Consider the following 72,089-nt stretch of genomic DNA (forward strand, 5'->3'; position numbering starts at 1 on the left):
TGCATCACAACCTTCATCACTAGAATCTGCACTTGCACAATGCTGAGTTAATGCATCTGCGAGCACAAACCATGCCACTCATGGATTTTACATTAGCCGCGTCACAACCTTCATCACTAGAATCTGCATATGCACCATGTTGAGTTCATGCATCTGCAAGCAGAAACCATGCCACTCATTCATTTTACATTAGCCGCGTCACAACCTTCATCACTAGAATCTGCACTTGCACCGTTCTGGGTTCACGCATCTGCGAGCAGAAACCATGCCACTCATTGATTTTACATTAGGTGCATCACAACCTTAATCACTAGAATCTGCACTTGCACCATGCTGAGTTCATGCATCTGTTAGCAGAAACCATGCCACTCATTGATTTTACATTAGCTGCATCACAACCTTCATCACTAGAATCTGCACTTGCACCATGCTGGGTTCACGCATCTGTGAGCAGAAACCATGACATTCATTCATTTTACAATAGCTGCATCACAACCTTCATCACTAGAATCTGTACTTGCACCATGCTGAGTTCATGCATCTGTTAGCAGAAACCATGCCACTCATTGATTTTACAGTAGCCGCGTCACAACCTTCATCACTAGAATCTGCACTTTCACCATGCTGAGTTCATGCATCTGCGAGCAGAAACCATGCCACTCATTCATTTTACATTAGCCACGTCACAACCTTCATCACTAGAATCTGCACTTGCATCATTCTGTGTTCATGCATCTGCGAGAAGAAACCATCCCACTCTTTGATTTTACATTAGGTGCATCACAACCTTAATCACTATAATCTGCACTTGCACCATTCTGAGTTCATGCATCTGCGAGCAGAAACCATGCCACTCATTCATTTTACATTAGCCGCGTCACAACCTTCATCACTAAAATCTGCACGTGCACAATGCTGGGTTCATGCATCTGTGAGCAGAAACCATGCCACGCATTAATTTTACATTAGCCACGTCCCAACCTTCATCAGTAGAATCTGCACTTGCACCATTCTGGGTTCATGCATCTGCGAGCAGAAACCATGCCACTCATTCATTTTATATTAGTTGCATCACAACCTTCATCAATAGAATCTGCACTTGCTCCATTCTGAGTTCATGCATCTGTGAGCAGAAACCATGCCACTCATTCATTTTACATTAGCCGCGTCACAACCTATATCACTAAAATCTGCACGTGCACAATGCTGGGTTCATGCATCTGTGAGCAGAAACCATGCCACTCATTCATTTTACATTAGCCACGTCCCAACCTTCATCAGTAGAATCTGCTCTTGCCCCATTCTAGGTTCATGCATCTGCGAGCAGAAACCATGCCACTCATTCATTTTATATTAGTTGCATCACAACCTTAATCACTAGAATCTGCAAGTGCACCATTCTGGGTTCATGCATCTGCGAGCAGAAACCATGCCACTCATTCATTTTACATTAGACGAGTCACAACCTTCATCACTAGAATCTGCACTTGCTCCATGCTGGGTTCATACATCTGTGAGCAGAAACCATGCCACTCATTCATTTTACATTAGCCGTGTCACAACTTTCATCACTAGAATCTGCACTTGCTCCATGCTGGGTTCATGCATCTGTGAGCAGAAACCATGACATTCATTAATTTTACATTAGTTGCATCACAACCTTCATGACTAGAATCTGCACTTGCACCATGCTGAGTTCATGTATCTGCGAGCAGAAACCATGCCACTCATTAATTTTACATTAGCCGCGTCACAACCTTCATCAGTAGAATCTGCACTTGCACCATTCTTGGTTCATGCATCTGCGAGCAGAAACCATGCCACTCATTGATTTTACATTAGGTGCATCACAACCTTAATCACTAGAATCTGCACTTGCACCATTCTGGGTTCATGAATCTGCGAGCAGAAACCATGCCATCATTCATTTTACATTAGCCGCGTCACAACCTTCATCACTAGAATCTGCACTTGCACCATGCTGAGTTCATGCATCTGCGAGCAGAAACAATGCCATCATTCATTTTACATTAGCCGCGTCACAACCTTCATCACTAGAATCTGCACTTGCACCATGCTGAGTTCATGCATCTGCGAGCAGAAACCATGCCACTCATCGATTTTACTTTAGCATCGTCACACCCTTCATCACTAGAATCTGCACTTGCACCATTCTGAGTTCATGCATCTGTGAGCAGAAACCATGCCACTCATTGATTTTACATCAGCCGCGTCACAACCTTCATCACTAGAATCTGTACTTGCACCATTCTGGGTTCATGAATCTGCGAGCAGAAACCATGCCATCATTCATTTTACATTAGCCGCGTCACAACCTTCATCACTAGAATCTGCACTAGCACCATGCTGAGTTCATGCATTGCGAGCAGAAACAATGCCATCATTCATTTTACATTAGCCGCGTCACAACCTTCATCACTAGAATCTGCACTTGCACCATTCTGGGTTCATGCATCTGCGAGCAGAAACCATGCCACTCATCGATTTTACATCAGCCGCGTCACAACATTCATCACTAGAATCTGCACTTGCACCTTGCTGAGTTCATACATCTGTGAGCAGAAACCATGCCACTCATCGATTTTACATCAGCCGCGTCACAACCTTCATCACTAGAATCTGCACTTGCACCTTGCTGGGTTCATGCATCTGTGAGCAGAAACCATGAACATACACAAAAAATGCGTAAGTGTGCTTCTGCGCTTGTGCTGTATGCAAAAACTTAACAATGTTATTAGAAAATGTGAGATTCACATTACCAAATTTTTATACAATATAATAAAGTGTCATATACCCAAGAAAAATTTTTTTCTTATTAAACATTTCATTTTTCTGTTATTGGAATTGGTGAATTAGGTTGTCCAACATGTTAGATTTCACAGATCAATCAGGGTCTAGATTGCCAGTGTATGGTAACAACCAGCCCATTTGTAGAATATTTCACCAATCGAACAATCCAGAGACTTCTGTCTAGTGCCGATGATGTGAGTGGATGTATTGTGTGCCAAGTTGAAGTGGGTATGGCCCATTGTTGCCGATATCCTGGCTGCCCCATCCGGGAGGGAGGCAGCCAGGTCAGCTTAGCAGCGGGGCGGAGCCGGCAAAAGGGGGCGTGACTGGGATGGCACATGCCGTTTGTGGGTGGGGCTATGGGCAGAGCCACATAACCGCGTAATTTTGGCCCTGCCCCCACTACACAATGCCGATATTGCCGGAGCAGGAGGCGGGGTCATGATGACGCGATTCATCGAGAATCGCATCATCAGCCCCCCCGCTGCCGGTGTTTGGGGTGGTAATGCGGAGAGGCCAGGAGGCATGCTTACTTTTCCGGGAGGTCAGGAGCAGCACCCAATTTTCGGGAGGCTCCCGACCAAATCGGGAGAGTAGGCATGTATGGTATGGCCTATTGTATGTCTTTTGTGCATTCTGTATGCTATTGACAATATTCCCTGCTGTGTTGGCTTAGGGTGTATGGTTGCATCTTTACAGACATATACCATTTCCTTATCTCAAATGGCACCAGGCAGGGCTGCCCTCTGTCCCCTTTGATCTTCGCCCTAGTAATAGAACCTCTGGCCTCCCTCATCCGGCTAAACCCTAACATTCATGGAGTGCAGGTTGGGAACTCATCTCCCAAAATCGCCCTCTTTGCCGACGACATTCTACTTACCCTTACCCAACCCCGGATATCTTTACCCAATCTTTACAAGTTATTAGACCATTATGGTGTGCTCTCCCGATATAAAATCAATTTTTCAAAATCTGAAGCCATGCCCCTCCATATCCCCCACCAGGATGCTGAGGCCCTTAAATCCTCATACAGTTTTAAGTGGCAACATAGGAAAATTAAATATCTTGGGGTCTTCCTGACATCCCATTATAATCCTCTATATCAGGAAAATTTTCCCCAGCTTTTTACTAAATTACAAATGGATCTGATTTCTTGGAAACTGCTTATATTCTCGTGGCTGGGCAGGATCATCGCAGTGGAAATGAATATTCTCCCCAAATGGCTCTACCTTTTCCAAACCCTCCCAGTTGCAGTTCCCCTTACCCTCCTTCAAAACCTTCAGAAATCTGTTGACTGTTTTATATGGAATGGTAAACCCCCTTCATCCATCCTTAAAAAAACCTATCTCCAAAGGAGGTAGAGGGCTCCCAGATTTTAAGCTCTACTATATAGCTTCACACTTTTCCCAAATAGTTTCCTCCTACTCCCCCCACGGAACATCCTCTTGGCTTGATATTGAATCTAGCTATATCAATTCCCCAGACCTGTCTTCCCTATGGGGCCTACAAAAGAAACACCGCCCTCCTCCCTCTAACCTTCCTCCAACACTCAAATTCCTCCTACACATTTGGGTCTTATACTCACTTATATTTGATATTACCACTCCTGTATCTCCTCTTACCCCCATATGGTGTAGCCCCATTTTCCCCCTAGGTTTGCATATGACCCGCATGAAGTCGTGGACAACAGCGTCCCTTAAATTTCCTATTGATTTTAGTTCATAAGGGCTCTGGCTCTCTCTCAGATCTACAACTGCAATGTCCAACTCAATCCCTAAATCCCTTTGAATATTTGCAAATTACGACATTTTTTAGGCTCCATACCATAGTTCCAACTTCTCCGTGACCTCACGCCTTTTGAACGACTCTATAAACATTGCCCTATGTCCAAAGGGATGATCTTTCAAATATATGGCATCCTCATTGATGCTGCTCTGCCTACTAATAATTCCCATGAATCCTCCTGGGAGATAGATCTTGGCCCTCCACCTGACGAAGAGGCTTGGGATGACATGAGACTGGCAATTGCTAAATCCTCTATCTCTACCCACCTTAAAGAAACCTCTGACAAATTGTATTACTGTTGGTACTATGCCCCAGCATGGTTCTCCCATATGTTCCCTTCTGCTTCACCCTTCTGCTGGAAAAACTGCAGCCTCCGAGGTACCCTAACCCATATTTGGTGGACCTGCCCAGCTCTTGAGCCCTTTTGGACCTCAATTTATGCTCTTCTGAATACTATCCTTGGAGACCCGATTCCACAAGACTCATGGACCTTCCTTTAAAGTTACGCCCCTCCTGATCTCAGCACCCGCTCTGTTAAATTGTTGTTCCACATCTTAGTTGCTGCTAGAAGCTTGATTGCTCGTAATTTAAAAAACCCTCTTCCACCAACCCTCTCTGCCCTAAAATCACAAATCCGGCATGTAGCGGAAATGTTAATTATTACCTACTATCTTCAAGATAGAGGCCATATGTTTTCTCAAGTATGGGCTCCATGGCTCTCATACAACAGCGCTTCGCTGCCTCTGCTCCCTGCACTCACTACCCAAATGTAATTCATGCGCGGTGGTTGAGTCTGCTCCCCCCAATCCGATTTCTCTATGCAAACCTCCCTAACTAACTAAGTATTCTCCTCTCCTGTTATCCAAATAGCATGTTTTTTCTTTCTACCTTATAATACTTTTTTCCCAGCAATTGGCATTTCTTGATATTTTGTTTCTCTTGACAGTCCTGTTCCCACCCCCCCCATTACCCTGCCACCCCCTCTACTGACCCCCCATATGCTTATTGTTATTTATTTTATTGAAAAAATGGCTCATGTATATTGTTCACTATATCTGTGTTTTTCTATGTTACTCCTCTATGAGTTTTCAAAATAAAGAATTAAAAAAAAAAAAATCCATAGCTCGGATATTAAGGATTTTTCTTTTACTATTCTAGAACATGTGAAGGATGAACCTAGAGGTGGAAGTAGGGAACTCTTGCTCTCAAAAAGCAAAACATACTGGATTTACACTTTAAATTCTTTGGCCTCCAATGGCCTCAATGAGAATATTGATATAGTGTCCTTCATATAGTTGTGTTGGTGATTAAGTTCCACTTTTAGTACTTCTGCATGTAAAGGGTTAATTACTTTATGATTGTGTTTTTTTGGCATTTTTTGGTATTTGTAAAATCAGTGAATGTATTTTAAGATTTCTGGATTTTGCTATTAGATGAAGGTCCTTATTAATTATTAACTAATTAATAGAATATATGGAACCAATTATAGGTTTGTTATGTAATTTAAGATTTGTGCACCCAAATTGTCTAGTAGGAGGTACATCGTAAATTTTTCGCTATAAAGGTGAAGTAACCTTGATAGAGGAGAGGTATCCTTATTTAGGTTAAGATATCTTTATCTATATTAGGTTAATTGTTATATTTATACACTATATATATTCTGGTGGGTATTTAAGGCTGCAGGAGCGCAAAATTGCAAGTTTGGTAACCAACTACGATGGAAGCCGGAACATATGTGTTTAATGCGGGAGCGACCCTTGGAAAAGAAAAGTTTGGTTTTAAATGTCCGTGGTAGTGTATGTCACGTATGTGGTCCTTAGTTGATATACCTATGCAGTCAGCGATTCTTTAAGATCGCTGATATGCTTAACACGTCCGGCGATTGAATCATGGCTGCTGGAAAGCAAGCTTTTAATCATTGCCAGGTAATCAACCTGGAACTGTGAGCAGCTATAATCTCCTGGAAGGTATATAATTTGTTGCCGGGTGATTGACCTGGAGTGGTGATCACTGACACGCAAAGTTCTTGCTTGAGACTTGGCCGCTGGAACGCAAACTGTGAGCTGCTTTTAACTGCAGGAAGTGATTGACCTGGAACTATGATTGCTGACATGCAAAGTTCTTGCGTGAGATATGGTCGCTGGAACGCAAGCTTATCAGTTCCCCATGAATATTCATGGATTAGGCGGACTACCACAATTAACTTAGTTTTCACTTAGGAGATCCGTTTTTTCACCCTGATTTTTAGGGAGAGGGTATAACGCTTAGCTAAGCAGTCCTAGGGGAAGGTAAGGTCATTAGGAATTCAGTTAAAAGGGAGTTTTTTCCATGACAGGAAGTGACATCATTCCCATTTGAGGATATAAGGGTGGAAGGAGTGAGCGCTTCATTGCGGCTTGATCCTGGGACCAGAGCACACCACAATTTGGTAAGGTTCTTCAGTTAATTAGTGAGTATATTGAAATCTTTCAGCACAATCCTGGTTACTATAATAATTTTGTTGTAATAGGTATTAAATGATGCCATATTTATTAGAATAATGGTTATGTGGTTAAAGATAAATTTATTAATACTTTTTTGAGTATATTCTATGATGAATTTCATGAATTCTGTATTGCCTTGCACAGGGATATTACTATTGCAAAATGATGTTTTGATTATGGTATAAGATGAACTTTATATAGTCCAACATATGAATATGGCTATTATTACTGCAAAATTATGTTTTCATTATATTGTATGATGAACTTTATATAGCCCATCATAGAGATAATGCTTTTGTGTAATGGCTTTTTTTGAGAAAAGAAGTCACTTAAATTGTGATTGATTATATCCAACGTCTCCTTGGAGTGTAACATATGATGGTAATTTTTGTCAATGTTTAGGTCCTTCATAGAGACAACATCTCATCAGTTTTCTATCAGATCATATACATTTTCCAGTTTTGATATGTATAGTAATTTTGATATTATAGGCACATTTTTTGTAGTAAGTCACTACATTTTCATTTGAGTTCACCTTTTTTATTCATGTCTATTTTTAATTTAAGATGTATATACCCCTGCCTCTCTGAGATTGATCTTTATTCTGATTATTCCGGTTATAAAATCAACACTAGTAAAACAGAGGTGCTTGGCTTCTATATCCCTGGGGAAACCAAACTCTCCTTAGAGGCATCCTTCCCATTTAAATGGCATAAACAGAAAATTAAATACTTAGGTATTTTTTTAACACATTTCCACCATTAGCTTTTCCAAGCTAATTTCCCCCGCATGTTAGATCAAATTAAGTCTGATTTAAATCTATGGTCCAGCTATTTCATCTCATGGATTGGCAGAGTGAGGGCCTGATTCAGAGCCGGACGCTCTGACCAGAGCGCTCGCTCTGAATCAGGACCCTCCTACCTAAAAATGGAGCGGCCTCGTGCCGCTCGCATAGCTGTGGGTGACCACCCACAGCTTATGCGAGCAGCCAAAAAGATGGTCGCGATGGTCAAGACCATCGCCACCATCGGGCTTGTGACGAGGCCCTGTGGTAGGGTCTCGCTGCCGCAAGCCCAGGAGTGCTTTTGGCTCTATCAGAGCCAAAAGCACTCCCACTGACATCACTAGTGATGTCAGTGGGGCCGGCTCCAGACGGAAGGCGTTCCCATGGGAACGCCTCCGTCTGGGCAGCAACGCCCCCGGCACGCCCACCAAAGGGGGCGTGCTGTCAGTCACCATCGACAGCACGCCCCCTTTGGTGCAAGACCCATAGCGACAGCTTGGCTGTCGCTATGCGGGTCTCGCGCATGCGCACGACGGAGCTCCCTCCATAGTGCGCATGCGCATTAGGGCACCATGGACCCGCTTGTGAGCGCTCAGCGCTCGCGAGCGGGTCTGAATTAGGCCCTGAATTCGGTGAAGATGAGTGTACTCCCTCGGCTCCTCTACCTTTTTCAGACCCTTCCAATATTTGCTCCCTCGTACGTTTTTAAATTTCTACAGTTTTCTACTACATGATTTGTTTGGACGAACAAACGTCCTCGGGTTAGACTAAAGCTTCTACAACGCCCTACACATAGTGGTGGGTTGGGTATACCTGACTTTAAATGATATTACTTAGCCGCTCAACTGTCCCACTGTGTTCAGTGGTGCAACCCAGGTGCTCAGAAGCTCTGGTCTACTATTGAAGCTGATGAACTGGGTTTAACCACAGTCTACTCCCTCCTCTGGCTTCCGGAGTCTCATCATCCCAAAATTGTTACCACACACCCAATCGTTTCCCGCTCTTTATCTATATCGGACTACACCAACAAGAAATTTAAATTTGCCCCTAGTCATTCACCGGTCATTCCGATTTTTCATAATCCAGATTTCCCCCAAGGCAAGAAAAATATTTCATTTTCTGCCTGGAAAGATGGGAGTATTTTTTATCTTAATGATATCACTAAAGATGCAAACTTTCCTCAATTCTCTCAAATTCAGGAAAACTTAGCTCTTCCCTCAGCTCAGACATTTTCACTCTAAAGTGAAATGTTTTTTTGGTGGGTAGACCCCTTTCCGCCTTTAAGGCTTTATGTATGAGACACGCCTCAACCAAAGGCTTGATCTCTATTTTGTATAAGTTGCTTGTTGGGAAGTCTTCTTCTCAGCGTGATTCCCATGAGAGGGCCTGGGAGGCGGATCTGGGTACTACTTTAGATGATGAGGAGTGGTCTGAGGTCTGGGAAAATGCTACCTCTAGCTCTATTTGCATCAGAATTAATGAAAATATCTATAAACTACTATACAGATGGTACTATGTGCCTTCTCGCTTGCACAGAATATATCCTGATACATCAGATAGATGTTGGAGAGGATGTACACATGAAAGGCACTTTTTTCCATATTTGGTGGTCCTGTCCAAAGGTGGTACCTCTTTGGAAGGAAGTTATTAGTCTTATCACAGGTTTACTTAACATTCCCATTCCTTATGATCCAAATTATGTTCTCCTCCCTCTAGATCTCCCTATGTTGACTAGGCATCAAAATAAATTAATGCGTCACAAAGTCTCTTTGTTATAACCTGCCAGTTGGCGGAAGACTGGAAACAATCTGCCCCCACCTATGCAGTCTATTTTATCCAGAGTATGGTATGTTTACCAAATGGAATACATGACTAGTATTATTAACCACTCTACTAAATAATTTCACAAAATATGGAATCCTTGACTAGCCTCTCAAAATGCCCTTTCCTCTTTCACCTTTTAATAGACGCCTATATATGGATATATTTTTTATTTTATTTTTTTTGTTTTTGTCTTTAAAACCTACCCCAGAGGGTTTTTTTTTCATCTTTTCTTTCCCCTTTTCTTTTCTTTCACTGTCTCTCTCTTTCTCTATCCAGTTATAATATAAAATTGATCATATTATTGTCCGTTTTTTTTGCATAGACCTGATATTTGTTTTGTCTACATTTTTATTATTGAGTTTTTTATTTGTCTTGGTCTTCATTATATTCTATGATCTCAATAAAATTTTACAGAAAAAAAAGATGTATATACCCCTGATGAAGTCCTAATGGATGAAATGCATTGGGTTGTGATTTAATCCATTGGTCAGAAGGGAGAAACCTGCCTATTGAAATTTTGCCCTGTATGGATATATAGCAGGATATCTATTGTCATCCTCCTCTGTTAAAACAATGGAAAATTAATAGTGTAAGTAGTTTTTATGCACAAGTTGTATATGTCTAATTGACAAGAACTTTTAATATTATATCTAATAGTCAGCCATTGGGCCATTTCTTTGGTGTTTCTGATGAGCGGATCTTCTTTAGAATTTGTTTTGGAGCCTATTGTATCTACTACCAACTTATTCAAAGTCGATCCAGTATTAAAGAGAAGAGCGACATGTTATGAATGAGATTTTTTACAAAGGAATTCCTCTGGACATACTGTACTATTGGTGCTAATGTGAACCATCACATATTTGAAACTTTTATATATACTATTTGATTTTTGTCATAAAAGGCAATTAAGCAAATGGTGCCCTCTAAGTATTTTTTGTATGTATGTATATATATATATATATATATTTTGTCAAGAATCACATAGACCGGGTAAAGTCCATCAGTAGTTTTTATTGCTCACCACAGGCAGGTACACAGGATATGGCAGTTTCACAAGCAAGATATCATACAGAGTCTTCCAATACTGCAATATTTCTTCTGTGGACTCACAGGTCCAGGAAGCCTAACACTTGTCACCCCCAGGCCAATAAGCTGGGTGACTATTTCACCATCAGGCCCAGTTTCCCCAGTGTTTCTGCAGTTCTCAACCACTTGCCTGGCATGGTCGTATCAGATACGACCACACCAGGCTGGGCTTTCCCTGACATGGTCGTATCTGATACGACCAGTCAGGAATGGCCACTAGGCGGCTACAGGAAGTTAATCTTCCCACTGCCGCCTATATTAGAGGGACCTTCTTGTCCCTCTACACCCACGGCACCCCCTCCTTTGTGTCCCGATCACTGCTGGTCACAGTGATAGGGCATCTGGCGGCACCCCCCTCCCGGCGCGGCTGCAGGCTCCAGTATATCCCGAACACTGTGGCCAGCAGTGATCGGGCAGCCCAGCCGGCCCCACCCTCTTCAGTGAGAAGCAGCAGCGGCGGCTCTGGTAGCCGCCGCTGCTGCTATGTATCGGAGCCGCCAGCGGAACACCCTTCCGCTGCGGCTCCGGGAACGCACAGTGATCAGTGTGATCACTGTGCAGAAGCAGCAGCAGCGCGGCTCTGGTAGCCGCCGCCGCTGCTGCTGAGTAGCCGGGCCACCAGCGGGACACCCTCCCGCAGTGGCTCCGGCACAGCAGTGATCACATAGTGATCACTGTGCCATGAGTCCAGGCCGCCAGCAGGACACTCTCCCGCTGCGGCTCCGGCAGTGATCACACAGTGATCACTGGCCGTGTATAGAGAGCAGCGGCGGCTCTGGTAGCCACCGCTGTTCTAAATATCCGGGCCACTCCCTCCAGCCTCAGCTGCTCCTCCTCCCCCATAATGCCCACATTTATAAGGGGCCTGGCCATAATAAAATAAATATATATATATATATATATATATACACATATATATATATATATACACATATATATGCATATATATATATATATGCACATATATATATATATGCATATATATATATATATATACATATATATATGTATATATATATATGCATATATATATGTATATATATATATATATATATGCGCATATATATATATGCACATTGTGATAGGATCACTGGTAAAGTGGTCTGTGGCAGGTACATTTGTCCCAGATTCCTGTCTTTTGTGTTTTAAACTCCCAGGAGAAAGTCTGCAGTGTAGCAGGCTTGAGTTTCGGCTTTTTGAAAAGCCGGTTTGGGACCTGGGGGTTGTGGGTGAGAGGAGAGGGAGGGCTCCACCCACGGCCACTCCAGGTTTTGGTTCTCGCAGCCTGGTAACAGGCTTGTTAGTTTTCCACCTGAGAGTGGCCAATATAAACCTAGTGTGTTTAGGGCTGAGTGTCTCACCTGGGAGAGCAGGCAGGGAGTTTGCTCAGAGACACTTGGATACCTAACTGTGAGGGTTGTGCTGTGCTTTTGTTGCTGGCGAGGGCATTAGGCCCTGCCAGGTTCTGGTAGTGAGGGAACTACCTGGGAAGTTAGTGCCCCGACAGGACTAGGATTTATATTTATGTTTTCTTTATGTTTCTGACATTTTACAATAAAGACTGGCGCCGACCAGCTTGTACTTGCATCCAGACTGGTGTGCTGCTTCCCTGCTGCTGTGTGTGTGTGTAAGGAAGGAGTCCTCTACCCAGGAGAGGGACCCCTAACCTAACTGTGTCACAATATGGTGGAGAATGCGGGCACCCACACACACTGAAGTTGCAGCAAGAGGAAAACTTTCCATTTAAAAATTAAAGGGACAGACACCAAATTTGTGAGTGTGGACTTGGAGTCCCATAGAGGAGGTGTCAGCCAATGCTCAGAGAGGCAAGGTTCAGCTTCCAACCTACACCCCAGGACAAAATGGAGGAAATTGTGAAGGCCTTGCTCCAAGCTACAGCAGCTCAACAGGAATCTACCAGGGCTCAGCAGGAAGCTACAGCAGCTCAGCAGGAATCTACCAGGGCTCAGCAGGAATCCACCAGGGTGCAACTGTTGGCCTTGGAGACAGCCCAGAGGCAACAACAGGTCGCCATCGAGGAAACCCGCCAGGCCTTAGCGGAAAACAGCCAGGCCATAAGAGAGGTGGTACAGCACCTGGTCGCCCGGCCCAGAGATGTTACTACTGGTCCTCCCACCACCACTCACTCCATACGCGCCAGTCACTTCCTCCAAAAGATGACTTCGGGCGATGATGTGGAGGCCTATCTCGCCGCATTTGAAAGAACGGCCGAAAGGGAGAGTTGGCCCAAGGAGCAGTGGGCAAGTCTGGTGGCACCTTTTTTGTCTGGGGAGCCACAAAAAGCATATTTTGACTTATGCCTGGCTGATGCCAAGGACTATAAAAAACTAAAACAGGAGATCCTAACTCGCTTGGGAGTCACCACCTTTGTTCGTGCCCAACGGGTCCACTGCTGGGAGTTCCATATGGACAAGCCTCCACGTTCACAGATGCATGACCTCGTCCATCTGTCCTCAAAATGGCTACAGCCCGAGACGCTGATGGGACCACAGATCGTGGAAAGGGTCGTGATGGACCGGTACCTGCGATCATTACCTGTGACTCTGCGCAAGTGGGTGAGCCATGCAGACCCTAAGTCCACGGACCAGTTGGTCGAGCTGGTGGAGAGGTACGTGGTGGCTGAGGAGCTGATGAGTATGCCCCACCGAGCCCCGATGGCGCACCGGTGAACTCCCAGAGACACTGTTAAGACTGTTCCAGGGGAGAAGGGTGCTGGGCGGTGGAATGTACCTAAGACTGAGGGTGTAGAACCTGGAGACAGGCCTGCCAGGCCGGGAAGGTTCTTGCCCCGTAAACGACTAGACATTAATATGACTCAGTGTTTCCGATGTGGTGGCTTCGGCCATATTGCCGCTAATTGTGCACTTACAACTGAACCTATGCAATGTGATACTGCTCATGTCTACCGCAGGGGGTCTTTCTTTGCACAGATAGCCTGTACGGCTGACCGGCAGGCTGAGACTGATAAGCACATGTGTGTACTCACTGTAGATGCCATCCGAGTAGAGGCACTGTTAGACTCTGGTAGCTTGGTGACACTTATAAAAGCTGAGCTGGTGAACCCCTTGAGGCATACAGGGAAAACTGTTGGTGTGACCTGCATACATGGGGATACTCGATATTATGTTATGGCCGAGGTGAACATCTAGACACCATGTGGCTCTGCTATAGTTTCTGTGGGTTTGGTGCATGCTGGTGTACGATGCAATATTGGGGAGAGACTTTGCTCACTTCTGGAAGTTGTGGGAAAGCCGTTTTGTTCCAGAGGTGAACAACCCCGATCCATTTGAGAAGGTTGTCGATGTAGTGGAGGAGGGAGTTTCTTCTGAGTCAGAGTTATTCCCTTTTTCTGCTATGGTTGGCGAACTAGAGAATGCGGAATGTGACGGTGGCCCGCCAACTGATGTGCCTCCCATTGAGGTGGGAAGTGTTGTTGGGCCAGGTGATCGTCTGCCTGATTTAGAGGTCAGAAGAGAGGTCTTTGCCATGGAGCAGTTGAATGACCCTACTTTGGTAAAAGCCAGGGAGAATGTAAAAGTAGTTGATGGTAAACCCGTAGACCCTGATAGTCCTTTGTCCTATCCCCACATGGCAATGTGTCAGGATTTGTTATATCAGGTGACTAAGAAGGGGGAAGATGTTGTCGAACAACTAATAGTTCCCAAAGCCTACAGAAGAACAGTGTTGGATCTGGCCCATGGTCATATAATGGCAGGCCATCTAGGGGTAGAGAAAACCACTGAGCGAATAATGCAGAGGTTTTTCTGGCCCGGGCTTCATAAAGAGGTATCTGACTTTTGCGCATCCTGCCCTGAGTGTCAGTATCATGCTCCCAGGCCACATTTTAAGGGTCCACTAGTTCCATTGCCTATCATAGAGGTGCCGTTTGAAAGAATAGCGATGGATTTGGTTGGACCCTTAATGAAGTCTGCCAGGGGACACCAGTATATTCTGGTCATAATGGATTATGCTACCAGGTACCCGGAAGCGATCCCGTTGCGCAATACGTCAACCAAGACCATTGCCAGAGAGCTAGTTCATGTCTTTAGCAGGCTGGGTATACCTAAGGAGATACTAACTGACCAGGGTACACCGTTTATGTCCAAAGTCATGAAAGAGTTATGCCGCCTGTTCAAAATCGAACAGTTAAGAACTTCGGTTTATCACCCCCAAACCGATGGGCTGGTGGAGAGGTTTAACAAGATGTTAAAACACATGCTTAGGAAAGTGGTCGACAAGGATGGTAGGGATTGGGACTACTTAATGCCGTATTTATTGTTGGCCATAAGAGAAGTTCCCCAGTCCTCCATCGGGTTTTCACCCTTCGACTTGTTGTATGGGAGACACCCAAGGGGGTTACTAGACATTGCCAAAGAGACATGGGAGGGGCAGTCTAGTCCTTACAAAACGGTGATTGAGTATGTTTCCCAAATGCAGGAGAGAATTGCTGCGGTATTGCCGATAGTGAGAGAGCACCTGGAACAGGCTCAACAGGCACAGCAGAGGGTATACAACCGCAATGCTCGGTTACGCAGCTTTGCTCCTGGGGACAGAGTGTTAGTATTGGTTCCCACTGTGGAAAATAAACTTTTGGCTAAATGGCAAGGGCCCTTTGAAATCTTAGAAAGAGTGGGGCAGGTCAATTACAAAGTTTACCAGCCGGGGAAAAGAAAACCGGAACAGATATACCATATAAATCTGTTAAAGCCCTGGAAAGATAGAACGGTACTGTCGGCCGTCCGAGACCCTCCAGTAAGTCCAGGGCCCTTAGTTCCCGAAGTGACAGTGGCAAAAACCCTGTCGGCAATTCAACAACAAGAGGTCAAGGAGTTTCTGATTAGAAATAGGGTGCTGTTCTCTGACGTACCTGGGAAAACCTCGGTTATTAAACATGACATCATCACTGACCCAGGGGTTAAAGTTAATCTAAAGCCCTATAGGTTACCAGAAGCACAAAGAGAATCGGTGTCGAAAGAAATTAAAAATATGCTAGAGTTAGGGGTTATTGAAGAATCACATAGTGAATGGTCAAGTCCCATTGTGTTGATTCCAAAGCCCGACGGGAGTGTGCGTTTCTGCAATGACTTCCGAAAGTTGAACAGTGTTTCAAAATTCGATACCTACCCGATGCCGAGAGACTAGGGACGGCAAGGTATTTAACCACTCTTGACCTAACCAAAGGGTATTGGCAAGTACCGTTAACCGAGAGCGCCAAACAAAAGACAGCTTTTTCAGCGCCAGAGGGCTTGTTTCAGTACAAGATGTTGCCCTTCGGGTTACATGGGGCACCTGCTACCTTCCAAAGAATGATGGACAGGATTCTAAGGCCCCATAGACGGTATGCGGCTGCTTATCTGGATGACGTGGTCGTTCATAGTCCTGATTGGCAGTCTCACTTACCCAGGGTACAAGCAGTGTTGGACTCCATCTATAAGGCAGGTTTGACAGCCAACCCAAAAAAGTGTTGTCTAGGCATGGAGGAAGTAAAATATCTGGGATACACCATTGGCAGAGGCCTGATAAAGCCTCAGCTCAATAAAGTTGATGCCATACAAAACTGGCCACGGCCTCTGAATAAGAAGCAGGTGAGAGCCTTCTTGGGAATTACGGGGTACTACAGGAGGTTTATACCCAACTTTGCCACCATGGCAGTCCCACTGACTGACCTGACCAAAGGCAAACAAAAAGTCATGGTAGAATGGAGTCCTGAGGCAGAGAAAGCTTTTCAGGAGTTGAAAGTAGCGTTGTGTTCCCAACCAGTCCTGATGACTCCTAATTTTGAAAGGGAATTCATAGTACAAACCGATGCATCAGAAGTAGGTATAGGAGCGGTCCTGTCCCAGAACAAGGAGGGTGAGGAACACCATATTTTCTATCTTAGCAGAAAGTTGAATGTACATGAGAGAAACTATGCCACAGTGGAGAAGGAGGCGTTGGCCATAAAGTGGGCGTTAGAGGCTCTCAGGTACTACTTGGTCGTAAGAAAGTTCAAATTGATCACTGACCATGCCCCTCTGAAGTGGATGTCTGAAAATAAGGACATTAATGCGAGAATTACAAGATGGTTCTTGGCGTTACAAACTTTTACATTTTCAGTGGAACACAGGCCAGGAAGCCAGCTGGCCAATGCTGACGCATTGTCACGCGTTCATTGTTTGGGGGCTTCAGTTGTTCCGCCCCACAGGTCGAAACAAAGGGGGGGATATGTGATAGGATCACTGGTAAAGTGGTCTGCGGCAGGTACATTTGTCCCAGATTCCTGTCTTTTGTGTTTTAAACCCCCAGGAGAAAGTCTGCAGTGTAGCAGGCTTGAGTTTCGGCTTTTTGAAAAGCCGGTTTGGGACCTGGGGGTTGTGTTTGAGAGGAGAGGGAGGGATCCACCTACGGCCACTCCAGGTTTTGGTTCTCGCAGCCTGGTAACAGGCTTGTTAGTTTTCCACCTGAGAGTGGCCAATATAAGCCTAGTGTGTTTAGGGCTGAGTGTCTCACCTGGGAGAGCAGGCAGGGAGTTTGCTCAGAGACACTTGGATACCTAACTGTGAGGGTTGTGCTGTGCTTTTGTTGCTGGCGAGGGCATTAGGCCCTGCCAGGTTCTGGTAGTGAGGGAACTACCTGTGAAGTTAATGCCCCGACAGGGCTAGGATTTATATTTATGTTTTCTTTATGTTTCTGACATTGTACAATAAAGACTGGCGCCGACCAGCTTGTACTTGCATCCAGACTGGTGTGCTGCTTCCCTGCTGCTGTGTGTGTGTGTAAGGAAGGAGTCCTCTACCCAGGAGAGGGACCCCCTAACCTAACTGTGTCACAATATATATATATATATATGCATATATATATATATATATATGCATATATATATGTATATATATATGCGCATATATATATATGCACATATATATATATATATATATATGCATATATATACATATATGTTCTATATATATATGCATATATATATATATATGTTCGATAGATATCGCAGAGCCTCTGTTTAGGGATGTCAATCAACCATCGATGGTTTGCAAACATCGATGGTCTGACTGAAAACAAGTGGTTTGCCATTGCTGGTGGCCATCAATGTTGCACCATCGATGGTAGCCATCAATCGATGTTTAGGAAACATCGACAATTGTGGTCTACACAGATCTTGCCCAATCGCTAAACAATTGATTGCTTCTAACGATGGTTGAACCATCAATGGTACAGCTGTCAATGGCCATCACTACAGTATAACATAAAAAGTGCTATTTTTATGGTATACTGTGTTTTAAAAAAAAAAAAATTTCAAATAAAATAGTGATGGATAAGTTTAAAATTATGTTCTTGACCTAATTCAACCATAAAAGAAACCGACAATTTTGGAGCGGTTTTTGGAAAAAGAATTTGTCAGTTAAGTGGTTAAACCAGCTTCTCACAGGTGTCTGCCTTTCCAGACTCTGATTGAGGCAACACCTGAACTGGACATTCCACATTCCTAATGCCTTTGCTCTGCCAAACCTGGGAGATCTGGATATTCCACATTTACTTCATATGGAATTATGCTGACCCTGTCACAATATATATAAAATCCAAGGGTGGCACTCCCACTAATCAAAAATAAAATAAAACGCATCCAGGTGCCCTCCAATAGGATCTGACATCAGTCAGCTCATATATAACTCCGGTCAGGCAGCACTCTGATAAATAATAAAGGCTGGTCACAAGGATATCACAACGTTTCGGAGCTATTTATTGCTCCATCATCAAGGTCAAAATTACATAACATACAGTGAACATTTCTATGTACTTACACATCACCATGTGAGGTTCATGCTGCTCAGCGCCCAGGACTGGGTCACACTGTTATGACGTCAGGTCACTCGACCATCATGCCGGTGTCTGATGATGACGCACCCGCACTGGGAATGAAAGGAACGCCCACAGATTGCGTCCTGGTTGCCCAGACAACGCGCAGCCTGTAGCAAAACAACTACATGTCATTACACGAATCTCAAAATAGAAAAAGAACTACACAGTATACAGTAAACATACGTTAACTAGAGGCATACATTACAATACAGAAAGGATAATATTATGAAAGAGGGATCGATAGGTATACATCACAAATCTACAGACTAAAATCACTCAGTTATCAGATTTGTGAGGCAGATATCATGCAATGCATAACAATAAAACATCACATAAATATGAAGGATCAGACAAGATGTGAAAGAGTTGATACAATATAGGAAGAGGAAAATGACTGTCACAAGTTTCTGGAATGAAATGAATCAGGGGAGCTGGGTATGGGAGTCGGGATGCCGGCCGTCAAAAGACAGACAGCAGCATCCTGATGCTCAGAATCCTGACAGCCAGGGGCTACTTAAGTATTCTAACTCTCTCCCTTCACCCGCTAACCCTCCTTTCTTGCATCCTAACCCTCCCTCCTGCATCCCAAGCCTTCCCGTTAGTGTCTAAACCTAAGCATCCCCTCTTAGTGCCTAAACCTAACCCTCCCCCCTTAGTGCCTAAATCTAACCCTCCCCCCTTAGTGCCTAAACCTAACCCTCCCTCTTTAGTGCCTAACCCTAACCCCCCCGTCCGTAGCCTAATCCTAGCCCCCTCGTGGTGCCTAAATACCCCACCATGGCTAAAAGCTAACGCGGCTCGCTATACTTATGTTCAGGATGCCGGCTGTTGAGATTCTGGCATCAGCATCTCAACTGATGTCAGAATTCCGCCACCAGTGTTCTGGCCGCGGGTCGGGATTCTGGTGCCGGGATTCAACTGCTGGCATCCCATGTGGTGGTAAATTAACGACAACCCGGCCCAGGGCTTGAATGGAAATGCCCAAGCTGAATTTCAGGTCCTCAAAAGATTGTCCTGTGGCAATGAAAATGCAATGTTGCCACTAGCCTTTTGTAAGCAGGAATGGCTCTCCTGAATTTGGTGTCCTGCCTTTGAATATATGGTGTGACCTTCACCAACAACTTCTGTCATTCATTCGGAGGAAGTTCATGTAGTCCTCAGGATTATTCTTCCTTATTTCATGGAGTAGGAGCAAAAGCTACATTCTCACTGTCCATCACTGGACTAGGGCACGGAGACTGCGCACCGGCCCCCTCCTCACTAGAAACGCCCCTGTCTAGCAGTGCTGCTGTCCTTACCTCCATGATCTCGTCCACTGTGCATGATGACATATGGTCGGGGATGTGGCCGACACAGAGTGCCGTGAAGCCCTGCTATGGCTCTGGGTAGCACCAATGAACAGACACATAAAATTTACTAGTGCACATAAAAAAAACCAACATCTTTGGACACTTAGGCCCTCATTCAGAGCCGCTCGCTATTTGTGGTCGTTCGTTCTAAAACAAGGGGTGGCTATTCAAATGAACCGTTCGCTAATTGCGGTCTGTTCACGCCTCTAAGTCTGAATGAGCGAGCAAAACTTGCAGTTGTAATTTTGAAAAATACGCCCCCTTGCCGCTTGCACCATACATCATGTCCGCTATTTATTAGATTAATCGAGTACATCGAACAGCGTATGAACTGCTCGCTATTCTTGTGGCTGGTTTTTTCAACCGCTATTTTGCGAGCAGTTCTGAGTAAAAAAAATCCAAGTGACGTGGTCAATGACGGTGCTGTATTAATTATGCACTCCCTTAAAACGCCCGTTTTGACCTTTAAGCACGCCTGCGTTCGAATTCCACACCCCCGTTTTCAAGCACCTTCCCCTGTTACCACCCACATACGCCTCCTTCTGTCACTCAAAATAGCAGGCATTCGCTATATAGCGAACAAACTATTTTTGCCGCACTGACTGGTTCGCGCATGCGTATTAAAATCCGTACGCATGCGCAGATGTGCAAACATCGGTCAGAACGAACGAGCGGCCGCTTACGAGCGGTTCTGAATCAGGGCCCTAGAGTAGCCAGGAAACACAATAGATACAACTCTTTTTGAGGGATTAAGCTGATAAATCCATTTGGGATTAACTGTGTAAGAGGTAGTGATGGCACACTACATTCCAGCTCCTAAAATCTTCCATATAGAGATTACAAACAGCAGACATTGGTATAATAAGGCTGTTCAAGGAAAACACATTATATTGGTAAGTGCATATTCTTCACTTGCTTAACTTAATATTGAATCATACTTACCTACTTTTGAAAAAGCATTTCAGGGAGATTGTGAAAGCACCACCTATGAGTGCGGCGGTAAAGTGGGCGTGTAGTGTACTGCTACATCTGAGAGGCGTGTCATAAAGTTGACTTTCATCCATATGTAAATGAGCCCTAAAGCAGCAGTTGTTGCATATTAATCTCTACTTGTTGATGAAAACACACTGATACATCATTGTGCCTTATAACCAATGCAGAGAAATGGCATTGATAATCCCATTTGAATGTATATTTATCTTAATTTTTTGTTTCCCAAGTATATAACAGCTACATAGTGGGGTAAATTGCAATCAGGGAGATTACTAGACTCTTCAGGGAGTCAGGGAGATTGCTACTATTTCAGGGAGTCTCATTCAGTGAGAGTTGGCAAGTATGTATTGAATGAATAATCAAATATTACATTGTAGCTACTTGCCTTACATAATAGATAGTAGTAAATACATAATATGTATTAAGCTAGTAAGTAACTAAGGGCCTGATTCAGACCCGCTCGCGAGCACATAGCGCTTGCAAGCGGGTCGATGGCCAAGCAGTGCGCACGCGCGGCATGCTCACTGCATGTGTGCGAGCCCCGGAGCGACTGAGAAATCACTCGCTCTAGGGCTCGCTACAAGACGGGGCGGCTGTCGATGTTGATCGACAGCTCGCTCCGTTTTGTAGGCAGGTTGGGGGGGTGGCTGCACAAACGGAGGCGTTCCCGAAGGAACGCCTGCCGTTTGTGGGCGGCCCTACTGATATCACACATGATGTCAGTAGTGAACTTCTTGCTCTATTAGAGCAGGAAGTTCACTGGGGCTTGCGGTGGACAAGACCCTACCACAAGGGTCTCATCACAAGCCTGATGGTCGCGATAATCGCGACCATCACCAGGCTGCCCGCTAGAGCTGTGGGTGGTCACCCACGGCTTAGCAAATGGCCTGGAGGCCAGGGTAAAAATAAAATGGCCCGCCCTGATTCGAAGCGAGCGCTCGCAAATGGCGAGCACCTCTGAATCAGGGCCTAAGTACACCTTGTGGGTTTTCCGGTCTCTTCAGCTGCCAAATCTACCCCTGATTGTTCCTGCATACTCTAAAGGCGATGTAGTTATGAGACCGGACACAGGAATCCTGACGCCAGAACGCCGACAGGATGCTGGACCAATACACTTAGCCGGGGATGGGGGGTTGGGTTTAGGGACCCCCGGGGGGGACTTAAGTTTAGGCACCCCCCGGGGAAGGTTAGGGTTAAGCTAGGGGAAGGGGGGTTAGGTTTAGGCACTAGAGGGGGAAGTTAGGGTTAGGCACCCTCCCTGGAGGGTTAGGTTTACGGTGCGGGGAAGGGGGGTTAGGATTAGGCACTAAAGGGGGGAGGTTAGGGTTAGGCACTAGGGGGGAGGCTAGGGTTATGCACCCCTAAGGGAGGGTGAGGGTTAGGGTGGTGAGAGGGGTTAGGGATAGTATACTTACCTGCACTGTTGGGATTTTGAACCATTGGGCTGCCAGCGTCAGGAGTTGAACTGCCGGGCTGTAGTCCGGTGGTCATTCATACTGATTCCCTCTAAAGAGGCCATCCAATTCCCAATTTACAAGGGGTCTCTTGTTTCCAATTTTCTAGGAGTCTCTTGTCTTGTTGGTTGGGGTCTCTTTCTCTCTGGGTTCATCACAGTCATATACATCACACTTGTCTTGTTTCCCAATTAGCACTGAAATATTAGCCTATATATGAGCAGTTCGTAGTCCATGGGGCCCATAGCAACCAATAAGATTCTAGCTATCATTTGTCCAGATTAGAACATTCTTGAAAATGATAACTAGAAGCTGATTGGTTGCTAAGGGACAACACCTCCACCCACCTGTCCTCTTTAGAAAGCTTGATAAATTTACCCCCCAAATAGTTTTTGCTAATAGTTTTTCTGCACAGACTTCCACACAGGAGAGACGTGCACACACAGGTGGGGAGTTTGACTGGGGAGGTACACCTGTCAAACCGTAATGCAGGTGTCCTAAGGCGAGCTCAGGGAGGACAGAAACCTCCCGTGGAGGTTTCTGTCCCCCCAGTCAAACTCCCCACCTTCACATACCTCCCAACTTTGGAAAGTTCGGGACTGCCTTCGGAGTGCGTGCCTGAAAAGGGGGTGTAGTCTGGTGGCAAAGGGATGTGGCCTCTCAACACGCTCCCTTTTCATCACTCCTGGGGCAAGACCAGAATCCACGGAGATGCTGGCTGCCCCCAGGGCTCTCCCAGAACAGTGAAGAAATACAGTGCATATGATATCCGCCTACTTCACCGCACTGCAGGACACTGCGGCCCATGGATGGGATGGCAGGACAGTACCTGAATAGCGGGACTGTCGTGCCAGAAGCGGGACAGTTGGGAGGTATGCACATGTAGCAATCAGAAATGACATAGGTGTCTGCAAATGGTGCAGTTGCTGGGACCACAGACCACAAGGAAGCTTCATGTGATTTGGAGGTTTTTCACTCTAATAAAAGATGAAATTATTGGATGTTGCTGCAGTTTGCAGGTATTTTTGATCTGCAAACCTTCTTTGTTCTAGGAAATAATTGTTACCTAATAACAGCTGGTGGGCTTGAGTAGCAAGCATCCTGATTTTCCACTGAAAGGCTGGGGAGTGACATTTTTATATCACTAACCTGCTGACAGTAACAATGGAGCTGCACCTGCCTAGCAGGCTTGGTTGTGCACAAGTCACATGCACACTAGCAGTTGGGCGGGGCTACTGCTCACTTAGGGCCTGATTCAGCATGGATCGCTATTCTGTTTATACGCACGCAACGCTGTTGCTAATATCAGCTGTGATATGTAACTGTTTGCAATGCATTCACATTGTGATCGCAGCCTAACATTAGGACGCCCACTTCCCCTTACTCACATCTGTATACCTGGGCAACATAGCTAAATAATCAGTAACATCGAGTAACTTCGGACCCATACACAGAGATAAGGCAGGTCAGACCTCACTCAGTAATTGTTTACTTCAGCGCATGCTATGAGGCCTCAGGCTGTGTATGGTATCGCAGTGGCTAATTTATGCATGCCCCTGCAACGCCATCCCAATGCACTGGCACACCTGCACTCACCTGAACACCCCCCCGTCACCACCCACAAACGGCACTTCCTGTCATTCACTCTGCCATGGGTCTGTGTAGTCTCTGCAATCGCAGTCCCAATCGCAATAGCTAGCTTACGCACGTGCACTGCGATGCATACAATGCAACAATCGACCAATTGCGTGCGTATAAGCAACTGCGTTCCTTGCTGAATCAGGCTCTTAACCGGATTTTCAGAAGCTCACTGGTGGCAGTACTAATAGCTATAACATCTCAGGGTTAATATTGTGTGTGTTGATCCACAATCTGGTGAAGATGTATGAACGAGTGGCTAACAATCTTTAAATGCATGGTCCTGCGTCACGCATTATCGAGGCAAATCAGGACCACTTACCAACGGCATGCATTATAAAAGCAGTTGCCAAAGAGCAAGAGTGTGAACTCACCTGTCTGGTGAAGTCCACTCTCCCTCTTGCGGCTGCTTTGACCAGTGTGTACAGGTTACAACTTCCCAGCGGCACCCTCGGCTAATTGAAGACAAAAAACCTTATTGTGCTTTGTGAGTAAAGGCCCCGATTCAGAGCTGCTCGCAAGTACTATGCGCTCGCAAGCGGCCCGATGTTTATGCACTATGTATGCGCCATGTCCGGCATGCACGTACATGAGCCCCACTGAACGACTGAAGTTCAGTCGATACGGGGCTCGCAACAAGACGGGGCGGCTGTCGATGCTGAGTGACAGCTTGCCCCGTTTTGTAGGCGGGTATTGGGGGTGGCTGGACAAACGCAGGCATTTCCTTAGGAACGCCTGGCAGTTGTAGGGATGTCTTACTGACATCACTACTGATGTCAGTAGTGGACTTCCTGCTCTATTAGAGCAGGAAGTGCACTCGGCCTTGCGGCAGCCTAGACCCTACCGTAGGGTCTCGACGCAAGGTAGATGGTCACGATTATGTCGATGGTCTCCTGGTCGCTCGCACAAACTGTGGGTGGTCACCCACAGCGTTGCGAGCGGCTCTGAAGCAGGGCCAAAGTCCCTGCCTGCAAATTCTGACACCCAGGGACAGTGCTGTGTGTGCAGTAATGACAGCTGCAGCTGTCAAAATTGATAGCTGCAGTTGTCGGAATGCATACATTGCCACACCAGATCTGAACCATATCTAGGTATAGCGGCGCTGCTAATGAGGCCCCTATCATTCTGATCACTTCACTGCATTTTTACATGCAGGGAATCAGTAACTGCAGTACTTAACATGCACAGTTACCGAAGTTGCAAATAACACCTGTTAAATTTGGGTTGGGTACGGGATGCCGGCACTCGGGATCTCGGCGGTTAGAATCCCGACTCTGGCATCCCGACAGAGTTAGGATACCGACACCTGTTGATCAGTATCCTAACCCTTCCTCTCTCCCTACCCTAAACCTCCCTCCCTGGTGCTTGAACCTAACCTCCCCCATAGTGCCTAACCCTAACCCTCCCCCTAACCCCGCTACTTACATTCAGGATTCCGACGGTCGGGATGCTGGCACCAAGATTCTGACAGGCGTTGAGATTCCGGCGCCGGCATTCTGAACGCCGGAATCCCCGAGGTCAGGATTATGACTGCATCCCGTTTATACATCTCCAACTTTGAGCCAAATGTAATAGGTCACGAATTTGTAAAAAATTTGAGTTTAGTGCTAAACTCGCATTTTTTACTCACTCGCAAATGTAATAGGGTGCAACTATAGTAAAACTCATCTTTTTCAGGCTCTACTACAACTTGCACAACAAAATCTCACTCCAGATGTTTTCCCATTCTCTATATAGAACTCGGGCAATGTAAAAGAGTGCGAGTGCTTCACTAGCACATATTACTGCCTGAGAAATCGCTTAAACAATAGACCAGCTTTAGGATAGCAAGTTTATCCTTAGCAGTTTCTGTGTGTACATACTGTATGAAAATACTTTCTCTTAATGAAAAAATGACGCGCACCCCCTCCCCAGAAACATAACCAGCCCCGGGCTCTGTACAGGCTGTGCTGCTTTTTAAAATACAGGGGCCAACATGCGTAGAGGGCCCCTGTACTTTAAGTGCCAGCACAGGGCTTTTCTGATCCGGTCTTGGTTGTGTAAAAACCGGGAACAAAATGAGTAGGGGTCCCCTGTAATTTCATTAAACAGCAATAGACTTTTTCTAGCGGGGGAGTAATGCCACAGCCAGGGAAACCCTTTCACCAGGCCCCCCGGACAAAACATTAACCCTGACCGCTAGTCAGCCCAGGCCAGGGATTCCTGGAGAGGTGGGGACCCCCACAATAAAAGGGTCCCCCTCTCCAGGGCACCCCAGGCCTGGGCTGATAGCCCGTGGCTATCACCGGTACCCCTGGCCGGTGGGTGCCGGGTTGATAGTGTAAATGTGTTGTAAAAAATAGAAGTGTAAATATAGTCTTTTGTTGTGGAATTACAGGTCCCAGTAAGCCTCCCCCACATGCTGGTACTTGGAGAACCACAAGTACCAGCATGCGGGGCATTACGAGCCCGCTGGTACCTGTAGATCCACTGCAATATAGTGGATAGAAATAGAAATATAGAAGTATCTGATAGGGATTTTAAGTCACAATATATTCTCTGAAAGTTGAGGGTATATTAGAGTGTGAGGTAAAATTCCCCTCTAGCCAATTGGAGGGTATAGTCAGTAAGCCTCCCAATTACCAATCTCCAATAGTATTATGCAAATGTATGTGTGGATGGGGATGTAGTTATTAGACCTATGATCAGGACACCGGCTGTTAAAATCCTGGTGCCAGAATCCCGAACTGGGACAGAACACAAGCGCTAGAATCCAGACGCCAGTTCAGATGGCGACCCCGGAATACTGACAGCTGGCATCCCGACTGAAAGTATAGCGGGCCGGGTTAGGTGTTAACCGCGGGGGGGGGAATGGTTAGGTTTAGCACCACAGGGGTTAGGGTGACTATGGGGGGGAGTTTAGGGTTAGGCTACGGACTGGTGTGGGGTTTGGATTAGGTACCATTAGGGTTAGGCATTAAGGAGGAAGGGTTAGGTTCAGGCACCAAGGGATAGGGTTAGGTTTAGACACTAACGGGGAGGGTTAGGGTGCGAGTGGGGAGGGTTAGTGTAACCAGTGGGTTAAATAGTTAATTTCTACATAGGCATATAAGTTACACACACATATACCCCTTGCTAGGCCTCTTTGAGGTTTGAAATGAGATTGTCTTAATACAATTGCAGTCTTTGCATAGAATTGTTGGATATAACCTTTTGGGGTCAAAGAAGACATAAATTGAGGCCTAGCTCTCCCTGTCATTTCTATTGCAACTAGAAGTATAATGAGCCATTCATAGCTTCTATGTTCTTATCAGTTAGCTACATTCCATTGTAAGATGTGTAGAGATGCTAAGCATTATGGGTAATTAGCAGTGATGTCCAGACTCTACACACAAAGGAGCCTTGAAATAGAGGTTCATCTCCATACATACTAGGATACGTCATTACTGTATGGCTTTGTCTGTTATTATATATCTTAGTGCTTACAGAGCATGTGCAAGAGAGATAAGCATGGTCAATCCTATGCTGGACCAATGAGTGCTTGATACCTAGCACTGTATGTAACTGATATGGGCTTAATATCTGGAAAGCCAACACCCCAGACTAGGGTATATAAACCAGAGGTACACAAAGGACCCTTTAGCTTGTGCATGGATCTCTAAGGCTGCAGTTAGGATGCCTGCAATGTAAATTGAACTACCTGGATGTTGTGAAATGAGGGCTCCCCAGAGAGAAGATAAGATGAAGTACATCTTATGCTGAAGATGATGATTTACCGGTGTCATCTGAATACATAGACAAAAGTTGAGTATACAGTATACTTTGTATGTTTGTTTATTGTTTGTTACTTGTAAATAAAGTGTGTTCATTTGTACTCACTCATATTGGTCACATGTGTGTAACTATTTCATTTCGATCAGAACGAAATCCACCGTTATGCACTTGGTGTCAGAAGTGGGACCGGAAGGGTTAATTAATTTGTGACCAATTGAATGATTCTGTAAAAAAAAAAGTGCAAAATGATGTTTTGTTTTTTCTCTGCTGACCTGTATATTGCATTGTAATGTTTTCTCTGTCTCATTCCTATGAGAAAAGAGTGATTTAGCTTAAATCACATTGGGCCTGATTCAGAGGCGGACGCAAGTGGCTGATCGCTCGTTCGATTAACGAGCGAGAAAATGTAAATTCAAGCGCTCGCTCGTAAGTTCACTCATAGCTAATCTTCCGCCCCAAAGTCTCCCAACCCCTCCTCTAGCTAACGAGCGAGCAAAATTGCGACAGTTCATATCCAAATTTGGTTGCAGGGAACGCTCGCACAAGTCCAAACCGGAAGTGGGCCTGTCAGATTTCAATTACCTGCTCGTTCATTCTGCATACATACTTTAATCATATCATGCCAATCAATATATTAATTAGCTTAATTGCTCTTCACATGTTTGCCATCCGTTTTTTTTTTCATTTTCAATAAACTTTATTGTTGTCCGTGTGTGTCATTTTTCCCGCAGAATACATACGGTTTCAACAATGGTTTACTTTATCAAAAAAACATGTTGTAACCAATTATCCTATTGTTTTCCTGTGTTTAGGATATTCCTATTTTCAGGTTTAAATTTCTTTATTTAAATTAGCTTACGCATGTCACTGCATGAAGCCTATCATAACTCACATTATATTTTGGAGCCTGTGAAAGAGCTCCAATATTAACTTATCTCAGTGCCATCATGCAAGGGCCAGAAGACTTAGATTTTAAATAGCTCAAAGCTTAAACAAAGGAACAGACATGGTTGTAATAGGAGCTAAAACAGGATATACCACCTAGCAGAGTCTCTTGTTACAGACAATGTGGATGTGTGGGGGTTTTAGCTGGTGCAATGCATGATGGGAGGAGGTATATAAATGGTAGCAGCCAAAAACAACAGTCTCTCTCTCTGCCATTCCCATCCAAGACACAGACACACACCTGGCTCACTGGACCTCTGACTGTACAAGGTACTCTGTCCTCTATAATAACTTGTCTTCTATAATAACTCTATTGCCTAAATTTTCCTTTCCTGCCTATGTACAATGAATCTTAAATGCTCTCTCTCTCTCTTTGTCTCAGCTACAGCTCACAGGCTATCAGGCCTTGCCATGAGGTTTCACTCCACATACATAGCAACACAAAGACACAAGGATGACCTCATGGCTACCATGCCATGAGGCTCTAACACATAGCACACTCTCTCTCTATACTCACACACATGTATTTTCACATAATCACATCCATACACACATAATTGTTTTCTCTGATAGATTGCCCTCCACAATTTATCTATAGACTAGTAGTCTCGCCGGATGTGCAGGGGCAACAATTTACCCTTAATTATAGTATCACCCCTACACACACACACGCATGTACACTTCTCACATACTTCCAGCCATGTGCTTTCTTATAACACATTCTTATACACACGTACACAGAGGATAGCAAAATATATATAACACATGCATACAGTTTCCTACATACACACATACATATAAACATATATACATATATTTGCATGAACAAGGTTATATACTAGTGAAAGATTAAATCGAATCTGCATTGAAGTTTATTTAGCAACTGCATAGGGTTAATTCATTACTGGGATTAAAGTTAGAAAATCACTTCTGAGGTTATGTACTGTACTGCATGCTATATTATCATTTGTATTATTCATTTGTAAATCATCTATTATCTTGCAATTCTCATTTATGGAGTAAAATACTTTTTATATCATATATATGGTGTATAGATAACTGAGTATGATTTCAAGGTTTAATTAATATGCAATGATACATTATGGGTAAGATATGCAGGGGACTTGATAGATTTGTCAAGGGATATTTGGGTGGTATTGGCCTGGTAATAGCTTGCATGTTTAGCTCACATGGAGCTTTGGTTGTTATGCATAACATAACAATGGCAACTCTCTGTCTGGGTGTTTTATGGTAAAGGACGGAAAAAGTAAAAAGACTGTATGGAAGATTAATAAAGTAATCTAGGAGGTCACAGATGTAGCAATATCAGACAGAGAAAATAGATTAAAGAGGAGAATATTGTGTCATATTCCTATAATTAATTATAATCGTCACTATTCATGAAGAGAAGATTTACTGTAACTATGAGACCCTCAGAGAGGAGTGGAGGTTGCGCAGACACCAGAAAAACCCACTCTAACATATGGCGCCCGAACAAGCCTGTTTAGAATTGTGATCTCCAAAGGCCACGGAGAATCACAATTAGAAACAGAGAATTTTTTTATATTTGCTATAATGGTTACACAAAAATATCTTTAATATCTTAGTGAAATATTCTTAAGGGAAAACGTAATAGTATTCTGCCTATGGTTAATGCTGTAACATTTCTTTCTCTAGCTGGACTAGGGAACTGAGAGTTAGTTAGCACTAGGTTTGACTGATTACAAACTTGAGATATTTTATAAGGAATGTTATAACACATTTTCAAATTTTTTTTCTCTTCTCTCCTTAACTGAATATCTACTTGTGACCAACCCATGTAGAACACTTTATTCTGGTTATTTTTTTTTTTCAGGGCAGCCTCCTACTGACCCTGTAAAGAAAAACATTTCTAACCTGTATTTCCTACAGAAGCACGTCTTCGAAAGTTGTCTAGCGGGTACGGCGTAAACGACGCTGTAAGAATTTTGAGCAGACAGCGCGCACTGGGAATCTCTAGTAAGGCGTAAGTTTGCAACTTTCGCTGGATGATCTCAGGTCTGTAAGATAAATTCTCCAATCTGAACCAGGATTGAGGACTTCATTTCCATTTATACAGACAGAAATAGTAATACACCGGTCATAACTCAGGTAGATATGGATTTCTTACCATTAAGAAACTAGCAAAAGACAGCATGTTTAATCCAGTTTTACCAACTAGCTACACATCAGCTGAGAATCTGTGGTCACAATTGTTAGATCAGGTTTATAGTCAGGATAAACTTTGTAATGATAGATGGAATGTTAATAACAAATCTAAAAGATTAAAAATGTTAGCTAAACTAGTAGAAGTTTATGAAGACAGAATTTGGACACCAGAGCATGCAGAAATGTTAGCTAGAAGCATGTTGACTAAAAAAGAAAAAATGCTAGATCAGAAAGACAATTGTAAAGAATGCACAGAAAGAGAAATTGAAATTGCGCAGTTATGCACTGAACTTAATACTGCAGATGAGAAAATGGCTACTACTGAGGCCCATATGGCACAGATGTAACAAGATCTGGATAGTAGAGCCCAAATGATGATGAATATGCAGGGTTTAATAACTGATCTTTCTAATGCAATCAAAAATTTGTCTACAAATAATCCACGGATTGATCTCACCGGATCAATACCCACAAAACAGGTTTGTGTATATAACAGGGAAAGTAGTGGTGCAACAAGGAACCAATCAAATTCATCTGATATGGCACCTCATGCAACACTACTTGATATCAGGGATGATCAGCAGGGTTTAAGTACCCCTATGATTTATCCTGCATTACCAGTGGTACGTACACTGGAATTCCCATTAACAACGGGGGAAAATACTATTGGTTCAGGGGTACAAGAGAATAGAAGTGGATGGGAAGTATTAGATGCCACTTCTAGCTCTGTACAAGCCCACAATAGGAAAAAGGATTTGTTTTCTTTTAATCAACCTCCTCAAGGAAATGATATAAAGAGAACAAAAATCCTGTTAGATCTCAAAAGAGAATTTCCACAATATGATGGTAATTTAGATCCCTTCACTTCATGCGATATTTTTGAGGGACATTGCACACAACTTAGTGTAGCCCCAGAAGATCGCATGGATTTGTTCAAATTGTGGTTACCCATTCATCTCAGTCAAAGGTATAACATCACTGGGGACTCTGCCCCCAAAAATGGCTGTTACCATGATAGAGAGGAAAGACTTTCTGCACTTATGATTTTAACAACAGGTCATAAGGAAGTAACTCCCAACATCCTTGCTAACTTTAAACCCACCATACAGCATGAGCCATTAGCTCTATGTGGTAGGTTTGAAGCCATGTATAGGACTATAACCAATGACCATAGATCCCATACTCCACCAGGCATGATTCGCGCATTTGTGGAAAAATTCACATACACAAATGTCAATCTGCGCACAATGGCGGAAAGGGAAACCACAATTGCAGGTGCAGCCAGAATAATTGAGGACTTCAGAAAAGAACTATTGAGTTCTAAGAAATCTGTCCAAGTTAGGGAACATGATATGCATGGAGGCATAAGGAAAGAACGCCACCATGCATATCGTGAACATGGTCAAACAGTATTTCAGTCTTTGGCTCCACCAGCGGAGACTAAGGAACTGATTTGCTACAGGTGTAGACAGAAGGGACACATAAGAAGAGATTGTCCTAAACAATTCCCTGTCCAATCAGGTAATACTAATGGCTTCAAAAAGCGATATAGTAATTCCGTACGGACAAAACATTTGCCCATCCCACACTTACAGAAAAGTGTGGCAATTTTAAATGTGCAAGCAGAAAAGAATTCTGCTCCACAGGTAAAGACCCCACAACAAAAAGAAGTAGCAGTCTGTACAACAGACATTCCTACAGGAATTCTGATGCAGATGGATTGAAGGTCAGGGATCCCAAAGGATCTGTCACCAATATGTAACCTCATATTGGATCCTTCAGGGAGACCCCATATCATGGCAAAAATAAAAAACATTTGGTTAAAAATCATGCTCGACACTGGAGCTGAAATTTCAATTACCAATGTGGATCATGATATAGACCCAGATAGCCCTCAGTGTATCGTGATCGGATTTGATCACGAACAAGGGGGGGTGAGAGCTCATATAATTAATGAGGTCCATGTAGAAATCAGCAGTGATTTCTCATTAAACATCCCAATGTGGTATTACACAGGATCCGATAACATCATTGGAACTGATGTAATGACACAAAATGGCTGGATTCTGGATCTGGCAAATGGTATGGTATGGAGGGGTCCCAGAAAATCAAAGGTTTGTGTCATACAACGGCATTTTCTGAGCTCACCCATACACATAAATGTCAAAAACAACATGCTTGTCCATAAATGGCCAGAGGTTTCTCACAACAAAGACCTTGAACCTATTGTGTACAAGTATCCAGAATTATGAGCACAAGATAAAAATGATTGTGGAAGAATGGTTGATGTCCAGGTAGACATTCAAGGGCCAGATCCACCGCCACAGCGGCAATATCGCTTCCCCCCTGAAGCTATGGAATCTGTTGTAGAATCTGTAGCAGATTTAGAAGATAGGGGAGTGGTCATAAAGGGAAATTCAAAGTGCAATAATCCTTTATGGCCTGTAAAGAAGAAGGATACGAACACGTGGAGACTCACAATTGATCTCCGGGTTCTGAACAAATACACCCCCATATCAGCACAGGTAGTTGCAGAAACACCAGACATAATGGCGAGGATAAATGGCAAAAGCCAAGTGTTCTCAAGCATTGATGTGGCTAATGGTTTTTTCTCCATAGCTTTGACTGAAAGTTGCAGGTACAAATTTGCGTTCACTGTACGTGATACGCAATACATGTTCTGTGTACTACCCCAAGGGTTACATAGTAGTCCGACTTATTTTCATCAGGCATTAGCAACAGTACTGAGTGTTTTCTCATGCCCAGAATGCCTGTTACAGTATGTCGATGACCTACTCCTTCATACAGAGACCATGGAGGAACACTTAACCCTCTTACAGGAATTGTTAGGCCTCCTGTCACGTGCAGGACTGAAGCTGAGTCCTCACAAGGCAAACCTGGCTAGGTCAGAGGTAACATTCCTAGGTGTTAAGATTGCCCACGGAACAAAGGGTATCATGGCTGCCCGCGTGGAAGCAATGATAAAACTACCCAAGCCAGGCACTCTGCAGGACTTACATAAGTTCCTGGGTGTTGCAAACTTCATGAGGGAATTCATAGAGGACTTTGCTACCAAAGCAAAGCCCCTCTATGAATTACTCAGAGGTGAAAAACCATCATTGCAGGGATGGGCGGAAACACAGGAGCAAGCTTTCACCACACTTAAAAGAAGTTTGTCCTCCGCCCCAGTATTAGCTACCCCACATCCAGATGGCGATTTGGCCATCCAAGCACATGCTGGTTCAGAGTCTATATCAGCGGTCCTCCTTCAAGAGGTGGGAACAATGATAAGACCTCTTGGATATTTCTCAAGACTCCTTTCACCAGTTGAAAAAGGTTTTGATGAGTGTGCAAAGCAACTTGCAGCCATTCATTATGCTGTCAAAGTGACTGAGCATATTGTAGGGTTCAGGCAGCTCAATGTGCAAACACCACACTCTCCATTAACCCTCCTACTTTGGGACACACTACCTGGAGTCTCTCAACAGAGGTTTGGGAGGTGGATAATGGACCTCAGTGGAAGGAATATCAAAATCTGTCATAAGGCTAAGTATGTCCTTTCCCAGTTGTTAAACACAACGGGAACTGAACATGATTGTGGTCAGGTAACACATTCCTTTACCACACCATTCTTTAGACAGGTAGTGCACCCTGATGACAGACTCATCTTTGTTGATGGGTCACGTTTTCATCTTGATGGGTCATATGTGACAGGATATGCGGTCTTGGATGAGACCACAGGAACTCAGAGTCTGGTTAGACTCCCAGGTCACCTGTCAGCCCAACGTGCTGAATTGGAGGCAGTGAAGGAAGCACTCTTCATCCACCCCCCAGGGAGACGCACTATATATAGTGACAGCTCATATGTAGTGCGGTCTCTCACATTACATCTTGAGACTTGGCAAAAACGTGTATTCGTGGACAGCCAGAATAAACCTCTGGCACACGTTTCAGTTTTAAAGGAACTTTGGGAATGGGGTAAGACCCATCCCGATGATGCAGCAATCATCAAAGTGTCTGCACACCAAAAAGGGAGTGATCCCCTAATCATGGGTAACAATGCAGCGGATGTAGCGGCAAAAATGGCAGCAGTATCTGGGATCTTTCAGGATCCAGATGCTGAAACTTTGCCCTCAATCCAGGTGGCAGCACGTAGGAAAGTCCTTGAAGAAGGACTGGTGTCATTTGAAGAGGAACAGGCAAAATATGCTGTTCTTATGAATCACAGAATTTCACCACAAGATCCCTGGTCTATAAGACAGGGTACACCAGGAGAAGGATTAGAACCTCCCCCTGCAGTACCCTCACATCTTCAAGTGGAACTGACAAGGCTTAATCATCAGCTCCTTGGACACCCTGGCCGGGATAAACTTTTCTCCCTTTTAAAGAGCAAATTATACTGGTCAGGAATGTTCAAAACAGTAGAAAATGTCACCCAACAGTGTTTGGTGTGTGCCCAAATCAACCCTCGGGCACCAGCACTTAAGCCAGTGTTACAGCGTGTGCCTCCTGCAGAGGGGCCCTGGTCATCCTTACAAATAGATTTCATAGGACCACTACCAGCTGGCAGCCGAAATTGTCGCTATGCCTTGGTAGTAGTAGACGTGTTCTCAAAGTGGGTAGAAGCCATTCCTACAGCGAATGACTCAGCGTCCACTACAGCACGGGTTCTATGGGAACAGATTTTGTCACGCTTGGGTATCCCTAGGATCATAGAATCTGATCGAGGGACCCATTTCACTGGCAAGGTCATGAAAGCCCTTTGTGAACTTCTGGACATAAGGCAGCGCTTCCATGTTCCTTATCATCCCCAATCAGCCGGGGTCGTGGAACGTATGAATCGGACCATCAAGGTCCGGTTAGCTAAGTCACTGTTGCAGAAGGGCTCCTCTTGGGTAACAGCCTTACCCGCAATACTCATGGATATTAGGGCTACGGAAGCATCCACCACAGGGATCACTCCGTTTGAGCTCATGACAGGTCGCAAAATGCCACTTTGTTTCCCTAATGAGCCACAATTGTCAAACCCAATGAAAGATGCTATCGCGAGAGATGTGTTCCTGCAACAGGTACAAGATAATATCAAGGGACTGTTGCCTTATGCAGCTATGCGGCTGCATAAACCCTATCTACAGGGGGAGACACCCATGCCCTCTGTAGGTGAGTTAGTAATGGTTAAAGTTTTCCGTAAAGCAGGCCCTTGGGATGCAAACTGGGAGGGACCATATCAAGTCCTTGAAACAATGTAGTTACTGGCCTTTGGACCTTCAACATGGTATCACCCAAAGAGAGACTCTCAAAGGAGACGCAAGGTTCTCTGGGTCCATATAGACCAGGCAAAGACCACCAGGACCTCTCCAGCCCAATAAGGTGCCAGGGTACTCAATCAATAGGTAGGGTAAGAGGAAACATAAAACAGGAGACTGGTCTTTTTGAAATTCCACATAGGGTTGTACCTAAACTGCCTTAAAAAGAGCTATACTCATGCCTTCTTTCTTAGCAGATCATGGAACCAGAAAGAGAAGCTGTTTCCCCAGTTCCCAAAGGACACAATTACAAATCTCATTCAGCTTTAGGAACCAAGAGGTGCAGGGTAAAATGCCCTCTAAAAAAACTAAACTTACGGATACTGGTACTACTGGTAGGTGTGGTACTGGTAGGATTCGTTACCCCTCCTAATAACAAGAGCAAAAAGGGGGAGTCAAATATAACATCGCAAGTAAATGATATGACATCTGAACCTATTAATCAGTCAGGTCTATTAACAGTAGAATGTAAGGAAGGTAAAATCCAGACGCCCTACCATAATTACACCTTTGTATCAGGCCAATGGTATTTGTATGGATTTTGGAGAGAGGGTTTTGCTGATGGTAAAGTTCAACACTATACACCAGTAGAAAATGTGTCTGCTATTCAATATGAATTACATACATTATGCTTGAAAGAATACACCCACTTTAGAGACACTGATTCAGTGCCCGTTAAATCCATCCGATGCGTTTCAAAGGACCCACATTTACATCCATATAGGAAAATAATTAGTAATGTCACTGAAGTTGTGTGTACTAGAGATGGTGTCTTGTACCCTGAAGACACCACAGGGGGAGAATATGATGGCTGGTATATTCTTAAAGCCACCTTTATAGGATCTTATGTTCAGGAAAAGTTACGTGTTAGAACATATTTCGATAGACCCATACCCATTATAGGTACTATGAAAGCATATTGTATGTTAAGAGATTCCAGACTGTTAATTACAAGGGAATCCAAATACGCCCAAGGACACATCCCCAAAGATTACTTACAAACCAGTGTCATGATGCTGAAATAAAACTGCAGCAGCACAGGCCAAGTAATATGGAACGATCATGTTGGATCAGTAGACATGGAAGGTCTGTACAGAGCAGTCATTTTGAAAATCAGAACTGATGCCAAAAGCCCTAAATACACTCAGATAGAGGGATCACCATCCATACGATCTTTTATGATATCCATAATGAGAGATAGGTGTACAACAGAAGTTACTGGGTACTATTTTATCACCTATGCTCATTGGGAACTAGACAAACAAATGGTAATGTCTGACGTGAATCCATGGAGATGGGATATAGTTTGCAATGGTATAGACACCCCCATAATTGATGTATGGATGGATGGTACCCCTATGACTGAGGAGTACAGGAATAGATATGTGTCCTTTGATTGGAAGGACCCCAGTGGTAGAGATATCAATTTTGATATCAAAATAGATGGACCTTTCAAATGGCCATTCTGTGAAGCAGTAGATGAAGGGTGTTGGACGTTTTCACAGTGGGTTTACCTCTCCAAAATAAAACCTATAAAATTTCTTTCCTTACAACCAGGGGATAGTGACCAGTGGTACCTGTTTGAAGGGAGAGGACAGATATGTGTGACTATAGTCAGAATCCCTTATGAGACAGAAAATCTACAACCAGTGAAACCACACTTAGATGCCTGTAGAATCCCTGCCCATAAATTAGCAGATGTAATTGCTCCCCAACTCTCTTCTCCATGGAAAATAATAACGGATGTTAAGTTTGTATTGTATACCTGGAGGATTTCAGTAGAGGATTTCAGAGTAGATCACTGGGACCATAGATGTGAAAGGTTTGTGAGAAACCAAATAGACATGCTAAAGGGTTGGGTAGAATCTGGACAAGAAGCAAGAAGAGATGGCTTGAAACTTAGGAAAAGTAGGAATAAAAGAGATATCATTGCCACATTCTTGGGAGGAGGGGCATTAGGATTAGGGACTCTAAATACCATGGACTTAGAAGTTCTGAGGAGTAAACTTGGGAGTCTGGCACAACATACAGAAGAAGGAATAAAGACCCAATTAGATGTAGATCACATCCTTCAAAACTTACAGCATTCTCACATAAATGCCACAACTTCTCTATCTTTAGCCCTTCGAGAAAAGTTTAGGGGTTTGGTAGTGGGTTTAATTGCAGAACAAGATGGAACACACTTAGCTCTGGCATGTACACAGGTTCAGAGTGAACTCTCAGATAATCTGAAACACATAATATCTTCCCTCCATAATGGTCACTATCCATTCAACCTTAGACAGCGGATAAAACCATTTGTCCCTTCATTTGCATTGAATCACACAAATTGGTGGCTCACTCAGTGGCATGGTTGTCAGAACCTGACATGTATTGCCTCTTCCCTAGCTCCTGTTTCAGGTAAGGAAAAGCAAGGGTACACTGCAGTGAACTTGGGCATTCTCATGTCTGGAGAGACAATTCTCCATCCACGTCTACAATCTGACATTTTAACATATGAAGGATTGAATCCATATCTATTTGATACAGATGGTTGTTGGAGACGAGAGGATGCCATATTATGTCAAGGAGATCATGAAAGGGTTCTCAGACGTCAGTGCTGGGACTCTAAAGGATCATGCTTAATGGATGCTAGTCCAAAACCATCATCTAACTTAAAATACCTGGGACAAGGATACTGGTGCTGGTATCAACTGCAAAATGACTCATATACTGTATATGCTACTAACTGCACGCAAAGAGGAACTCTCCTCCGAGGAGTGTATTGTACCCTTAATCCCATTCTAGGTATCGATGTAGCAGATGAGAGAGGAAGAACGCCAGTGACCCCAGAGAAGCGACTAGACATTCGCCCAGACACCCCTGTGAGGCTTCAAAAGATTCCACTCGGTTTTGGTACAGAACTCAAGAACTGGCTTCTCGACTTCGGGAAAGAGGATGACATCCTGAAGGAACTAAAGAAGAATGAGAACCAAGCGACTATCAAACTGGACCATGATGCCACCAAAATAACAAATATTATACATGCATTAGAAGAAGACTCTAAAGTATCTTGGTGGGAAAGTATCTTTGGATACAGTCCAAAGGCAACATCATTCTTCAACCTTCTTATACATCCCATAATAGTTCTCATCTTTTTAGTATTGATTATGTACATTGGGTTAATAATTGTCTACCGGAAGATAAAAAGACTGAATGCACAACTACAAGACACAGTAAAACTATACAAGGAAGATCTTTTAAAGACTAAAAGTCGACAAATGAGGAACTATTAAGGGTGAGGGGGGGTAGTGGACCACCAAGATACCAACATAATTTCCTGGACTATTTTTTTTATAACTTTTTTTTCTCTTCAGGGGGGTTTTTCCTGCTGTGAACAACAAGGAATACAGAGGTTTTTTTATCTCCCCATAACTTTTGAAATTTTAAAGAATTGTTTGAAATTTTGACTAGAAGGACTTTGAGATATATATATATATATATATATATATATACACACACACACACACACACACACACACACACACACACACACACACATTTTTAAGAATATGTTGATTGAAAGATTGTATCTGTTTATTGTAATGATGTTGACTCCTAAATGGTTGTTTTTGTTTAATATGTACAACTACAGAAGTGAATGGGAAGGTAGGGGGAAGTAATGTGAAGTATATTCCCAATTTGTAGTGTCGGATTTCCGACAACAGGGGGACTGTGAAAGAGCTCCAATATTAACTTATCTCAGTGCCATCATGCAAGGGCCAGAAGACTTAGATTTTAAATAGCTCAAAGCTTAAACAAAGGAACAGACATGGTTGTAATAGGAGCTAAAATAGGATATACCACCTAGCAGAGTCTCTTGTTACAGACAATGTGGATGTGTGGGGGTTTTAGCTGGTGCAATGCATGATGGGAGGAGGTATATAAATGGTAGCAGCCAAAAACAATAGTCTCTCTCTCTGCCATTCCCATCCAAGACACAGACACACACCTGGCTCACTGGACCTCTGACTGTACAAGGTACTCTGTCCTCTATAATAACTTGTCTTCTATAATAACTCTATTGCCTAAACTTTCCTTTCCTGCCTATGTACAATGAATCTTAAATGCTCTCTCTCTCTCTCTCTTTGTCTCAGCTACAGCTCACAGGCTATCAGGCCTTGCCATGAGGTTTCACTCCACATACATAGCAACACAAAGACACAAGGATGACCTCATGGCTACCATGCCATGAGGCTCTAACACATAGCACACTCTCTCTCTGTACTCACACACATGTATTTTCACATAATCACATCCATACACACATAATTGTTTTCTCTGATAGATTGCCCTCCACAATTTATCTATAGACTAGTAGTCTCGCCGGATGTGCAGTGGCAACAATTTACCCTTAATTATAGTATCACCCCTACACACACACACACACACACGCATGTACACTTCTCACATACTTCCAGCCATGTGCTTTCTTATAACACCAATACACACACGCATGTACACTTCTCACATACTTCCAGCCATGTGCTTTCTTATAACACATTCTTATACACACGTACACAGAGGATAGCAAAATATATATAACACATGCATACAGTTTCCTACATACACACATACATATAAACATATATACATATATTTGCATGAACAAGGTTATATACTAGTGAAAGATTAAATCGAATCTGCATTGAAGTTTATTTAGCAACTGCATAGGGTTAATTCATTACTGGGATTAAAGTTAGAAAATCACTTCTGAGGTTATGTACTGTACTGCATACTATATTATCATTTGTATTATTCATTTGTAAATCATCTATTATCTTGCAAGTCTCATTTATGGAGTAAAATACTTTTTATATCATATATATGGTGTATAGATAACTGAGTATGATTTCAAGGTTTAATTAATATGCAATGATACATTATGGGTAAGATATGCAGGGGACTTGATAGATTTGTCAAGGGATATTTGGGTGGTATTGGCCTGGTAATAGCTTGCATGTTTAGCTCACATGGAGCTTTGGTTGTTATGCATAACATAACAATGGCAACTCTCTGTCTGGGTGTTTTATGGTAAAGGACGGAAAAAGTAAAAAGACTGTATGGAAGATTAATAAAGTAATCTAGGAGGTCACAGATGTAGCAATATCAGACAGAGAAAATAGATTAAAGAGGAGAATATTGTGTCATATTCCTATAATTAATTATAATCGTCACTATTCATGAAGAGAAGATTTTCTGTAACTATGAGACCCTCAGAGAGGAGTGGAGGTTGCGCAGACACCAGAAAAACCCACTCTAACAGAGCCTGTAGGACACATGACTCATACAATAACCAATACAATGGTTCCTGTTAATTAACAAAGTACATTAGCCAATCAAATTTTTTCTATGGCCTTTATTAAAACTGTTTGTTCTTAAAAAAATCATTGCCATCATGAGAGCCTCCGCATTTACCACACGGGAGCTGTTGGTCCTCACCGAGGTCATGGACCGGAGGATCACCAGCCAGCCTCCCCCCATCACCAACCGGGCCAAGCGATCGGCCTATGCGGAGGTTCGCCACCACCTGCGCTCCTTCGGCTCACGCGTAATATCGCCCAATTAGAGCGCAGGTGGTCGGATCTGCGGTGCCGCACCCCCCGCTTGCTGGCATGTTTTCGGCAGCGGATCGATGCAAGTAAGTGTTTTTTTTATTGTAGGATTTGTTTTCGGCCCTATATGCGTGTGCTTGTTTCCAGTATAGCCCTGTTTGTTTGTTGCGGCCCTATCTGCGTGTGCATGTTTGTTTCCAGTATAGCCCTGTTTGTTTGTTGCGGCCCTATCTGCGTGTGCGTGTTTGTTTCCAGTATAGCCCTGTTTGTTTGTTTGTTGCGGCCCTATCTGCGTGTGCATGTTTATTTCCAGTATAGCCTTGTTTTTTATTTTTTGACATGTCTGTCTGTGCATGTTTGTTTCCAGTATAGCTCTGATTTTTATTTTTTGACATGTCTGTGTGTGCATGTTTGTTTCCAGTATAGCCCTGTTTTTTATTTTTTGACATGTCTGTGTGTGCGTTTGTTTCCAGTATAGCCCAGTTTTTTATTTTTGGACATGTCTGTGTGTGCATGTTTGTTTCCAGTATAGCCCTGTTTTTTATTTTTGGACACGTCTGTGTGTGCATGTTTGTTTCCAGTATAGCCCTGTTTTTTATTTTTTGACATGTCTGTGTGTGCATGTTTTCCTTTTTAAGAATGTTTTTTTTTTTTTTGTGTTGTAAATTTGGGTTCCACCCCCCCTCCCAAAAAAAATCAAACCTTTTTCCTTAATCATTTAGGGGCCGAACGCAGAATCCGGATTCGCCGCAGAGTTCGTCGCCAGGCCCCTGACGCTGACGCCCAGTCCAAGCCCATCTCCCCAACCTTCCCCCAATTCCCCCTCCCCTCCACCCCCCCTCTCTTTTCTTCCCCCTCCCCTCCACCCCCCCCCCTCTCTTTTCTTCACCCTCCCCTCCACCACCCCCTCGATTTTCCGGCCCGTCAACCATTTCCGCCCTCTCCCCTCCCTCAACCCACCAGCACTGGCCCACCTCCGAGGAGGAGGAGGATGGAGGGCCTCCAAGACCATCCAGGCCAATGACTGGTATGTTTACCTTTCTTTTGTTGTAAAAATACATTTTGAATTGGATATACAATGTCTGGGTTATTTTCCACTAATACATATCACACATGTGAAAACACTCATTCTTGGGGTTTTTTGATTTACCCTAACAAGGGTACTTTGTCCTTTTTGTGTCGCCTTTTTGTGTGTTCATTTATAATTTAGTATTGATACCATCTTAGCATTTGCCAGTACTTGTTTTTTACCATCAAAACTGGATCTTGTTTTCAACTAGATTTATTTGTTTAGTTTGTTTTTTCAACTTATAATGTAAGGTGTCATTTCATTAAGGATCCCTTTTTTTTTAAACCAACAGAGGACCAGAGGCGGATGCATGGTATGCAGGAGGGCTTGGCCGCCTTGCGTGGCCACGTCATTGCCATGCTAGTGGTCCTGGACCACATGGCGGCGCTCTTTTGGAGCTGATTTTTTTTTGTTTGTAATTTGGTTTTGTATATTGTTTACAATAAAATAGCGTTGTATGTTAACGAGTCTCATTTCTTGACTGAAAATAATACATTGTTTAACCTTCCATAAGTCCACGATTTGGTCATGTTCTTTAAAGTAAGGTAAATTAGATTGTACAAAGCGGTAGAAAGTATGTAAGCTGACACATTAAACACCTCACCATACAAATAGGTTTGTGGAAAAACCAACAGTTTGTGGTTTTTCTTGTGGTGGGTAATGTAATTAGAAACTGAAACCTGCTTAGGCCTATTTTGAACAAACTACTGATTCACTCTAATACCTTTGTTGTTTTTTCTAAGCCACAAAGCATGTTCAAAGATTTAACAATTTCACACATTACAGGATTCGGCATTATGAAAGGTTGCATTTTTTGAGCCAGGTTACACGTGCTTGTAATGTGTAAATAAACTTTAATACACTCCAAACACAAACAGAAAGTGAATTGTGACAAGCAATTCACAGAGTGAAAACACACTACAAAAAACAACCTACACCAAACGCAAAAAAAAAAAACAACACTCAAGAACTGTTGAAATAAGTAGCAGGCCAACATGAATCCACAAATGAGGCGATGAAATAATTTATCCACAAGTTAGTTCCAATGTGGCCACATGTAGACAATTTAGTGGGTCAGGTAGTAGGCATCGTTTTTACATGGTTTGAAAAGGAAGACAAGAATAAAAAATGAAAAACAAGATTAAAAAGGCACATTATAATCGTACATGTAGACATTGGGACAATTAAGTAAATGTTTGTCAATAATTACCTGACAAAACGGGCCACCACATCATCGCGTATGGCCCCCCCACATACTGACCTCTGACCAACCTCGGGGGGGCCATCCTCAGGTAAGGCATCCTCTGGCTGCATTGGGACACCACTCCTTATGGTGATGTTGTGAAAGATCCCACACAGGACCACAATTTTTGAAACCATAGCCGGCAAATACATGAGCTCGCCACCAGAGAGGTGGAGGCATCTGAATCGGCCTTTTAAAAGGCCGATACAGTACTCCACCACCTGCCTGGTGGCTGTAAGTGCGGAATTATACTCACTTTGTGGCCCTGGTGTGGGAGCCAAATAAGGAGTAAGCAGCCAGGGCGTGCAAGGGTAGCCACTGTCTCCTGTGAAAAAACAAAAACAACAATCAGGATCACTGTGTATCAAACTTTGCATTGGTTTCAACTAAAGGGCTCCACTTACCCAGAAGCCACGCATCACCAGCTTGTAGGTTGTTTAATTTATGCCAAATCCCTGATTGCCGGATGACGAATGAGTCATGTGCACTCCCGGGTAATTTTGCATTCACGGATAGGATCTGGAGGGAGGCATCACATACCACCATTACATTCAGTGAGTGATAGTGCTTTCGGTTCCTAAAAATGGCCCCCAGCCATGCTGGAGGCTGAAGTGGTATGTGAGTACCATCCACAACCCCTATGATGTGTGGGAAGCCAGCTATTTGGTAAAAATTGGCCTTCGCCACACTAAGGGAACCCATATCCAATGGCATGTTAATAAAATGATGGAGGTGCTTGAAAAGGGCCTCCATCACTGCACTCTGGATCCTTGAAAATGAGGATTGGGAGATTCGGGCCACTATTCCCACCGTGGTTTGAAAGGAACCTGAGGCACAGAAATGTAACACCACCATTAATTGCGTAAGTGGTGGTATTGCTGTAGGACTGTCAATTTGCCGCTCCAGATCACTCTCTATTAATGAGAGAGTGTCTATGATGATTTGTGGAGGAAGACGGTATCGTCTTAAAACCTCATCATCGGGCATTCCAAAAAGGGTGACACGTGTTCTATATATCTTGGGCCTTGCACGCCTACGATGCCTGGGACGAGGTTGAGGTTGGTCGGGTTCCGGAAGCATGGCCAAAACAATACGACCAACATCAACCTGAAATGGTAAGCCAGGTAGTTAATGTTTGTTGAAAATGTAAAATCAAAAATATACTTATCTTTAGCAAAAAATCCAAAGATGCTTACATGCCGGGGTATTGTCATGAGTGCACCAACCTACATTTCCAAATTTGAAAATCAGGTTAGATTTTTTGGGGGCCATATTTGATTCTTAAAAATTAGAAAAAATGCGTTAAAAGATAGGGGGGAGCACACATTATTTAGAAAATGCACCCTACATTGAGTGGACAAACAAGAATGGCCAAATTTATACCAAAAAAAACAGTGCGCTAAAAAGTTCGCATTTTTACATGGAGAATAAGGAAACATCAGTGCGCTAAATAGTTCGCATTTTTACATGGAAAAACCAAGGAAATATATTTGCCGAAACCTTACGCTATATTTAGTGTTAATTCATGATAGATAAAAATATAAATAAGACATTAATGGTCAAAATATATGCGAAGACCAACACATCAAATTCTGAAAATAATGAAAAAATACAAACTTACCAAAAGTCGATCAATAAGTCACAGTCCAAAAACTTCAATGGGGCCCAGCCAAAATAACTGTAAAAAAATAAAAAATAAATTAAAAATTTAGGTTTGTAGATCCCTTATTTTTTAAAGGACTTGTAAAAAATACTTACTCAAAAAAAAACAACAAAGAAAATAACCGCAAGAAAAAAAACGGAAAATACAAAAAAAAACCAATCACCAACTCCTCCTCCAACAATCCGCCTCAAACCACTAATCCCGCCAACAATCCACTACTACACACGATACCTCCAACAATCAACACCCGCCACCTCGACTCGAGTCGCCCATAGCCATAAATAGTCTTTATTTTCCAGCTCAAATTAAGGACGGATCATAGGAGCGCACAATCAATGATGCGTACCAAAAATAAGGACGCATGTATAAATACGTCACGGAAAATCTAAAACGGTCTGGTGTAGTTCAAGTTGTTTTGCTCAAAATGGCTACAGACCAGCAAAACGATGGCCAAGAGGCGCCCGGTAAGTACTTGTCTCTTTAGGATAAAAGGATTATTTAGAACCCGAATTTAGAGAAAGTTGGACATCTAAATGTAAAAAATGTTTTTATAAAAAGGTGTTGATGCCATGGAAGAGGCTGCTGGGCCGAGTAGGCCAACAAAAGAAACCAAAAAAAAAGGCAGCCACAATTCACAAGAAAGGAGATGGAGGCTTTGGTACAAATGTGTGCCACAGGCAGATCAGAATATGGGTGCAAGCCAGAAGTGGAAAATGTGGTTGGAGATAGCCAGTGCTGTCAATAGGGTGGGTGAGTTTGAACGTCTACCCCGGGATGTCAAACGCCGGTACGTAAAAACTAAATTTTTAATAAAAGTGGTTACAGGCCCAAATACTGCAGGAATAATGCAAATTTTTTCTCCCACAGATGGACCGATTATAAATATAGGCTGAAACAAAAACTGGCAGAGAGGGCTAGGCATGCAAGGGGGACAGGTGGGGGTCCCACCCCTGTGTCATTGGAGCTAAATGACTTGGAAGAGCTGGCACAGGGGTGTGTACAGTATGAGGAGGTGTTTGGCGTGTCCAACATGGATACGGACATGCCAGACTTTGCGGCTCCTCATGTTGTCCCAGGTAAATGTTGTTATGTTAACAACTCAGAAATGTGTTTGTGACAATATGTAGATTGTTATGTTCCTCTTTTCTCATTTTTCTCACAGAGATACAGGTGGATGAGTCTGCTCCAGAGGGGAGCCTTGGCCGCAGAATTTCTGCTGGCTCTGCAGGGGAGGAAGCAGTAGATCCGGCTGGGGACCCTACAGAAGCCAGTCCAGGGCAATCCCCCTCGCAGGCAGTGGCCCTCCTCACGGATCTCACTTTTAAATCGGATCACCACAAGGAGATTCTGCAGAGGATGGATGCCAGTCTGCTACGGGTGGCGGAGGCCATGGAGCAAAATGCTGCGACCAATGTGACCATTGGTCAGGCCCTGCCAGAAAATACCTGGGCCAACATCCGAATTGCCAATGCCCTGGAGCTGCTCGTTCGCCAGCACATGGTGGAGCCGGCCTCCCTTCCTGCCGGAACATCAGGATCTTCCACCTCTGGCACAACAACAGCCATCCCTCCAAATGTGCCTAGCCCTCTGCCTAGTCCAGAGGCCACAACATCTGCCTCTGGACAGGCCAGCCAAAGGACATCCCGGACCCGGTCAGGCTCCCACCCTACCCCAGCCAAACGGGGCAAAAAGCGATGACAGCACTGGCTAATTTTCCCACAATCCTTCTGTGCTTGCCCCATATTCCTTAAGGGCCAAAACTTCCCTCTCCTTTCTTGTGAATTGTTTTTAATGTGTGTTATTTTATTTGGGCCAAATGCCACTATTGTTTTTTTTTTAATTTTGCCAAATTTTTTGACGTTAGCCATTACTGCAAACTGGCAAATGGCCTTGAAAATATAAAAATGTGTGTAAAAAATAAAAACAAATCAAAATCTTCTCCATTGTATTATGACATTATTCTAAAAATGGTTTTTAGGGAATCTCGACCCCAAAAAACAAAACAAAACAAAAATTAATTTTAATTCAGATTCCAAAGGGTTAAAAACCATTTAGGAGTTTAAAGGAACACTTTTCCCTAACAAAATGGATGAGAAATTTCCGGTACCATTAAAAATGTTGCAAAAACACAAACATGATGACAATATTGTTGCAATAACAGAAAACCAAAATTAAAATACAAAAAAAAAATGGTACGCTAATTGATTGTCTAATCCAGAAATTAGCAGCTGAGTATTTCACCTGCGTACGGTTTTGTGCTACAAAAAAAAACTACTTGCTAAACACATTACAAGCAAGTTTTCAAATCAAAGTTGATTGCTTTTCAGGCAAAAATTGATAAATCGATGAAACATCGAAGAGGCACGGGGAGGAGGACGAGACCATCGACATTGTGGTAGAGTATACCAGACCACAAGCTGTGCGAGCAGTTTGAACGGAAAGTGGATCAGACAATGACGTATGACTCGTTCCGATCACATTTGCCGTTCAAATGAGGTAATTTAGGGACGCCCACAAAATGCCTCGACACGCCTGCGTTTTCCCATCTCCACCCCCGTCACCGCCCAAAAACGGCCTGTTCTGTCAATCACATTTTACATGTCACTTCCTGTTCGCTATTTGATGAATGACTTAAAAAAAGCTCGCAATCAGCCGTACGCACATGCGCAGTGTAACATCGGCGCATGCGTGGTTTCACAACATCGATACGCTACGGGCGTACTGCTGCTTACGAGCGGCTCTGAATGAGGGCCATTGTCTGTTGTTTCGTGTTTTTTACTTTAAAAAAAAAAAGAAAATTGAGAAAACATTTTTACAAACTTTTGAAACATGAAAATTGTAAAAGATAGAGTACAGAAAAAGTTGGTGAAATTTCAGAAATGTGTTAAAAAATCTCGGATTAATCCAACATGTTTAGGGATGCCTTTACAATGTAGTGATGTGAGATTTTTAAAAGCAACTGATTTTGAATCAGATGAAATTTTACGTGTTTCTGAGTATTCTGCCAGTCTGCCTTTAAAAAATTCCTTAGGGAGGAGGAGGGAATCCTCACAAGCAAGAGATGAGATGTCAGTTAGCGCAGATATAAGTGCTGATTTATTACACACAGATTGTGTAGAAATTAGTGAGCTTGAAATACAAAGAGAAGTGTGTGAAGTTCCGCAGAAAGAACTTGAAACAGAAATTAAGCAATGTATTCACACTACAGTAAATTTGTTTGATCAGAGAAGTGATTGTGTGATGAAAATTTCTGATTTCACAAAATGCAAACAAAATGTTGAAATCCATTAATAAAGGTGGTAAGTCCAGAAATCAGATTCAAAATTGAATGCAAATGAGGTTTCTGATAACATGCCATTGGTTAGTGATACTCTTGAGGTGAATGATTGTATGTCTGAATTGTCCAGGACTGTCCCGTTTGCCATGCAATTTGAAATGATTGAAAAGAAGGATGTGTCTGCATGGCCATTCAGAGGGGTGTTGCTCAGTGAAGGGATGGTGATGATGCCTTTTGCCTTGCCCAATGAGACATGGGCATTGCCCAAAGCCAAGAGGTGGGAATTAGGTAGGATTGCAGTTATAGACCATACACCGGAGACTGAAGACTTCCCCCATGACAACATTAAATTTACATGGCATGATCAACGTGTCATTGTTGAGTTTGAAAATGCAAAAAGTGAACAAGATGTGTTTTCTGATGAAACATCCATTGCAAATGATGTTCATGGTTTACTTGCTCATTGTGAAGGAGGGGTTGGTGGGTACACACTGACTAACCACAAGGGGCATACATGCAGTACAGACACACTGACTGTGGGTTTGTTTTGTGATAAAGTTGCAGATTTTGTGATTGGTAATGAAATCCGCATCCCAGTGTATTTCCTTACAAAGCTTTACCAGCCAAAGGTTTTGAAGCAGCTGAAAGACACACAGTTGCTAACGACAATGGCAGAAACTCTCATGCTGATTGGGGAGTTTAAAGCACTACTTGCTGGCCGAGTGAAATTTAAACCAATGTTTGAACTGTCCATATTGGATTTCGTTATGATCACAGCTCCACAGTGGTGGGAAGATTTCCAAGACAGAGAGCATTATTGGTTCATGGACTATGGTGTCGCCTGCACCCACACAGGATTGTTGTGGATTTTTGTTGAAGCAAAGCAGCTATTTTTACAAGCTGACAGCCGAAAGACAGAAGAAGGGGCTAGCGAACTTGTTGCATCTATAACTGTTTTCCAAGTCACTGACAAGACTGAAGACCCTGTAAATCTTCACACTGAGAAATGGACATTTGACACAAAGTCTATATGGACTGCTGCTGTCCAAAGCTGGAAGATCGACGTGGGACATGCTGATACACACACCTACAGCTTCAATGGTGTGTGCACAAGAGAACTGAGCACAGAACATGATGTGCAATTCACCGCAAAGACAGCTAAAGCTGCATTCGAGCAAGCTCAAATCAAAGGGATTCCTTACATCCAAGTCATGGTCAGAGACATTGCAAAAACCTGTTACATTTGCCAACAGCTGGAAATGTGGCCTACCTTGCTTGCTACTGATAAAGGCCTCATATACTGTGAAATGACTGTACAAGTCTGGCAATTTGAATTCATCGTTTGCCACCATGAAGATGGAGGACGAGTGTTGTACTGAACAGCTACAAAACACTATCATTCAGGAGTGACGTGGTCTCAAGCAGAGTGATACAAGATAAGAGACTTTCCTGAAGATGTGACACAGAATGACTTTTTGATATTATGGGATGACTGAGAAGATTCAAGCAAAGACACCCATTTTACAGAAACAACATTAGGGTATATTGGGTTTTTCTATGCTTCATACCATTCACAAAACTGACATCAGTATGATTGAATGAATGGATGTTTTGTTTAGGAAGCAGGAATGTATATATATATATATATATATATATATATATACAATGTTGGGGTTTAGAGCAGGCTGTATACAGTACATATATATTTGGACAACCGGAGGGTGGTAAAAGGTGGAATTTTTTAAGTAAGATATCTGGTGCACAGACACAAACACTTATGATAAGGTTGTTGTGAAGAAATGTTTAGTAGGAAGAGAAATAGAGACAGGTATAAGAGATACTTGCAGCAGGATAAGTAAATGCTTATTTTGTGTTGTTGTTATGGTTTATCTCACACTGTTTCTTTGATTAAGCTAACAGGTTGCTGGTTGGATCTCGTTGGAGATGAGAGAACTTTGCTGGAGATGTGTCTGAGATGACGATGGTCTGAGAGAGTTATTTCTTATACAGGAGAGGGTCCAGGAGGACAACAGAGTTACAAGATCTGACAGCACAGCCATTACATACATATATGTGTATTCTGCCAAACTGAACTTGTGCCTTATATTGGTTCAATCCACACTCACCAATATTCTGAAGACTTTTTCAAGATTTAATTGGACTGAACTTTGCTTTATTTTACTTTACTGATATTAATTATCTTATAAGTAACTGATATTTTTGATATAATCATGTGTTCTTCACTGTTTTATTAGCATATTTACATGATATAAAGGAATATATAAATTGAGAGTTAGAAATGAAACAAGAGTTCAGTGATGCTTATTGACAGGTTCTGCAATTCAGCCAGAGTGGTCGAGTCCTGAATGGAAATGTTGATTTAGTGGGATTTTTTATTTGTTATATGTAGTGATAATACTAACCTTGTTATATTATATGTTGTTACATTGTTTGTAAGGATAAGTAGCGAAAGTACAATGGAGGTTTAGATTATGCAATGGGGATCATGTTCCTTATATTTGATATGTAGAAATCAGGATGGAATGTAACCAGTGGGTTAAATAGTTAATTTCTACATAGGCATATAAGTTACACACACATATACCCCTTGCTAGGCCTCTTTGAGGTTTGAAATGAGATTGTCTTAATACAATTGCAGTCTTTGCATAGAATTGTTGGATATAACCTTTTGGGGTCAAAGAAGACATAAATTGAGGCCTAGCTCTACCTGTCATTTCTACTGCAACTAGAAGTATAATGAGCCATTCATAGCTTCTATGTTCTTATCAGTTAGCTACATTCCATTGTAAGATGTGTAGAGATGCTAAGCATTATGAGTAATTAGCAGTGATGTCCAGACTCTACACACAAAGGAGCCTTGAAATAGAGGTTCATCTCCATACATGCTAGGATACGTCATTACTGTATGGCTTTGTCTGGTAGTATATATCTTAGTGCTTACAGAGTATGTGCAAGAGAGATAAGCATGGTCAATGCTATGCTGGACCAATGAGTGCTTGATACCTAGCACTGTATGTAACTGATATGGGCTTAATATCCGGAAAGCCAACACCCCAGACTAGGGTATATATACCAGAGGTACACAAAGGACCCTTTAGCTCATGCATGGATCTCTAAGGCTGCAGTTAGGATACCTGCAATGTAAATTGAACTACCTGGGCATTGTGAAACGAGGGCTCCCCAGAGAGAAGATAAGATGAAGTATATCTTATGCTGAAGATGATGATTTACCGGTGTCATCTGAATACATAGACAAAAGTTGAGTATATAGTATACTTTGTATGTTGTTTGTTTATTGTTTGTTTGTCACTTGTAAATAAAGTGTGTTCATTTGTACTCACTCATATTGGTCACATGTGTGTAACTATTTCATTTTGATCAGAACGAAACCGACCGTTATGCAGTTAGGATGCAAGAACAGAGGGTTAGGGGGACAGTTAGCATACTTACTCAGCCCCTGTCAGGATACTGAGCATCGGGATGCTGCTGTCAGTATTTTGACAGCTGGCATCCCGACTGCCGGTATTTCATGCCAACCCGTGCAGGTGACCAACTTACCGCGTGCATGCTAGCTTGAAGAGATAAAACTTTGAGGCAGCTTTAGATGCTGCATTACCTAATAAAGAGAGGCACTTAAATTGAGAAATATCAATATCAGCCTCTAGCTATGCAACAAATAATCTATCATGTAAGGGCAGAGTTATTAACTGTACAGTAAGGTTTTCTACAGGTAGTGAATAATTGCTGTGTATTCTAACAAGTGAGGTAAGTGCAAGTTAAGTAGATAAAACAGAGGGCCTGATTCAGAGTCAAGACCATTGCGACCATCGGGCTTGCGATGAGACCCTGCGGTAGGGTCTCGCTGCCGCAAGCCCAGGAGTGCTTTTGGCTCTAGTGATGTCAGTGGGGCCAGCCCCAGATGGTAGGCATTCCCATGGGAACGCCTCAGTCTGGGCAGCAATGCCCCGACACGCCCACCAAAGGGGGCGTGCTGTTACTCACCATTGATAGCACGCCCCCTTTGGTCGCTATGCAGGTCTCGCGCATGCGCATGACGGAGCTCCCTCCATCGTGCGCATGCGCATTAGGGCACCATCAACCCGCTTGCGAGCGCTGTGCGCTCGCGGGTCTGAATTAGGCCCAGAATACTGTAAATGTTAAGGTTCAGTTCTTTATCAGCTCTTACTATGTCTAAATTTGGGTAGACACTAGGCCAGAGACAGACAGTAATGCAATTGCAACTGCATTCTCTCACGGATCACAATTGTATGCTAATGCCTTCCAATGCATAGTTGAGCATTGGGACGCTCACTGCTGCCTTCTCATATCCATCCGATAACCTACAACAGTGTAAACATCGGTACTATCGATGCACAGCAGGCAGTCAAGTCTGACCAGCAGCAAACACTGTGGCTCTCCTATCACGCAGAGAGATCTCATGTTACGCTGGAAAATGTAATGGCTAATTTATGCACGCCCATGAAAAAGTGTTTAAACGGTGAGACACGCCTGTGTTTTTCTGACCACCCTTCCTTGTTACCACCCCAAACGCTGACAACCTGTCACTCACTTTGCGAGTGGTTCCACTGTATGAGAGTAATCGCAATACACTTGCTGCGTGTGCACAATGCGGCATTCACACATGCACAATAGCAAACAATCGTTCGTTCTGCAAAAATATCAGCCATCTCTGAATCAGGTCCACTATACAATCTATTGTCTGATATATCCTTCGTGAGGGAGTTTGGAACGATATATCGCACACATCATATAGTGTGTATACCCAATCAATTGTTCACTGCTGTCCTTCATTCAATCTTCCCATCTGCTGTGCTGCACATCAGATGACATGATTCCACGGCTGATGTGGTGTTGTTACATACAGCATGTAATGATACATTACTCCGTCGTCGTACAGCGATGGACATCACATCACCACATCGCTGGGCTGCACTGTCATAAAATGTGTAACCAGCTTAATTCTACTAAAGAATACTGCATAAAATAAATTTTTTATGACCCTTGAGAATAATTTTGTTGTTTTCCCGGGGACAGTAATGCTGCGCATGCACAAGTCACCAGGAAAATGTCCGCCACCATTCTCTCTGCCCGGTGATGAAGATCAGCAGTCTGGAGAATACAGACAGGTAAGTATAAGACTGTATGGGTACAGGGTGTGTGGTGTGAGCCCCGCCGCATGCCCTGCCCCCATTATAGATACCCCCCTGAAAGGAAGCCAAGGGATTCAAAAAAGCGTGGAAAGAGAATTTGCCAGTTAATATTTCCTGGCAGGTCAAATGTCCAAAGCTTTCATGCAGGGGAACAGTAAAAGATTTCCTCCATTCTGTTTATGTACTGATGTGCCCAGCTATAATGTGGCATCACAGCATTATCTCTCACGCCACGCATGGCGCGCCACACACCACGCCATGAGTCGCGCCACAAAGAAAGTTTAGTAATGAAAAAAGTCATTACGTGTAATACAACTTTTTGCCCACCAGATGTCACTGTTCCTAAACTACATAGCTCATGGGTCTAATTTCATTATGTGTAATACAACATTTTGCCCACCAGGTGTCACTTTTCCTAAACTACATAGCGCATGCGTGTGATTTCCAATGTACCGTACGGTATGTTCTGTATCGCCGCTCGATGATTGGTTGACACAAGCGGTGATTCGGTACACTATACAGTATTACAGCATTTTCCACATGGATTCAGGAATGTACGGTATAATAAAGCGGTAGAAGAATGTCTAATAAAGTTTGAAATCATTAAGCTCTGTATTACCCACTGACTGTGCGGTTGAAATCATACTGTGTTTGCGCAAATGTAAATACTGTCGGCACTGTCCCAGACTTAGACATTGTAGAGGTTTCATTACTTTACAAACTACAGAACTCTAGTAATGGGTGAAGCGTGTGGCCTAGAGGTCTAATGCCTAGTCTCACTGCTTCTCCCCTCTTCTTGTTCCGTGGGTTTGAGACCTTGAAAATATGTTTTTTTTTATTATTTTTAAAATCTTCACTTAAAATATTCCGTATTCAATACAGTACATGTGGAGTGCATGCCCAGTGCTTCGGGACTCAAACAGCGAAAATAGGATTTTTATTATTTTACATATAGTACTGTACCTTAGAACGCAAACTTGCGTCAATGCCAGTGCTGGCCCAGACGTGGACATTATAGTGATTTTTTATGACCATCAAGTGGTAATGGACTTTGTTAAAGAGAGTGGTCTCTGCACAACAAACTGACTGTGCGTTTAAACCGCAAAATTGGGTCAATGTCAGCGCATGCCCAGTGGACAGGTTGCAATGACAATGGAATGTGTGCCGCATGTCCAGTGGAGCCAAGCCATAAACCAAGTAGCGCTATGCCATGGCGCATGCCCAGTTGTCTGTATTGCTACAGTACTGTTGAATTTTCACACTTGTGCCATTCTGCACTGTCCGAGACTTACAGTATACACAATAGTAAATTCATGACTTCAGAAAGTGCTACAGTAGTTGACTTTGTTTGGAGGGAAGTCTCTGTATTACAAACTGACTGTGCTCTAGAGCGCAAACTTGCGTCAATGGCAATGCTGTCCCAGACTTGGAAACTTTAGTGATTTAATGTATTCAGTAACTGATAGTTGACTCTGTTTGAGATAGAGGTCCCTGCACTACAAACTGACTCTGCGTTTAAACCGCAAAATCGCGTCAATGTCTGCACAGTTGATGCTGTGGTGACTTATAGCCAGTTCTGAGGGGTTACGGTACAAATAGAATCTCTGGTGCGTGCCCAGTGGCGAGGTTGCAATGCATTGCCAGTGGTGCTGCGCCATAGCCATACCCTTGTAGCGCTATGCCATGGCGTACAGTATGGAAGATCATACAGTAGTGGGTCATGATTCCCACACAGTGAAAGTGGGATCTCCGTATTACACACTGACTGTGTAATAATAATATTAAAAATAAAAAGTGTAACCTTGACTGTCTAATAATAATAATAAAAAAAATAAAAAAAAAGTTTAACCTTCCAGGTTTCGAACCCGGAACCGGGTTGTACAGACGTCTGCAATGTAGAAGTTCGATTTCTTACCTCTACGCTACAGATGCCTGAGTACTTCATCGTATGGTACTGTAGATGTCACATAAAGTACTGTAGAGGACAGATGCAATTCTTACTAGGAGAGACTTGTGAGCAAGGGGTTAGGTGATCCGTCTTGCTTACACTTCTCTCCTTATGTGCGAGACCTTGATAATTTATTTATTTTTTTAATGTTCACTATAGTACTGTAGTTCAGTATTGTTATCCAACCCTTACAAAACTCAATATATTATACTGTATGTACTGTAGATGTGCCCAGTTACAGTACTGTAGTTTGTTGCTCCATTCGGTACGCCGTATACCGCATTGCTAGTTGCGCGCTACACTGTGGCGTATTGAGTCTCATAGCACTGCGCATGCCCAGTTGTCTGTATTATAGTAAGTACAATACTGTCGACCCTGTCCCGGACTTACGGTAGACATTGTAGTGATTCCATGACTCTAGGAACTACAGTACAGTAGATGCAGTAGTCTAGGGGGCTAATGCCTAGCCCTACTGCATCTACCATTTTCTTGTGCCGCTGGTTCGAGACCTTTAAAATATATACTGTATACGGTAATTTTATTTTGTTTTAAATCTTCACTAATACATTATCCAGAAATTCTGGTATTTCTATGCCATAGTACTTTATGACAAAAAAGTGTAACCTTGACTGTGTAATAATAATAAAAAATAAAAAGTGTAACCTTTCAAGTTTCGAAGCCGCAAAAGAGTTGTACAAGCGACGTAATGTATTGGTTTGATTATTTACCATTACACTACAGCCGCCTGCAATACCAAGGTTGCACCTGGCTTGAGTGTGTCCTACAATACTGTACGTCATCGTATCTCAGGCGCATGCCCAGATCTACGGTATACCCATGTAGCGCTTTTTTTTTTTTACGTCTTCGCTACTTTTGTTCAGTATAGTTATCCAACCCTTACTAAACTCAGTACATTTTATATATTAGGGAATAAATTTACTAAGATGGGAGTTCTATTAAGAAGTGATGTTGCCCATAGCAACCAATCAGATTCCAGGTATTATCTTCTAGAAGGTGCTACTGTAGATAAATAAGTAGAATCTGAATGGTTGCTATGGGCAACATACAGTACAGTAACTTCTTAAATAGAACTCCCATCTTAGTAAATTTACCCCTACATGTTTAACTTTTCCCCTCAATTTTTTTTCTTTCGCCCCCAAAATGAAAGTGAATTTTTGTGTGTTCTGACTGTTTTTTTTTTTTTTTTAAAGTTACGCAGTTTACAGTACCTTTAGGGGACTGTCTTAAGGCTGCACGTTGAAGGCTTCCCGCAACGTTGCACCCTAATTCACCAATTTTTTCCGCCTGCTATTCATACAGTAGGCAAAACTTTTTCACATATTGTCTTACTGTACATTGCATTGACTTCCCACCTACGGTAGTGGAAAAGCTTTCAAATTGAATACAGCGATAATTTTACGTCTGGCGAAATGACGTAATCGGCGAAACTTTTTTTAGCCGACCGGCTAAAAAAAGTAAATAGACCCCTAAATTGAAAACGGCCCTCAGTGTGTACAGTACTGTATGTCTACTGTACTGTATACTACTGTAAGTGCCAGGCAGCTGTGAAATCACTGGGATGGGCAACAGGGATACTGTACAGTATATGACTGGGCGGCAACCACCATCAGCCGGCGTGCCCCTGGTGAGTGAAATCCTGGCCAATAGGATGATACACCCCTGCATCTGTGTGTTATTGACTTTTTGTACCTTTTTAATGACAGATGCACGTGTTGGGTCTCAGGCGCACTTAAAGACTGAATTACATACAGTACAAACACCAATTTTATAAATTAATGACAATGTTTATTTAACCTACAGTAACATGCTTTACAGAGGGGGTAAACTTCTTTAGCTTTCCACCCCCATAGTCCTCTACTGTCCCCCGCTTCTTTCTTCTGCCGCTGGCATGTCCTGGAATTCCAAGCTGGAGTGAGAACTGTCCTTCCTCAATGCTGACCGATACGCCCTACTGGACCGAGGACTACACAAAAAGATTAGGCTTTTAAGTTAAAATCATCACTGGCACTTTTGGCCTCAGATCCAGAGTTTCACCTATACAAGGTGCAGACTCTAACTTGCATCGGAGTGCAAGGTCCACTGTACGCCCTGAAGAAAGGAGGATAGGCAGAGATAAACAGACAGTAAAAGACAGACACACAGGTTCTCACCGGAGATGCTCTTGTTCTTCATCCTGCTCGATCCCACACACCCTGTACTGTAGGAGAGAGAATCCGCTGTGCAGGGCCCTTTCCTGCTCTAACAGTGTCACACTAATCCACTTCTCCACATTAATATACTGTATGCCCTAACTAACCAGCCTAACAAATTTATTAATAACGAATTTGTATTATAATTAAGCCTGGTGGTGAAATACTGTAAGCAGTGCCCCTAGGCCCACAACCCATATAACGATAAAAAAAAAATACATGAAACAAGACAGTATTTGGGTGCCCCAGATGGAGGTGAACACCAGCTGTCATTTTGAGGTCAAAAGTGAAAATAACTCCAACCCCCCAACCCCCCCCCCCCCCCCTACTGTAGCAGCAGGTGGCCCTGGGTTTCCCAAAGAACAAACTGGCAGGGAGCTAGAAGTATCAGAAGATTCATCTGAATGCGATAACAGAGCACTAACATTAGCAAAAATGCTTTTCTCACATGATCCTGATGTCGAAGGGACCGCCACTCCAACCATACAGTAGATGTACAGTAGAAGCCTGTCTCTCAATGCACAGTGCACCCACTACTGTACAGTACTGTATGTCTGCAACTATGGATGTGGATGTTGAAGCAGCCACTACTACTGTACTGTATATGAACCAAAGGAACCTGAAAACTTGAAACATCTGCATTACAAACAGCAACATCAAGCGCAGTAGCAGAAACTGGAAGCTGCAGCACAATCTGTGACGATGCCAATGTGTGCCTTGGAACAGGGGGCAATGTATAGTAAAAGTAGGTGTACTGTAGGAGCCAGTGGAAGGGGTGGTTGAACCATTAGCTGCGGTCTTGCACACTGTCTAGACACATACTGTACTGTACAGTATTGAACCTGCTGTGCATAAGGGTTAAACAGTGTAGGGGCAGTGACATAATGCTGTGAGATTTGTACTGGGCCATGAGGAAAGGAGGGGGTGCAAAACTGCTGATTAATCCCCGCTAATTGTGGTTGCAATGACCGTTAGAGGTCTCGCGGCTTTGACCAGGTGGCCGGGAGGGGGAGCAGTGCGGTGGTGACGGGGCATGGCTGGGGAATATGATTAAATACTGTATGAACAGAGGTGTGCGACAGCAGAAACACAAGGACAGGGGAGGGGAAGAGAGAAATTAATGAAATTAAAGAATGAAAGGAAAAGAGGAAAAGTATGAAGTACAGTACATAAGGTACAGTAAGGGAAAGGTATTGTAAATAAAGAGCTTATAAAATAAATTAGGAGAATACTGTATACTGTATAATGTAGGGACAGAAAGCACAACCACAATACTGTACATACAGTATGGACACAGTGTACAGTACTTAGCAGTCCGGATCACAAACTGATAAGAGGAAGTTAAACCCCTCCTCCACATTACTAATTATATACAGTACAGTATAAGCTACATAGCAGTTGCTTGACCATTTCTTTCGATGACAACTGGTAAGACTCTATGGAGATGATTAATATAATTGTTACACTGGGCACGTGTCAATACTGTTCTCCAAAACTTCATTATCCCATCCAAAAGTTCCTGTTTAGTTGTTGGTTTCACATCAGACCTGATGAACCTCGTCAACTGGGCCCAGACCAATTCAATGGGATTCATGTCCGGTGACCTACATGAAAAAAATCAAATATTCAGTCACAGTACTGTACTTTAGTAAAAAGTGTACTAGAATAATTACTGCTCAGTACTGTACATTTTTGTACAATAAACAGTTAATACAGTACTATAGGACAATACTCACTCTGGTGGTGTGCGTTCCCAATTTATCCCTCTCTCTTCCATGAATTTCGCTGAAGCCGAATGTTTTGGATCATTATCCTTGAATAATCGATGTCCTGATGGAAAGCATTTTCTCACAAATGGCACCATACAGCAATCTACTATTTTTTCTTGGAAGAAGGTCTTATCCATGATGCCTAAAGAGATGAGAAATTATTGTCAGTAACAAGCGTACACTGTACAGGACTGTAAATAATTTTTACAACAAACATTACTGTACTGCACCTTCAAAAATATAGATCGGTCCTGCACCCCTATGAGATATACCTCCCCATACATGGACCTTTAACGGATGCTTCGGATGTGGTTTAAGTGAGAGATGTGCACGGTGTTGGAAGGACAGTCTTGAGAACCTCTAGAGAGAAACCAAAGTTTCATCTGTGAAAATTACTTAATTAAAATTCTCTCCACTCTCTATCCACCGTCGTGCTTGTTGAACTCTCTTTACTTTATTAGCATCCCTTATCATGGGATTTATCCTGTGGAATAAAAACAAGTTTTAGTTTACTGTCATGTAAAATCAATGCATTATTAATATATATATATATTTTATGTACAGTACCTTGTAGGGCCAAAAGTCCATCCCAGTTCCTTACGCATCCGTTTGATGCTGGAACAGGAGATGTCCAGGTCACATTCTGCTTTTAGAATACATTTTATTTGTAAAGCTGTACGCTCATCATCCTCACCAGTCAATTTGTGCACAATCTTTTTGATGCTCCTATGGTAGAACACATACAGAGCATATACTGTAGCAATTATTGGACAGTTAGTGTTGAAATTGGAACACAATACAGTAGCAATCTAGCAACATACAGTATAATAAAAAAAGGTTGCTGTAAAGTACCTACCATGTGCATTTAGAAGGAAATCTATATCTGGTCCGCGTTCTCTCAAATGCATGATAGCGCACAGTCTGTAAACTAACAAGAACACCACACTCTTTCAGCCAGGCCTGGATCTGTCGTGTTGTTTTGTGTTCTTTTTTCATGCTTGCAATTATCTTGCTGATGGCTTTGCTGATTTTTGCCATGTTTGACGACAAAATCTGTGGAGGGAACAAGAGAAATACAGTACAGTATTGTTGCTGAGTATACAGACTGAGTACAGTATACAGTACATAATTTAATGTTCAGTATCTTAAAAAATATATACTGTATAACACAGTACTGTACAGTCTTTTAGAACACAGGGGGGTATTACATTCTTACTGTACATCAGCTGTAACATGTGTACACCGGTATATGCCAGCTAGTAAATTTCATTTTGCAGGCTGTGTTTAATAAATTATAGTTTTGAGCTAATTAGTGATATATATTTCCCAATTTAATCTCACATCAAGCTTTCATACAGTACATACAGTATGCCCCTTAATACGCAAATATGCATCTACCATATGAAGGAGACAAACAGGACAATAAACACAGCAATATTGCGACTGAAACTAAGATGGCCGCTGACCAAAACAAAATGGGGGCGGGGACAGGATGGTCACTCACGGGAGACTATATGGGACAATGGGTGACTAGGAATCAATCAATGGTATACGGTGTGTTTAATTGAAGCTCGATACGCAAATAAGCGACTACGGGGACGGAGCATGCCGAGGCAGTGGGATATTAAACACAGCAGTTTTGTGACTGAAACTAAAATGGCCACTGAGCAAAACAAGATGGCGGCGGGGACAGGATGGTCACTCATGGGAGACAAAACACAGCAAATTGACTGTGAACCATACATACAGTCCCGTACAGTAGTAAGCTACCGTACTTACAGTACCAGCAGGTTGATACACTGTATGAACAGCTGTAGAAGTTCAGGGTACAGCAACAAAGGTGACTCGGTAGTCAGGCAGAGTTACAGTAGATCACGGTAATGAGCAGCAACAACAGCGACTTGGAAGTCAGGCCGCGTTGTAGACAGTAGTATCTCAAATGTTCGTACTGATGATACGAGCAGCAAGTCAGTACGGTTAAGTAACAGATTCATGGTGTGGATCGGGAGGCTGGTCTGAGATGCTATATTATACTACCAGAGACAAAAGAATTCCTTCCCGCTGAAAATCTGGCCGCTGATTGGTGTATTTGAAAAATGCACTTCCTTGTGGTCCAATGGCATGGCAGAGTTTCGGCTGCAAGGTTTTCTTTGTCTCTGGTAGCATAAAAGAGCATCTCAGACCGGACTAGCTATCCACACTGTGAATCTGCTACTTAACTGTACGGACTTGCTGCTCGGATTGTCTCATCGGCACGTATCAACAGTACGAACCCTTGAGATACTACTACTATCTGCAATGCTGCCTGACTTCTAAGTCGCTGTTGTTGCTGCTCATTATCGTGATCTACCTCTGCAACTCTGCCTGATGCAATATTGCTGTGTTTAATGTCCCGCTGCCTCGGTATGCCCCGTCCTTCACCCATCCCCGTAGACGCTTATTTGTGTATCGAGTAACTATCACACACACCGATCATTTCCTAGACTCCCGCTGCCCCTCATAGTCTCCCTTGAGTGACCGTCCTGTCCCCGCCGCCATCTTGTTTTGCTCGGCGACCATTTTAGTTTCAGTCGCAATATTTCTGGGTTTAACATCTCGCTGCCTCGGTATGCCCCGTCCTTCACCCATCCCCATAGACGCTTATTTGTGTATAGAGTAACTATCACACACACCGATCATTTCCTAGCCTCCCGCTGCCCCTCATAGTCTTCCTTGAGTGACCGTCCTGTCTCGGTATGCCCCGTCCTTCACCCGTAGTCGCTTATTTGCACATATACCTACAGTACTGTATCATTGCATTATTGCACCACATTGCACATTTAACTTTTACACTAATGGTTCTAATGGTACTGTACACACTAAGTTTTGATTTATGTTATAAAAATAGCACATTTGGTGCTCTACTTTACAGTACTGTACTGTATATCAGTTCAGATATTCACACATTTTATTACTGATGAGCTGACACCTACCGTACAGTACAGTACTGTACAGTATATAATTAGGGAGTGTTTTTTAGACACCTGCATTATGTATCATATTTATTATCTTGTGCCTCTATACAATCTCACGATAGTGGTTAGTGCTTTAACAGTTGGCGCTGTAATCTCCTATATTTACCTGTATATACTGTATAACACACGCACAGTGTTAGGAGACAGTGAAACTGTAAGGTACTTTACCAACCAATCAGCTCCCAAATGTAATTATTCAAATTCAACGTTGAAAAATTAAAGTTGGGAACTGATTGTTTGGTGCAGTACTGTACGGTACCTTACAGTACCGTATCTCTTTTCACTGTCTCCTAACACTGCTTAGTACTGTGTACAGTACTGTACCGTATAGTATGTACTACGGTATATTTGATTGAATCTACGGTATATTTACTGTTGAAAAAAAACGTTCAAAATGACCAGGTTAAATGTAAGGTCAAAGTGACCCTTTCACACAGTAAAAATCAGATCAGCAAATTACTGCACTAAGTACAGTAAAGTGCTTTACTGTAAATGCTACAGTACTGTAATTTGTTTTTCTGTGTGATAGGGTTATTACTGGAGTTGTATAGAGTACAGTAGCAGCACATTCTTGAAAGTGCAGTATGAGTACTGTAATTGTTTACAGTGTTGTAATGTGAAACATTTACTGTATACAGTACATGTATTTCCACTATTTTACTTCACATTGTATTTAGTGTCTTTATACTTGTGTATTTCAGAGTGCACCGAACTGTCAAAATGGTGAAGAGCAAAGGTTTTTACAACACCGGAAATGAATCTTGCCCACTTCCAATGACCAAAAGGCTGAGTGCACTAGTCCCACAACTGTTTACAAGCAAACCTTCCAAGAAGAAAACAGGTAAGGAAAATTTACAGGTACCTCTTCTAGTCAAGGCAAGGAAGAATGCAAAGCCCAAGAACAACTCTTTGCAAGTGGACATCGGAGAAAATGGACCAGGGAACGTGGAGCAACCCATGAACGTCCAGAACCAGGAGCAAACACCAGTGATTTATGGACCCGAAGAATTGGACACCTTTGAGCCTCTTGTTGAAGATGTATCCCGCTCACCAACTCACCAAAAACTGTCATTCCAAGAAGATATTGCATGCACATGTAGCTGTGCTAGGATGGTGAGAGACCTTGTGGGAAAAGTTGGTCATCTGAAAGCGAAAATTGACAACTTGAAAGAAGAGCTGAAGGAAGGGCTGAAGGACACCATTGCAGAAGCAATGAAAGAAGCAATCTGGCAAAGTAAAGAAGAATGGCATGAGGCCACTGCCCAGAGTACCAGGAAGAGACATGACCAGGCAATCCAGTATGAAATGGTCACACAGGATGAATTTGAGCCTGAGGATAACGACGACTATTTCAACTTGGAGACTGACCCATTATTCCACTTGCTAGATATGGACAATACAGTGGCATCAGAGCACTTGGACATGATACCAGTGCCATCATGCAGCCTGCCTCAGTGGGAGAGTACACCAGTGGCATCATATCGCCTGCCTGAACGGTCAGTTGAAGAATCGAGGATCAACAATGCAAGCATGCCTGTACTTTCTCCAGGAACGCCTGTCATGTCGAGCACCCCAGCACCACTGACTGTATTTGGAACACCCTTACCGGATATACCACTGGCTGTAATCAACGTTGACAAGGACAATGAAATTTACAGAGCTATCAATTGTGAGATGCATCGATATGCGCAAGCAATATTTCAAGAACACGTGCCCTATGACCTGTATTGCAATTGGACCAAGCGGGTGAACTTTGATGGAAGTCGGAAGAAAGTGCCAATCCCCAACAATTTAAGAGAAGATATCCTCTCAAGATGCCGGACAAGATTCAAAATTGGAAAAGAAGAACTTACCCGGATAAAGGACACGTTGAATGGGGTGCTGCGCATGCCAAGGAAACATGCATGGAGGACAGTCACGCATACAAGTACAGATCTTCAATCAACAAACACGACTTGAAGGGACTTGTCAGAAGACAGGAAGACCCAGCACCGCCACTGGCCAGGACGTGGCAGCGGCAGAAGAAAGAAGCTGAGGACATGATAAAACTAAAGGGGTGGAAAGCAAAAGAGCTAAAGAAGTCCCCCCCCCCCCAAAAGCCTCTTCCACCATAACAGATAGGCCCTATGTGAGGCCAACAGAACATTAAACCAACCTACAGTAGACCAACAGGTCTGAAGAGAGGAAGACCCGTGTGAAGAGAGAAGCGGAGGACAGGAGAGGACTACAGGGGTGGAAAGCAAAATAGCTAAAGAAGTTCCCCCCCTCAAAGCCTCTTCCACCATAACAGATAGACCCTATGTGAGGCCAACGGAACATTAAACCCAACCTACAGTAGACCAACAGGTCTACAGAGAAGAAGACCCATGTGAAGAGAGAAGCGGAGGACAGGAGAGGACTACAGGGGTGGAAAGCAAAAGAGCTAAAGAAGTTCCACCCCTCAAAACCTCTTCCACCATAACAGGTACTGGTAGGCCCTCTGTGAGGGCAACTGTACTGTACATTAATATTGTAGTTTGTTAGGCTGGTGAGATACAGTAGGGCTCATATTAATGTTACAATAGATTAGTGTGACACACTATTAGAGCAGGAAAGGGCCTTGCATGGCATATTCTCTCTCCTACAGGGACCTCTGTGTGGGATTGAGCGGGACGAAGAAAAAGAGTATCTCTGGTGAGTACTGTATGTACCGTACCTGTGTGTCTGTCTTTTACTGTCTGTTCATCTCTGCCTATCCTCCTTTCTTCACGGTGTACAGTGGACCTTGCACTCCGATGCAAGGTAGAGTCTGCACCTGGTATAGGTGAAACTCTGGATCTGAGGCCAAAAGTGCCAGTGATGATTTTAACTTAAAAGCCTAATCTTTTTGTGTACTGTAGTCCTCGGTCCAGTAGGGCGTATCGGTCGGCATTGAGGAAGGACTGTTCTCACGTCATCTCCTTCCTCCTAGGTACTGTACAGTAGTCATGTCCGTGTCCAGCTTGGAATTCCAGGACATGCCAGCGGCAGAAGAAAGAAGCGGGGGACAGTAGAGGACTATGGGGGTGGAAAGCTAAAGAAGTTCCCTCCCTCTGTACAGCATGTTACTGTAGGTTAAATAAAAATTGACATTAATTTATAAAATTGGTGTTTGTACTGTATGTAAATCAGTCTTTAAGTGCGCCTGAGACCCAACACGTGCATCTGTCATTAAAAAGGTACAAAAAGTCAATAACACACAGATGCAGGGGTGTATCATCCTATTGGCCAGGATTTCACTCACCAGGGGCGCGCCGGCCGATGGTGGTTGCCGCCCACAGTCATATACTGTACAGTATCCCTGTTGCCCATCCCAGTGATTTCACAGCTGCCCGGCACTTACAGTAGTATACAGTACAAGTATACAGTACAGTAGACATACAGTACTGTATACACTGAGGGCCGTTTTCAATTTAGGGGTCTATTTACTTTTTTTAGCCGGTCTCGTCTTTTCACTCCAAGGGGTCTATTTACTGTACTAAGCAGTGTTAGGAGACAGAGTGAAAAGTGATAAAAAAAGTGATAAGGTGTCAGTCAATCAGTGAGATGACAGTTGGGAGCACATTGGTTGGCACTTTTTCACCAATTGGAGCAAAAACACGTGATTGGCTAAAAAAAGTTTTGCCGATTACGTCATTTTGCCAGGCGTAAAATTATCGCTGTATTCAATTTGAAAGCTTTTCCACCTACCGTAGGCGGGAAGTCAATGCAATGTATAATGTACAGTATAAATACTGTATAATGTACAGTATAAATTTTTATTCATAAATTTGCCTGCGTCCTCTTTTTTTCCTATTTTTACTGTTGTCGTGTATTTATTTAGTTAAAGCTTAGACAGAGATAAAATTGTAGATAAATAGCACCAACCAATCAGATCCTAACTGTCACTGTATAGGCTGTGTTTGAAAAATGACAGTTACTGTAGTAGCTAATTGGTTGGTGCTACTGTATTTACAGTTTCTCCAATTTTATCTCTCTCCAAGCTTTATTAAATCACCCCTTAAGAGTGGTGTACAATTAATAAAAGTACTGAATGGGTGACTTACTGTACTGTATTTTCTTACCGTATTGTTGCTACAGTATCAATAAATTTAAATACAGTATACTGTACTTTATTCACAGAACCAAGTAGACAGAAAACGTTGTACTGTATATAAAGAATTTTAATAAAAATCAAAAATAAACAAAAATAAAGTAAACAAAAAATTAAAAAATAAATCGACCAGGTGGTGGGCCATCTGGCGATACAGCCCTAAAAAAAAGGGTACAGTATTACAACACTAATATACAATATTGTACAATCTTGACACTACCGTAAATACTGTACTCTACCTCGAGTCAGGCGTGGTCCCTGCCTCCCTTGGGGTCTCTGATGGAAGACTGTATTGAAAAAAATATATTCACATTAACAGTGCTGCATTTACCTTTATATGGTATGGTGCTACTGTACATGGTTTGGCTACTGTAGCTCCTAACAAAGTACTGTACAGTACATAAACGAACAAAACAATACAATGGCTACAGTACTGTACACTAAAATACGGTACAATGCAGGAAAAGTACTGCACAGTCTAAACACTGCTACAGCAAAGGTAATTATACTGACTGAAGCTTCAGGCTGGCAGACAGAGGGATACTTTAGGTGTGGTGTAGATACAGTACAGTAACCTCCCACAATTTAATGACTATTACTGTACAGTATCTGCAAAGCATGTTTGCAAATGATTGATGACCCTACATTGAACAACTGCTTGTTCAGAGTAGGCTCATCACATAATGACAAACGACTGCACGATTACAATGTCATAATCATGCAGTGGTTATCATACCGGTATCTTTAAGTGGATGGGCACCTTTAGAGTGATGTCCTTTATAAAAAAAATAAAAACACAAAGTGTGTAAGGAGAAGGGGTTGGAGATACGTCTTTGTAGTACAGAAGAGAGAAAGAGATGCTGTGAAAACAAAAAAAGGAGCGAGAGACAGTACAGAAGAAGACAATGTACAGTTGTGTAGGGTACAGTACTTACACGGCCTGTGAGGCCAGCTTGGCCCAGGTTCCGGCAACTGGCTGGTGGGGGGCTGTGGCTGTGGCTGGGGCCTTCCATGTTCCCGCACTGAGGGGAAAAAAAAAATATTCCTGTTACACAAGTACAGAAACAATTAGTGTGTAAGGAGAAAAGGTTGGAGATGGGTCTTTGGAGTACAGGAGGAAGAGAGAGGGACTGTAAAATGGAGAGCACAATGTACAGTACAGTAGTGCACGGTACTTACTCAGGGCGGCAAGCCGCGTTTTACAGGCTGCAAAGGGCTGGGGCCCCTCAGTTGTTGATGCTGTTGAAAAAAAATTATGTTTCTGTTACTCAAGTACAGAAGAGGGAGGGAGGGAGAGAGGGAGAAAAAGGGAGAGAGAGAAAGAGAGAGAGAGGGAGGGAGAGAAAGAAAGATAGAAGTCGAGAGAGAGACTGACAAGGGACAAAAAGGAGAGAGATACAGTGCTGTAGAAAACAATGTGGTGTACTGTACTTACGCGGCATGGAGAGGCCATTTTGGCCAGGTGATGGTGGTGGTGTTGGTGGTAGGACTGTGGAAAATTAACAGTTTCCATCAAAACCATTTGGAAACAAAAACTGTATAAATCTTGATCAAGAGCCTCCATAACAACAATAACAAACAAAGAAAGAGGGAGAAAGAGGGAGGGAGAGGGAGAGGGAGGGAGATAAAGACAGAGAGGGAGGGAGAGAAAGAGAGAGACTGACAAGGGAAAAAAAGGAGAGAGATACAGTGCTGTAGAAAACAATGTGGTGTACTGCACTTATGCGGCATGGAGACGCTACTGGGTGGTGGTGGTGGTGGTGGTGATGCTGGTAGGACTGTGGAAAAAGAACGGTTTCCATCAAAACCATTAGGAAACAAATAAACTGTATAAATCTTGAACAGAGCCTCCATAACAACAAAAACAAACACAGACAGAGGGAGAAAAAGAAAGAGGGAGGGAGAAGAGGGAGGGGGAGAGAGAGAGGGGGGGGAGAGGTAGGGAGGGGGAGAGGGAGAGAGAAAGACAGAGAGAGAAAAAGAGAGAGAGAGAGAAAAAGAGAGAGTGAGGGAGAGAAAGACAGAGAGGGAGAGAGAAAGAGAGAGGGAAAAAGAGAGAGAAAAAGAGAGAGAGAAAAAGAGGGAGGGGGGAGAGGGAAGGGGAGAGAGAAAGACAGAGAGAGAAAAAGAGAGAGAAAAAGAGGGAGGGGGGAGAGGGAGGGAAGGGGAGAGAGAAAGACAGAGAGAGAAAAAGAGAGAGAGAGAGAAAAAGAGAGAGGGAGGGAGAGAAAGACAGAGAGGGAGAGAGAAAGAGAGAGGGAAAAAGAGATAAAGAGAGGGAGGGGGGAGAGGAAGGGAGGGGGAGAGGGAGGGAGAAAGACAGAGAGAGAGAGAGAGAAAAAGAGAGAGAGAGGGAGACAAAGACAGAGGGAGAGAGAAAGAGAGAGAGAGAGAGAGAGAGACTGACAAGGGAAAAAAAGGAGAGAGATACAGTGCTGTAGAAAACAGTGTGGTGTATGTGATGATGGTAGGACTGTGGAAAAAGAACAGTTTCCATCAAAACCATTTGGAAACTAATAAATTGTATAAATCTTGAACAGAGCCTCCATAACAACAAAAACAAATACAGACAGAGGGAGAAAAAGAAAGACAGAGGGTGGGAGAGGGAGGGGGGAGAGGGAGGGAGGGGGAGAGTGAGAAAGACAGAGAGAGAAAAAGAGAGAGAGAGATAGAAAAAGAGAGAGGGAGGGAAAGAAAGACAGAGAGGGAGAGAGAAAGAGAGAGGGAAAAAAAGAGAGAAAGAGATGGAGGGAAGAGAGGGAGGGAGGGGAGAGAGGGAGAGAGAAAGAAAGAGAGAGAGAGAAAAAGGGAGAGGGAGGGAGACAAAGACAGAGGGAGAGAGAAAGAGAGAGAGAGACTGACAAGGGAAAAAAGGAGAGAGATACAGTGCTGTAGAAAACAATGTGGTGTACTGCACTTATGTGGCATGGTGTCGCCACTGGGTGGTGGTGGTGGTGGTGCCGCTGGTGATGGTGGTAGGATTATGGAAAAAGAACAGTTTCCATCAAAACCATTTGGAAACAAATAAACTGTATAAATCTTGAACAGAGCCTCCATAACAACAAAAACAAACACAGACAGAGGGAGAAAAAGAAAGAGGGAGGGGGGAGAGGGGGGGAGAGGGAGGGGGCAGAGGGAGAGGGGGAGGGAGGGGGGAGAGGGAGAGAGGGGGAGAATGAGAGAGAGAGACAGAGAGAGAGAAAGAGAGAAAAACAGAAGGAGGGAGACAAAGACAGAGGGAGAGAGAAAGAGAAGAGAGGGAGGGAGACAAAGACAGAGGAAGAGAGAAAGAGAGAGAGAGACTGAAAAGGGAAAAAAAGAGAGATATACAGCGCTGTAGAAAACAATGTTGTGTGCTGCAATTACGCGGCATGGAGACGCCACTGGGTGGTGGTGGTGGTGCGGCCGGTGGTGGTGATGGTGGTAGGACTGTGGAAAAAGAACAGTTTCCATCAAAACCATTTGGAAACAAATAAACTGTATAAATCTTGAACAGAGCCTCCATAACAACAAAAACAAACACAGACAGAGGGAGAAAAAGAAAGAGGGAGAGGGGAGAGGGAGGGGGGAGAGGGAGGGAGGGAGAGGGAGAGAGAAAGACAGAGAGAGAAAAAGAGAGAGAGAGAGAGAGAGAAAGATAGAGGGAGGGAGAGAAAGACAGAGAGGGAAAGAGAGAAAGAAAGAGAGGGAGGGGGGGGAGAGGGAGGGAGGGGAGAGAGGGAGAGAGAAAGAGAGAGAGAGAGAAAAAGGGAGGGAGGGAGACAAAGACAGAGGGAGAGAGAAAGAGAGAGAGAGACTGACAAGGGAAAAAAGGAGAGAGATACAGTGCTGTAGAAAACAATGTGGTGTACTGCACTTATGTGGCATGGTGTTGCCACTGGGTGTTGGTGGTGGTGGTGCCGCTGGTGATGGTGGTAGGATTATGGAAAAAGAACAGTTTCCATCAAAACCATTTGGAAACAAATAAACTGTATAAATCTTGAACAGAGCCTCCATAACAACAAAAACAAACACAGACAGAGGGAGAAAAAGAAAGAGGGAGGGGGGAGAGAGGGGGATAGGGAGGGGGGAGGGAGGGGGGAGAGGGAGAGAGGGGGAGAATGAGAGAGAAAGACAGAGAGAGAGAAAGAGAGAAAAACAGAGAAGGAGGGAGACAAAGACAGAGGGAGAGAGAAAGAGAAGAGAGGGAGGGAGACAAAGACAGAGGGAGAGAGAAAGAGAGAGAGAGAGAGACTGAAAAGGGAAAAAAAGAGAGAGATACAGCGCTGTAGAAAACAATGTGGTGTACTGCAATTACACGGCATGGAGACGTCACTGGGTGGTGGTGGTGATGGTGGTAGGACTGTGGAAAAAGAACAGTTTCCATCAAAACCATTTGGAAACAAATAAACTGTATAAATCTTGAACAGAGCCTCCATAACAACAAAAACAAACACAGACAGAGGGAGAAAAAGAAAGAGGGAGAGGGGAGAGGGAGGGGGGAGAGGGAGGGAGGGAGAGGGAGAGAGAAAGACAGAAAGAGAAAAAGAGAGAGAGAGAGAGAGAAAGAGAGAGGGAGGGAGAGAAAGACAAAGAGGAGAATGAGAGAGAGAAAGAGATGGAGGGGGGGAGAGGGAGGGAGAAAGTCAGAGAGAGAGAGAGAAAAAGAGAGAGGGAGGGAGACAAAGACAGATGGAGAGAGAAAGAGAGAGAGAGAGACTGACAAGGCAAAAAAAGGAGAGAGATACAG

The 72,089-nt window shown here is 43.3% G+C and overlaps 1 protein-coding gene across 2 annotated transcripts; it reads left to right on the forward strand.

Annotated features, from left to right (window-relative positions):
• Positions 1-28,992: 28,992 nt before the first annotated feature.
• On the forward strand, positions 28,993-41,921 carry LOC148501015 (uncharacterized). Of its 2 annotated transcripts, XM_088451027.1 has the most exons (3): positions 28,993-29,047; positions 30,633-30,782; positions 36,468-41,921. In XM_088451027.1, the coding sequence occupies exon 3, from the start codon at positions 37,350-37,352 to the stop codon at positions 39,543-39,545; it is 2,196 nt and encodes a 731-aa protein (XP_088307153.1). In that variant the 5' UTR covers positions 28,993-29,047; positions 30,633-30,782; positions 36,468-37,349; the 3' UTR covers positions 39,546-41,921. The 2 variants fall into 2 exon arrangements, with proteins under 2 accessions (XP_088307153.1, XP_088307154.1); XM_088451028.1 differs by lacking the exons at positions 28,993-29,047; positions 30,633-30,782 and adding an exon at positions 30,855-30,907.
• The last annotated feature ends 30,168 nt before the right edge of the window (positions 41,922-72,089 follow it).

This window comes from Taudactylus pleione, unplaced genomic scaffold (assembly GCF_031769625.1).
Source record: "Taudactylus pleione unplaced genomic scaffold, aTauple2 ptg000536l, whole genome shotgun sequence".
In the NCBI taxonomy this organism is placed as follows: domain Eukaryota; kingdom Metazoa; phylum Chordata; class Amphibia; order Anura; family Myobatrachidae; genus Taudactylus; species Taudactylus pleione.

Coding starts and splice junctions, on each gene's coding strand:
- LOC148501015 (XM_088451027.1), top strand. CDS start 37,350: ATGGAAGGTCTGTACAGAGCAGTCATTTTGAAAATCAGAACTGATGCC.